The 60948-nt window shown below is 34.8% G+C and overlaps 7 protein-coding genes across 9 annotated transcripts; 1 reads left to right on the top strand and 6 right to left on the bottom strand.

Annotated features, from left to right (window-relative positions):
- Window positions 1-667: 667 nt before the first annotated feature.
- LOC117922717 (extensin-like) lies at window positions 668-2100 on the bottom strand. Its single transcript, XM_034840915.1, has 2 exons — window positions 1870-2100; window positions 668-1779 (listed from the first exon to the last, which is right to left on the bottom strand). The coding sequence occupies exons 1-2, from the start codon at window positions 2057-2059 to the stop codon at window positions 863-865; spliced, it is 1107 nt and encodes a 368-aa protein (XP_034696806.1). The 5' UTR covers window positions 2060-2100; the 3' UTR covers window positions 668-862.
- A 1736-nt stretch (window positions 2101-3836) lies between these two features.
- On the bottom strand, window positions 3837-4817 carry LOC117922675 (cucumber peeling cupredoxin-like). Its single transcript, XM_034840852.1, has 2 exons — window positions 4600-4817; window positions 3837-4420 (listed from the first exon to the last, which is right to left on the bottom strand). Exons 1-2 carry the CDS (start codon window positions 4778-4780, stop codon window positions 3963-3965), a joined length of 639 nt encoding a protein of 212 aa, XP_034696743.1. The 5' UTR covers window positions 4781-4817; the 3' UTR covers window positions 3837-3962.
- A 4538-nt stretch (window positions 4818-9355) lies between these two features.
- Window positions 9356-10316, bottom strand: LOC117922551 (cucumber peeling cupredoxin-like; the record flags this gene model as incomplete). The annotated part of the gene is made up of 2 exons (XM_034840699.1): window positions 9356-9953; window positions 10094-10316. Coding segments are annotated over 2 exons (684 nt in total), but the record flags the coding sequence as incomplete, so codon positions are not given.
- A 6184-nt stretch (window positions 10317-16500) lies between these two features.
- Window positions 16501-17586, top strand: LOC117921746. The gene has a single exon (XM_034839709.1). It carries the CDS (start codon window positions 16501-16503, stop codon window positions 17584-17586), a length of 1086 nt encoding a protein of 361 aa, XP_034695600.1.
- Window positions 17587-20617: 3031 nt separating this feature from the next.
- Window positions 20618-23030, bottom strand: LOC117921745. The gene is made up of 11 exons (XM_034839708.1): window positions 22758-23030; window positions 22511-22651; window positions 22337-22417; window positions 22060-22240; window positions 21851-21895; window positions 21529-21724; window positions 21347-21431; window positions 21190-21267; window positions 21000-21098; window positions 20741-20872; window positions 20618-20650 (listed from the first exon to the last, which is right to left on the bottom strand). Exons 1-11 carry the CDS (start codon window positions 23028-23030, stop codon window positions 20618-20620), a joined length of 1344 nt encoding a protein of 447 aa, XP_034695599.1.
- Window positions 23031-45192: 22162 nt separating this feature from the next.
- LOC117922012 (glucan endo-1,3-beta-glucosidase 14) lies at window positions 45193-48142 on the bottom strand. 2 transcript variants are annotated; one of them, XM_034839978.1, is made up of 3 exons: window positions 47727-48142; window positions 45592-46613; window positions 45193-45492 (listed from the first exon to the last, which is right to left on the bottom strand). In XM_034839978.1, exons 1-3 carry the CDS (start codon window positions 47743-47745, stop codon window positions 45403-45405), a joined length of 1131 nt encoding a protein of 376 aa, XP_034695869.1. In that variant the 5' UTR covers window positions 47746-48142; the 3' UTR covers window positions 45193-45402. The 2 variants fall into 2 exon arrangements, with proteins under 2 accessions (XP_034695869.1, XP_034695868.1); XM_034839977.1 differs by lacking the exon at window positions 47727-48142 and adding an exon at window positions 47156-47644.
- A 111-nt stretch (window positions 48143-48253) lies between these two features.
- On the bottom strand, window positions 48254-57137 carry LOC117922013 (methyl-CpG-binding domain-containing protein 11). Of its 2 annotated transcripts, XM_034839980.1 has the most exons (3): window positions 56992-57137; window positions 56758-56826; window positions 48254-49411 (listed from the first exon to the last, which is right to left on the bottom strand). In XM_034839980.1, exons 2-3 carry the CDS (start codon window positions 56818-56820, stop codon window positions 48500-48502), a joined length of 975 nt encoding a protein of 324 aa, XP_034695871.1. In that variant the 5' UTR covers window positions 56821-56826; window positions 56992-57137; the 3' UTR covers window positions 48254-48499. The 2 variants fall into 2 exon arrangements, with proteins under 2 accessions (XP_034695871.1, XP_034695870.1); XM_034839979.1 differs by lacking the exon at window positions 56992-57137 and having other exon boundaries at window positions 56758-56978.
- Window positions 57138-60948: the final 3811 nt, after the last annotated feature.

The raw sequence follows: 60948 nt of genomic DNA, 5'->3' as shown, positions 1-60948 counted from the left end.
TTTTTGATATCTTAATAAAAATACATGCATGGGCACACTGAAATATTCATATATTCCTTTTTTGATAGATACTTCTTAAGATGATTATAACACGGTAAACGGTGGTGCTGGTCCTCTCTTCTATATATTCAAGAGGACCTGCCCAGCTGGGTTAGAACTTAAGGGGAAAGTTGACTAGTAAGCACTATTCCATGTTTTCTTCCAAGAATTGTCCTACAACATACTCAATGGGTCTCTGACTTTCCTTAAGTTACGCCTGATTAAAGCCTTGGCGTATGACTTTTGTTGATGACTAAATCCTTGAAACTCCAAACCTCAAAAATTTATCTTTGACAACACTTTCGTTAATATTAAACTTTCTACGGGACCTTTTATGATATGGTCGAAGAAAAATATGGAATTAAAGATCAACTTATATCTATTTCATTTAGAGAAATCTAAATGGGCTAAAAAATTATAATTTTTTTTTATTGATTTTATGATACAAAAATTGTTACTAAGTACAAATAGATATATTGTAAAGAAGGATAGTAAAAGTAAAATTTGAAAAATTAAATACATATACATATATATATATATATATATAAAATATATTTTGTTATGAAAAATATTCATAATTGATCAGGGATGCACTCTGGTGCATATATATAGATCAAACAAGGTCAGGTTTTATTGAATGTAATATGCTTAAACAACACGTAGTAGTCTAGTTCAAGACTCCAACCTCAAATGTAATATTGTACCACAGACCTCAAACAGTGTCAAATATGAGTCTACTCTTCTATCTAGAGAAAGAAACCCATGGCCACGGACACCAAGGAGGCAAGGGCACTTGCAAAGACGGCAGATGATGGAGAAGCGTCTAGAGATGGGTTGCAGGAGCTGGTGAACCAGTCATGGGGTTGGGTGATGGTGTCGGAGCACAATCATCAGGATTACCAGTGGGAGAAGGTGTCCCTGGAGGTGGTTTAGTGGCTGTTGGTGGTGGGGCTGCCGGAGTTTGAGTTGGGGTTGCAGCAGGAGGTGCGTCGGTCATGAGACTCGGTGACGGAGTGGGAGCGTAATCATCAGGAGTAGCAGTCGGAGAAGGTGTCCTTGGGGGTGGTTTAGTGGCTGTTGGAGATGGGGCTGCCGGAGTTTGAGTTGGAGTTGGAGTTGCAGCAGGAGGTGAGCCGGTCATGAGACTCGGTGATGGAGTGGGAGCGCAATCATCAGGAGTGGCAGTCGGAGAAGGTGCCCCTGGAGGTGGTTTAGTGGCTGTTGGTGGTGGGGCTGCCGGAGTTTGAGTTGGAGTTGCAGCAGGAGGTGCGTCGGTCATGAGACTCGGTGATGGAGTGGGAGCGCAATCATCAGGAGTGGCAGTCGGAGAAGGTGCCCCTGAAGGTGGTTTAGTGGCTGTTGGTGGTGGGGCTGCCGGAGTTTGAGTTGGAGTTGCAGCACGAGGGGCGTCGGTCATGAGACTTGGTGATGGAGTGGGAGTGCGATCATCAGGAGTAGCAGTCGGAGAAGGTGTGGCAATGGTGGTTGGCGGTGGGGATGCTGGAGATGCAGAAGGGGGATTCGAGCTGGAAGTGGCTGAGACAGTAATGGCTAGCTTCTGACCAGCGGTGCAGTGCCGGCCAATAGTGCAGATGTAGTAGTGGTTGCCGGTGGCGTTGAGAGTGATGTTTGCAGGACCGGTTGTGATGATGCTTCCAATTGGATTCGAATAATTGCACGCATCAAACGATTCTTTTGATAGTTCTACCACATCATGCTCATTCGTGGCGAAATTGAACACTGTAAAACAACGTCAAACACCATGATTATCATCACAAGCAAACGATTCATAGTAATAAGATAGAGATCAAAGATAAGAGAGTTTGTTACCTAGAATATCACCAACCATGAATTGCTTATTAGAAGCCCAGCTAGTGTATGCAGCAGCCCCATTTGGAGGCACCGTCCAACCCAAGCTGTCTCCCACCACATGCACAGTCTGGGCAGCTGCGAAATTCACCGTTAATGTCGCAGCAACAACAATCATAACACCCACCATGCACATGAACCTGGCCATCATTTGTGTCTATAAAAATGTTTAGTAGCTGATGAACCAGAAGGTATTATTACAGGTGGTACTGTCTCTAGATCTCCCTAGAGATGTTCAGAAGGTGATGGCTGGGAAGGAGTAAGAGGTAGTGTATTTATAGCATCTTGAAAAGAGGCTTTTGGAGAGGCGTGGAGGTGAAGAGTGAGGCTCCCTTGAGGAGGGTCTTGGACGCTGCCTTGACGAGGAAATATTGGAGTTTTGACCCTGCAAATGGACGTAGACGGTAAGGTTTGGTATTTTCTACGCTCATGCTAGACTTGGCTCCCAATGGGAACCCTACAACCCAAAGTAGAAAGCTTGCAACAGACTATTCCATGTTTTTCCAACTCTTCTTTTGATTCCATAGGGTAAGTACAGTACACTTGTTCTAGAAAGCCCTTGCAGTTTCTTGGGCAGTTGATGAGAGATCGGGCTCCTTTTGAACGGGTATAAAATATGGGAATTAAGAGCAGGCTTTACTGTGATTCTTGAATCTTGGAATTTGGAACCACTTTTAGAAATATGAAAATATACTTATGAAGTGGAAAAATCACTAATCTCCTAAAAACATTTTTAAATAAAATATTTTTATTAAAAATATTTTAAGTAAAAATACTATCAAATGCATTTTAAAGATATTTTCTTATATTACTGTCTTATTATTGTATTTTGTGATTAATTTATGTATTATTATAATTTCATTCGGAATTGGAAATAATTTTGTAGACTATATGGATAGAGGATTGTAAGAGGGTTGGTGTCCATTAAGGAGGTAAGTCAAAGAGCATTACTAGGGTTGAAGAAAAAACTAACTCTAATTTCAAGTTTATTAATTAGTTGAATTATTGATAGGATTTGCGTAAAGAAATAGTCATTTCTATTTAAAAGCAACAAAATTTTTTAAAAACTGTTTATAATATTTTATAGAATAAGAATTTCTTTAGAAATTTTAAATATTTTTTATATTTTTAAATATGTTTGAAAAATAACTTTCATATGCAGTGTTTTATTTTTAATTATTTTTTATATTTGTATATTATTTTTTAAAATAATTATTAGAAATTAATTTAAAATAATTAAAAAAAGTTAAAAGATGTTTTCTGAAAATAATATATTTTTTATATTTTTTAATTATCAAATATGTTTCCTATTTTTTTTGTTCAGGACAAGAGAAAACTGACCAAACAGTGTCCTAATTTTTTCCCATAGAATTTGCATTACATCTTATTTACAAAGTAGGGCATTTAAGTTTAAATTATAACCTAAGATGCAGGTTGTAAATTATTTTAGTAGTGAAAAAGAATTTTTGTGGGTGACTGCTTTATTTATTTTTTATTTAGTTTGTATAGAATTTTTTTACTTAAAAATTGAATATGATGTATTTATTGGGCTAACCCATATATGGGTTCCAGCCCATGGGAATGTTGTTTTGAAAACCCACATCAATGTTTGCGCTGCTCTTGTGGCTGGTTTCAAGCTCAATTTGAGGCAGCAGCTAGGGCAAGTTTTGTATGTGGCTAGTAGAACCGGATGTAGTGTGATTGTGAAGAGTGAAAAACAATAAAATTAATAAAAATATTATTAATTAATTTTTCAATATTTACTAATAATTTAAACTATTTTTTAATGTTATTTAAAGGGTAGTTTGTGAACTGAATTTTCAGATTGTCCCAAGTCATTGAAGAGAACCTCCAAGATTGCTAGAACCAGTTCAAGGAAATTAATTCCCCCCTTTTGCAAGAAATTAAACCAAACCAGCAAAATTTTATTGGTCATATGCTCAAAAACAATACATGAATGTTGTTGCACAGAACTGAACTACACAATAATCACTCTCAAACTTATTGAATAAGACCCCACAGAAAGACAGTCCAATGTGAATCTTCTCTTCTACCTAAAGGAAGAAACTCATGACAAGAGACACCAAGGAGACAAACACACTAGCAAAAACAGTTGATGATGAAGAATCACCGCCCTGTGAGAATGGTGGAGTTGCAGTTGTAGGAGAGGGAGCGTTCATCTTAGGACTCGGTGCTGCGGTTGGAGGGCAAACTTCAGCAGTTGGAGATGGTGTTGATGGAGGTGTGTTGGTGGTGGTTGGTGGTGGGGGTGCAGTAGATGAAGAAGGAGGGGAGGCGCCGGGAGTGGCTGATACTGAGATGGCTAGCTTCTGGCCGGAGGTGCAGTGGCTGCCAATGGTGCAGACGTAGTAGTGGTTGCCGGCGGTGGCGAGAGTGATGTTGGTTGGACCAGTTGTGATGATGTTTCCGATGGTACTGGAAAAGTCGCATGCATCAAATGATTCTTTTGATAGTTCTGCTACGTCATGAACGTTGGTGGCGAAATTGAAAACTGAAAAACACAGATAAATAGTTAAATTCATTTCCCAAAATCCAAACAGTACTTATGAAAGACTGATTTAATCTCATTTTGGCCAACACAAATTTTAAATAGAGTGCGTATATTTGAAGTTCTTAGGAAGAGTAGATGAAAATGAAAAAGAAGAAAGGAAAGAGCATAGAGCTTGTTACCTAGAGTATCACCAACAACGAACTGCCTACCAGAAGCCCAAGAGGTGTATGTGGCTGCTCCACCTTGTGGCACCGTCCACCCAGTGTTGTCTCCCACCACATGCACCGTCTGGGCTGCTGAGTAATGCAGCATAGCTGCCAGAACAACAACTATAACAGCCATGGACATGAGCCTAGCCATCTTTCTTTCTAAAACGTGTAGGAGATGAAGGTTGAAAAGCAGTTAATTACAAGAAAAGTATCTGCTGAAAAGGGGATGGATGAAAATGTGTTTGAAGGCAGTGTTATTTATAGGAAAAAAGAGGGTATGAGAGGGCATAGATGCGAGGACTTGGAGGCTTATTTGGCTTTGAGAATGGAGACTGGTCTGCTTTCAACTCCCGTAGACGGTGAGTTTCGGTGCCGGTCATTGTTTTATATTCAATAAGGCCTATGCCAAACTGGAAAAGTCACAATGTAGACCATTCTTTGTAAGTTTGTGGACTTTTGCTATATTGGCCTGCGACTCAGCTTCCACGCAAACCACTCAATTGATCTTGACTTGGCTGACGTAGGCCTCCAAGGGCCAAGTCCATGGAGATAGGATAGGCTTCAAATGATTTGAAAGACAAATGTAGAAGTAGCTAGCTAGAGGCAAATCATACACCAGTTATACGTATGAATCTATTTGGTGATTGGTTTTGATTTAATTTGGAGTTCAAAATGACTTGCTAGAAAGTAGTTTCTTAATTTATAAAAATATATGTATATAAGATATTATTTTAATGCTAAACAGTAAAAGGCATCTCGTTCATAACGAGTGATTAGCCATGTTTAGCCATGCATGTTTTTTAATACTTGTTTAAAAAATCAATTACTATAAATAAAAGTTAATTTCAAAAATCATTTAGGGCCATGTTTTTTAATACTTGTTTTTAAAATCTATTTTTAAGTTGAAGAAACAAAAACAGATTTTGGTGTTTTATAAAAATAAGGGTGTTTGAAAAGTTGTTTTCAAAAATAGTTTTTAAAAATAAAAAACTAAAAGCTTATTTTAAAATTAATTTTTTGTTTTGCTTTTGTAAAAGTATTGTAAATCCAATCTATATAATATTAGTTAAATTTAATAAAATCATAAATTGCATTTTTTTTAATAAAAATATACTAGTATATGTTAGAAACATAAGGATAATATATAACATCTTCTTAATTTCTTTTTTAATGACTAATAATAACTTAAAAATAATAATTTTTAATAATATTTTATTTAAAATGAATAATGAACAAAGTTTAACATTTTTTTAACATAGAAATGAGTGAAGTTTTTTTATTACATGCATGCACACGTTTAGTAGTCAATTACAAATATAATATTCTAGAATGGTTTGATTTGATGGGCAATTAATTGGATTAGTTTTTTGAATTCCAAATTATTATTAAAAATTAAAAGATTTATTAAAGAATTTAAATTACTAATTATATCTTAATTTATAAGTTATTTTCCTAGTAACAAAATTAAAAAAATATAGTCATATATGAGAAATAGTAAAGTACTCCTTTCATCTTCCAAGGTAAATTTTGTATCAATTCTCCCTTAGTTTGGCTTAACATCTTATATGTCTTAAACTTGATTAGATGACTCTTCATCTCCTCCAAAAAGGTGCTTTGCTTCCCTCTCTTGCTTGTGTCTTGGTTCTATTACTTTTCGTTTGTCACCCTCACAAGCTTAAACCTCTCATTTGAGTTAAGTTGAATAATTTGAGCTTTAAGTCCCTTATAAATTATGTCATTGTGTGCCTTAAAAGCACATATTTAGGATCCAATCATCCCCTTTAACCTACACTATGCTAATCCATAGAAAAAGAATAAGAGAATAAAACATTTTTTAATGCAATTCATGACGGCAAAGTAACTCAATATGATTCTCTCATTACATAAGCTACTCAAGTGATCCATTTTCTAGAATTTAGAAAAATGGCACAAGATAGGTAATCTCCTAGTTTTCTCACTTTATCCTCTTATACATATGCATACATCCTTGTTTAGCATCCCCTTTTGTATTCTTATGATCTATTTTGACTAATTCTTTTTATCTATGACTTATGTGCATAACTTGGTTGTCCCCTTTACAGTATCCTTCTTTGGACTCCTTACCTTAACCTTAAAATGATTATCTTTAATTTGAAAGAGGGATCCATTAACTTAGTTTACGTTCTTTTATTTATTTATTTATTTATTTCTTAGTAAATCTCTTTCTATAGCTAAAAGAGGGATCCATTAATGGCTCCTAAGTATTCCCTTAAGGTACCAGGTATTGAGGACTTTCGTAGGCAACTTATCCTAACTCAACTTAGAACAAGGTAGAATTTCCCAATTGTGTATTTATCTTTGTCACATATATAATTTTTCAAACGTAACTTTAGCTTATGCATCAAATAATAACATCAATGGCTCTTAACTAGTTGGATTTGTGCACCAGGGCTTTAAGGTAATAGGTCATTACTCCCTTGGATAATTGCTTAAGATTACATTAGTCATTAATTGATCCTCAATTTTCATTTTATTTTATTTTTTCAAGGATTGGCTCTTTTTTTTTTTTAATGTTTTCTCCTCCTATTGGTTAGCTTAATTTGTGATGAAATCATGGATTTTATAAGCATTAAAGAGATTAATATTGGGAAAGTGCATATTCACTCTCTAACCTATGTTCTTTCTAGTGCATATATTTTGGCTAATGGAGATATTTGAGAGTTTTATATATGCATCAAAACAAGGGTAAAAACTTAACATTGTGGTAAAAGGGATGGAATCAAGAATGGACACATGAAGAGGAGTTAAAGAAGTGAATTCTACTGATATATCAAAACACTGATGCATTTCGATAGCCTTTCAATATAACTCAATAGCACATGCTAGAATGAAAAGTGAATTCAATACAACCTAATCGACTTCTCCTTCTTGGTGATGCTCATATTGATGGTATTGTGCCCATCTTGACTTGATGATTGATGAGTTTCATGATTGGTCTGAGGTATGGATGGTTGATTGACATCTATTTCCACATATATTGCTTCTCAAGAAGGCTTAAGTTCTAGGTGCTTTACACTACCACTTCCAAATAGCTTTATAGCTAGATGATTTAGGATGATTACATTGTATTTATTTGGCTCGCCTTTTTAGATGTATTTTAGATATATTGTATTGACTTTTTGACGATCCAATTATTTTGGTTGTATTTTAAACTCTATTTTCATGTATCCCGACCCCATTTATATATATGCATTTGTCTTTTGATTTGTCTTATTGTATCTTTGCTTTGTCAAATTTGTTACATGAAAGAGAAGATGTATTACTGATCTAGTCTAGGATATTTGGATTATTGGGTTGGATTAGTTGGCTTGAATTGTTATTGATCATTGGGTAAGACTCTGATTATATTATGTTATTATTATTTATTTTTCTTTTCACACATTGTTTTTCACGAGTGTTATTATTTTAGTGTGTGGAGATCACAGGTTCTATACCTCAGGAATATCTAGATGAGTTGTACATAGATATTGAATATTAGTCCTTAGGATGTTAGGATGTTTGGTTGGGACATGAGTGACGTGTAAACTTCGTTTGAGAGGATTGGAGGTTCATATAATTATTATTTCATCACAAAAATTATTAAAGGGGGAGATTATTAATATATTAGGTCATTTAGATTAAGTTAATAGTTTTATTCCATTCTTTTGGTTTAGAATTTTGTGTACTTTTCTGTAATTTATAATGTTTTTGGAGAGTCAAAGTTACTGCATGATCAATCCGAGATTAAATAGATAAGTATGACTGAGTTAATTCAGGATAATGATATAAAAGATATAAAGTAGATATATAAGAAGATTGAAAGTGTAATCGTTTAAGAAACAAGCTAATTTTTGAATGTTGCATATCAAGAAAAATGAATTTGGGCATGAAAATTAATTGCAAAATAGAATTGTTAAGATTGCTTAACATTTCTTGCTTCTAAAATTTATTTCATAAGCTAATTTTGATTTTCATTATACTTTGACTCGCCCACTAAGGCTTATCTCATGTGTGTGTGTGTATGTGTGTCTAATCTTGAGCAATTTCATGTTTTATGTATCAAGGCTTTATGTCATTACTTCTTTTGACATTTTTTAAGCATTAACCATTTTCCTTTGAGTTCGTAGCAGAGGATTGCACTGCTTCAAGTTATAAAGGAATTTATTAAGGAGCATGGAGGTGTTGCATATGGATGTGAGAGTAGGCGTAAGTGTCGAAAGTGCAAGTCTCATGGAGTAGCTACTATTAGGTAAAATTTTGTATCTATTTCTTCATATTTAGTCGATATTAACTCTAAGATATGTGACATGTGGTTGTTATACCCCCCGCAAGCTCTCTCGAAGATTTTGGGGGTGATTTTCCATTTAAATCACATATCCCTTTGTGCAATTAAATGTTCTTTATTTTTATTGATTAATTATGTATTCCTGTGATTGAAGGTCATAAACTAAAGCCCACAAAATGCGCCTATTTGCTGCCTACGAATCAGCCCAATGGGCTAGAAGCGGGGGCCTTGGCCAACATGTTGGATATGTAGAGTTGTCCAAATTCATCTAAGATGGTCAATTCTAATGAATTCGTTTATTTTTTGCAGAACCCAAACAAGTTTATTTATTTATTTTTTCCTTAATTTTCATGTTGTCCAAGTCATTGATGAGAAAATGGAAGTGTAACAATAGAAAGCACAACGAAATTAAGCTAAACCAGCACAATTTTATTGATTATATGCTCAAAAACAATACATAAATGTTGTTAAACAAAACTCAACAACATAGAAATCAATCTCAAACTTATTGAATAACACCCCACAAAAAAATGTCGTCCAATATGAATCTTCTCTGCTACCTAAAGAAAGAAACTGATGACAAGAGACACCAAGGAGACAAACACACTAGCAAAAACAGTTGATGATGAAGAATCACCACCCTGTGTGGTGGATGGTGAAGTTGCAGTTGTAGGAGAGGGAGTGTTCATCTTAGGACTCGGTGCTGTGGTTGGAGGGCAAACTTCAGAAGTTGGAGATGGTGTTGATGGGGGTGTGTTGGTGGTGGATGGTGGTGGGGGTGCAGTAGACGAAGAAGGAGGGGAGGCGCCGGGAGTGGCTGATACTGAGATGGCTAGCTTCTGGCCGGAGGTGCAGTGGCTGCCAATGGTGCAGACGTAGTAGTGGTTGCCGGCGGTGGCGAGAGTGATGTTGGCTGGACCAGTTGTGATGATGTTTCCGATGGTACTGGAAAAGTCGCACGCATCAAATGATTCTTTTGATAGTTCTGCTACGTCATGAACGTTGGTGGCGAAATTGAAAACTGAAAAACACAGATAAATGATTAATTCATTTTCCAAAATCCAAACAGTACTTATGAAAGACTGATTTAATCTCATTTTGGCCAACACAAATTTTAAATAAGATTGCGTATATTTCAATTACATAGGAAGAGCTTGTTACCTAGAGTATCACCAACCACGAACTGCTTTCCAGAAGCCCAGGAGGTGTACGTGGCTGCACCACCTTGTGGCACCGTCCACCCAGTGTTGTCTCCCACCACATGCACCGTCTGGGCTGCTGAGTAATGCAGCATAGCTGCCAGAACAGCAACTATAACAGCCATGGACATGAGCGTAGCCATCTTTCTTTCTAAAATGTGTAGGTGCTGATGAATGAAAAGCAGTTAATTACAAGTAGTAACTAATTAATGTTCTCTCTAAGAAAAGTATCTGCAGAAAAGGGGATGGATGAAAAGGTGTTTGAGGGCAGTGTCATTTATAGGAAAAAAGAGGCTATGGGAGAGCATAGATGTGAGGGCTTGAGAAGGCTTATTTGGGGTTGCGAATTGGGACTGGGTCACCCTCGAAGTGACGTAGACGGTGAGTTTCGGTGCCGGTCCTTGTTTATATTCACGCAGGGCCTACACCAAAGTGGAAAAGCCACCATGTAGACAATTTCTTGTACGTTTTTCTGATCTTTTTTCTGTATTGGGGTGAGAGTCCACTTCCATGCAAACCACTCAATTGTTGTTTGACTTGGCTAACGCGGCCTCAAGGGTCTCCACGGCCATGAAGATTTGATAGACTTAATGACTTGGAATGCAAACATAGACGTATAGAGGCAGATTATCTTGTGATTTATGATTAATTTGGAGTTCAAAATGAGAGGTTCATTTTAGATGGTGCAAGTATGTATGACTTTGCTACAACTATGTCTTCTTAATTACAAGCATGGTTGGATGCTAATTAACCATGCGATGCTGAGATTTTATGAGGTTATATCAGTCAAATTCATTATTTTTCAGAAGAGTTCTCCAAAATTTTATCAAATATTTCAACTTTCATGCCATAGTGCCCTTACTTCACCAACAACGGGAAGAAGACAGACTTTTCAATGAACTTCTTGGAAGCAGGGGGAGGGAGCTTGGCCCTTGGGCCAAGTCAGGCTTCATACACAAAAGAAACCCACCAACCATAACTGAATATCAGCAAAAAAAGGAAAGAGAAAAAATGAAAAAATTAATAGACGTACAGTTGACTTGGCCAAATTTAATTTTGTGCCTTATTTCTTTATTTTTGTAAAGTATTTTGGTAACTAAATTGTGTTATGAAATTTAATCAAATTCACTGAAATTGTTTGGTCATAATTGTGATAAAGATCTGAGATGGATTCCACCATTGACAGTCAGAAGATGTAGGGTTAACGTATGAGTATGGGCAAATAATAAGCAACCTCCATGTGAAACTATTTATCAGTCTTGGACAAAAGAAGAGGAAAATTTGATCAGAGAAAATTCTCCATTCTCCCACTTGATTGGAAAGTTTCTAGCCTTTTAAGTCAATGATTCAAATTTCTCAACAACCTAGTGGAATTTTGGGATGTTTTGGAACCTTCTGGATCATTAAGCTCTCATTTTCTTCTCATAGGGGAGTCGACTTTGATTTATTAACAAGACTTCATTGTTCAAAAGTGACATGGAAGCTTTATTTCTCCTACACAATAATGCTTCTTTGACATTTTTTAGTTGAGAAAACGTCCATGATTTTACTATCTCGACCGCTAAGTCCCTTGAGAAAGGGGCATTGCGGAAAAATGAAGAAAAACCATTGATGTCAAGTGACATTTTATGTGGTTGCCTTGGGTTGATGTTCAGAATCTTGAGCTTCCGTACAAATGGGGAAGGAACTTACGTACCCTTTAATTACTTCATTCCGGGTGGATGAAATCAGAGGGAGTTGTTCTCATTCTTAGAATTCCATTTGTTACTTTGATTTTTAGAATCAAGAGGGTTGTGGGTCCAACCTCATGTCGATGAAACCTATTGATCTTCTAATACGGAGAACAATTTCCTTGAAACTTCTTAATGAAATTGATGTTGTTTTCCCTACAAGGAAAGTTGGATTTTTTTGGCTTTTGGTTGGGAGTGGTGGGTCCTCGATTGAAGAGCCTTATATATATAATTGTGATGTGTTTTTGATATTAAAATATAATATGTTTTCCAATTATGAAATTTAATAATATGTTTTAGATATTAGTATTTATTATTTAGTACTTTTTAAGCTCATGTTTGTCATTAATATTGAATTCTAATTGCATTGTGGGCTTTCAAAATTTATATTTCTTATCAATACAAATTATATTATTGTCTAATTTTATAAATTTTCTTATACATATGTTATTTTATTAAAAATAACAACATCAATGTGTCTGTCATTGCTGCTTGTAACATTTTTTCGATTTTTTTCCAAACTTCCAACTTTAGGAAGTGTTGGTAATTTTAAAATCAAATTATTTATGTTTATTTTTGGGAAGTCAATATTTATAAAGTTTAAATTTAGGTAAATTACTATTTTTGAGTTTGACTAGGATTAAGAATCTTACTATTTAGGGTTAGCCTGTAGGACTCCATAAATATGTTGTTTTGTATTGGATTTATAGTGAGAGTTAAAAATTGAGCTATCCTAAGTGTTAGAGTCATAAGAAGACTTAAGAGGAAATTACAAATAGTGCAATGGGTTTTGGGTAGAAAGAAGTGAAGAGAGTTTGAATATGTCTCCTATGTTTCATTTTATTTTATTTTCTACTATGTTTTGGTATTAAAATATTTCCAACAAATGATATCAAAGTCATGTCATGACAATCATGGGAAAAAAAAATTAAAGGTAATATTTGGCACGAAATTTGACATTAAACACTTGGGGAAAGAGTAATTTTAGTATCTAATAGAATATTTTTAAAGATATTTTGGTACAATAAAGACTTCTCAAAGCATTAAAAAATAAATAAATAAAACATGAAGGATGAAGATTAAGAAAAATTAAAAGCAAAAGTAGTAGGCACTATTCATTTAAGTTTGGAATATTAATAAAAGTAAACTATAAAGAGGAAAAAGGTGAAAATCTTATACAACTTGATTATTAAGAAAATTTTAGCTAGAGTTATGGTGGTGGAGTCGTGTCGTGAAGAGTCTTATGTTAGTCTAAAGAAATTGCAAGAAAAAAATAGCACGACAAAATTTAGTATTAGACAAAAAGCATAATGGCGAGGTGACCAAGACTTTCCTTTCAAATAAGGGTATTTATTGACCATAGGATGAGACCAATTAAAAAAAAAATGAAATTAAGAAGAAGATAAAGACAATGTCTCGACCAAGGATTTAGGGTGAAGAATTTCTACTCGATCAACTAAGGAATAATATTTAGGGTGAAAATTTTTTATTCAACTAAGAAATGATATTTTGGGTGATGAATTTCTACCTAACCAAGGATTTCTATACGAGAGAAAAACAGTAGAAGAGACATTCAAGCCTTTTTTTTTTTCCTTTATAATTTGCATCACCCATTGATTCATCAACTAATTAAAGAGAATTTTGATTCTAACAATGTAAGACTAGCAAAGCTGGACTAATCAAGCATCTATAGATTTTTCCTTTTATCTTTGGTAACATTTATTTTAGGGAGAATTACCCTTAAGGGTAGGCTGGGGAAAAAAATGACCAATGAGGGTGGGTAAATTTGATAATTATTGTAAAGGGTAGGGTAAAATTATGATAATTCCTCCAAAGGCCCTATTTTATTTAAATGCCAATACTACTCTTAATAAGTGAAAAGCAAACAAAGTGAAAAGCAACAGAAAATAAAAAAGAGTTTATTCTCCCTTTCTTTAACCTACCTGGAGCCGAGTTGTAGAAGAAAAAGGGGAAAGGAAAAAGGTGCGCACTTCAGGTCATTCTCTGCAATCGATACACAAAACTTGTTTTTTTTTTTTTGTGAATCTAGCAAAAAATCCATTAAAGGTCAGTTTTTTTTTTTTTTAATACAAAAAAAAACGTCAGTTTATGGAAAAATAAATAAATAATTTAAAAATCGGATTGAATGAAGGAAAAGTTAATAATTTTAACAATGTAGCTGTAAGATATTAGATCTGAAATATTGAATGAGGTTTTGAGAAAGAAATTACATTTTTTTTAAATGTTATTTAAATTTATTATTTTGAATTTTTTTATATTATTTAGGTCATATTGAAGATGTGTTTTTATTTTTAATTTATTTTCTGGGTGGGTTGTTTGATATGATTATTATTGATTTCCATTGAAAAGGTTTGCACTTTAGTTTTGTTGTTAAGACTTTTTGACATGATTGAAGAAAAAATGTTCTCAGTTGTTTCATGCTTGTTTGGGACCACTTTGTTTGTGCATTTATAAACATATTTGGATTGTCATTGAAAACTGAAATCCCCTTTGTACGAGACCACTTTGTCTTTTATTATGAATTTGTTAAAGAGTTAAGATCACTATATTTTTGTTATAAATTTGTTACCTTTTTGTATAAGTATTATTTTGGTATGATGAGTCGAATGCCTAGTAGTTTGAAGGTTGTGTAAAAGAACCATTATTTCAGTTATAAAGTATAAGTACAATACAAATGCAATATAGTTACAATAAAAAAATATTAACATTATGATACATTTACAATATACCAAAATGACAAAATATTGAATTATTTTTTACTGAATTGGCATTTCTAGGCTATCATGTTGTATTCCTATCATAAAGCATCCTTGCAAACCAAAATTATAAAAAAAAACAACAACAAAAATACACTATTGTAATTTCAATACATGAAGTTGTTGATGATAATCCAATGATGGATAAAAAAAATCTATAAAATTAATTTTTTTATATAAAAATATAGAGGTATAATAAAAATACAGTACAATTACAATACAAATACAATAACATTACGATACATTACGATAAGGTAAAATTTTGAAAATGTCAAATTTCTTATGAAACTGGGCAATTATGGGTTCTTTGGCATATCCCTAACATGTATAATATACAACAAATATTGTTATTTATTATATAAAATATGTCTCTCAATTGATTATAATTTTCATTTGTTTATTTTGTATTCGTTGTAAAATTTTCATTGATTGTAATATTGTGAAATAGTTGTTGATGATAATCCAATGATGGATAAAAAAAAAATCTATAAAATTAATTTTTTTTATATAAAAATATAGAGGTATAATAAAAATACAGTACAATTACAATACAAATACAATAACATTACGATACATTACGATAAGGTAAAATTTTGAAAATGTCAAATTTCTTATGAAACTGGGCAATTATGGGTTCTTTGGCATATCCCTAACATGTATAATATACAACAAATATTGTTATTTATTATATAAAATATGTCTCAATTGATTATAATTTTCATTTGTTTATTTTGTATTCGTTGTAAAATTTTCATTGATTGTAATATTGTGAAATAGATTGATTTAATTGTCGGTGAAAGAAGACGTACTTCTGAATTGGTAAATGGACTTGGAAAATTCCATTTATGGCTACCTTCATGAAGGAGGGGAGATTGTACCTAAGGAGGATAAACAAATACAATACAAGGGTGGACAACAAAAAGGCATGTACATTGGACAAAGGATGTCATATGCTGAATTTGTTTCAAAGACATGTGAACGGTTGGATATTAATTCAAATGGATATACATTTCATTACACCCTTGAGTTTGATCCATCTGCACTTCAACAGTTGGATGATGATGAGGACATGCATATGATGTTATCCCATAGTTATGATTATGCTCGTATTTATGTATTAAAACGGACTCGAATAGTAGAAGTTGAAGGAGGTATAGTCAATGTGCAAAATGATTATTGGTAAGTGATATATCTTGTATTAGTTGTCATTAATTCCATGATGCAAAGTGCTTTTAATATTAATTAACTGAGTGTGCTATAATATGCAATCACAATAGTACAGAGGAAACACACAATTCAGTTGCATCATGTCAAGCAAACAATGAGTCTAATTTAGGACTTTCTCAAGGCTTCATGTCCAGATGTGCAGAAACTGAAGTCATGCCACATGATTTAAGTCTTTGTCCTCAACCTATTATTGGGAGTGGGCATAGTTTTCCTAATGTAGATGAATTTAGAAATGCATTATATACGATGTCATTAGTTGGTAGATTTCAATACAAATTCAAAAAGAACTCTCCAAAACGAATATCTGTGTGTTGTTTAGTGGATGGGTGCCCTTGGAGAATAACTGCTAATTCAGTAGGCACAACCAAAATTTTGAAGGTTAACATCTTCATTGATGTACACAATCATTGTGCAGATGTTGAGTGTTCAAGCCAACCTTCAATGCGGGGAAGGAGAGGTGCTCGTGTCATAGAGCAAGTAATAAGGGCAACCCCTCAGTATTTGCCCCGTCAAATTTGCAAAGACTTCAGGAGTTGGTATGGTGTTTCATTGAGTTATAAGCAAGCTTAGACATACAAAGAAATGACAAAAGAGAGAATATATGGTCTTCCAGAAAACTCATATATGTTGTTGCCATGGTTATGTCAGAAATTGCATTTGGTGTTGTAAGTTCAGAAAACTATGAGGATTGGCTATGGTTTTTGCAGAAATTGAAGGGCATACTTCAAGATAAAGAGGTAGTCATAATATCAGATAGGCATCAAACAATCCTTCGTAGTGTTTCTCAACTTTTTGGAGTAGAAAATCATGCATATTGTTATCGTCGTGTGAAAGAGAATTTTAGTAGCTATGTGAGGAAACATAGTATGAAGGGAAAAAAATGTAAAATGGATGCATTGTTGCTACTTGATAATGTTGTGTATGCTAGGTTGGATGATGATTATGTTGTAGCCATGGAAAAATTAAAGACATATAACAGTGACCTAGCGAAGTGGGTTGAAGAGAACATTCCACAACATTGGGCAATGTCAAAGTTTGCCAAAAAACGATGGGATAAGATGACAACTAATCTTGCTGAATCATTCAATGCTTGGCTGAAGGAGGAACGTCATTACACAATTTTCAACTTAGTAATGACACATATGGATAAGTTAGCTCATCTAGCATGTGATCATATGGGTTCTACAGAAAATTGGAAAGCTGCAATTGGCCCAAAGACCGAGGAAAAGTTGTTGGAAAACATTATAAAGAGTGGGTCATTGCCTGTATATCCCTATGTTGGTGGTGTGTTTAAGGTATTCAATATGAAAGTATATGTAGACGTGAATTTGAGAGAGCGTACATGTACTTGTAAGGCTTGGCAAATGGCCGGAATACCTTGTGAGCATGCATGTGCAGCAATACACCAGATGAAACAAGATGTTTATGAATATGTTGACTCATATTTCAAGCTTCCAATGCAAGAGTTGATATATTCTGGACACTTCAATTCAATTCCAAATCACAATATGCCTATAGTTGATGCTGATGGATGTGTTCGTGATGCTCAAGGTCACTTATATCCTTCACTTAAACCTCCATGCTCAAAACGACCACCTGGAAGGCCTCGACACCGTCGAATAGAGTCTCAATTTAGTTCAAAAAGGCTTATCTTCTGTTCACGATGTCAAGTTGCAGGCCATAATCGAGCTTCATGCAAAAATCCATTACCCGCTCCATGATTCTAGTGTTATGCTTGTTTGGTGACATGCTACTTTTTATCTTATTTTGATTGTGATGATATGTGTGGTTTATGAAATTAGAATCTGTAAGAATTTGTTTTGGAACTTATTACTTGATTGTCATGACAAAGATGTATGTATTACATATGCCACTATTTTAGACTTATGATCTTATCATTATTTAGGGTGGTTTGTAACCATGTTTTTAATGTTATTTTGAAGATCATTATTGACTTTGTACATGTTCATTACATTTGTTTAACTTGTTTTCCATTGAAATACAGGTTACATCATGGCATCTTCAAGTGCTTCATTTAGAAATATAAGAGATAATACTAGAAATGGTGAATATCTACTTTATCATAACTGTATGTGTAAATGTTCACCCAGACAAAGGGCGGCTGTTAGAATCTCTGAATCAAAGGATAACCCAAATAGGTTATATTATTGTTGTCAATATGCAAATACTAGATATGACTGTCATTTCTTTAAATGGGCATTCCCGGAAGGAAATGGTGATGGCAACACCTACCAAGAACTAGAAGAGGTTGTTCAAAGAAGAATGTATGGCGTGGATGAAGATTTTAAACATATTTTAACAAGAATTGAGTTCATGCAGAAAGTAATTGTAGTAGGACTACTTTTATTTTTTGTTCTATGTTTGAAAATTGCTTAATCATACACTTACTTCATGTCTATTAAGTTTTGGATTATATATGTAATGCTTAATTGTATTGTACTTTGATGTATTTGTATTTGGAGTTATTTGTAATAGGTTATTTATCTCCATTATGTGGACTTGTATTATATTTTTAATTATAATAGTTCACAGTTTTGCCTACATTTTTAATTACATTTACAACATAAATTCACTAACATTACGATAAAAAAACACTAACTGTATGATAAATTACAACATAAACTAACAATACAATCTTTTGACTAAATAAAGTCCAATTTCTTCGGTTGATTACCAATTTCTTATATATAATGGTTCAATAATTTTTTTTTTTTTTGTAACCTCAAATTAGAAATGTCTTCTTAGCTTTGATAATGAGCTGTTGTATTTTTAAAAAAAAAAAAAAAATTGCAACGATCTGAAAACATTATAGAATAGAATTATTCATAAACTTATTTGCCTGTAAAAATAAATTATATTAATTTTTTAATTTATTAAATTAAAATCTATTTATTATTTTCTATTTTTTTAATAATTTTTTTCGTTGAAATGGACTCAAAATGGTAGCTTTTACCATGCAAAACTAGAGTGTAAAACCTTTTGTCATTTAGTTATAATGACTTTGAAATACTTGAAATTACTCTCTTATAGGTTTCTTGAAAATGTAATATGTTTAATAGGAATTTTTTAAAATAAGATAAAATAATAGACGTCATTGTGTGTTTATTACAACAGTGAAAAAAAATTGCTACAATGAATCAATGATTGTGCAATTTTATGTTGTTGGAGTTATAATAATAGACCTGATTACTATCGAAAAGTGCTATTTTGTAGACCTAATTATAAGGGTTTTAAGCACCTTTGAGTAGTAATCATATTCATTTAACCTAATTAATTCATTAAGCTCCTTAGTGATTAGTTCTAACCATTTTTAGTGGCAAGTTTACATGTTTTTCATCAGCTTATGAACCAATTCAAGCATGCCAATTGATGGATGAGCTACTTGGGCGAGTTAAGCAAGGATTTTGGACGTTTACAGGCTTGAATTCAAGTGGAAACGCGAGCACAAGCAATGGGAACACCATTTCGCAAGGGGAGGCAATTCACTTGCCAAATGACCAATTTCGCAAGGTGAATTTCACCTTGCCAAAATTTCGCAAGGGGATTTTCCTCATGGTGCGAAATTTGGCCATTTCGCACCATGAAGAAACCACCTTGCGAAATTTCGCAAGGTGGCTTTTCACCTTGCGAAATTTGGACCTTTCATCTTCCCCTTGCGAAATGCCTTTGAAATCCCCTGTTGATGATATTCCACTGCCGGTTCTCCAAGATATTTTGCTTGACTTTTAGCTTTGTAAATACCTATTTTACCCTTGTAATCAACCAATGAAAAGGTTGCTTTTGTAATAGCTCTTGTAATTTAGCTTTTTATTGTCTTTAAATAGAGGTGAAGAGCTTCAGACACGATCATCTTGTAACCTGTAACTTTATAGTTCTTGATGTTGTTATTTCAATTCTGCTTTGGCAGAAAAAAAAAAAAAAAAAAAAAAATTGATCACCCAAGTAGCTGAGCTAAGTTATCCCATATTGGCCTATCATTGATGCGTTGGAGTTATCAATGTGTGATATCATTTTGATACCATGGAGTTTGGGAAATGATGAATTGACAGTGCAATGCCTACAGCAATTCAGAGAAATTTGAAGATCACAAACAAATGATGCCATAACAATAATTATTAATAAATAGTAGCAGCTATGAGTTCCAAACAAATTAGTTGATGTAAGCCAATTTGTAAAAAAATATCAGACTAGTAAATTTGGAAATGGAACTCCATCAGACTATAAAAAAAAATCAACAACTATAAACCAAAAAAATTACAACATCACTGACCATAGCCTGGTAGACATTTTCCCTGACTTCATTTTTTAGAGACATTATCAGTTGTGTTAGGAGTTTTTCCCTGTACTTTATGACCTTGTCCTGTACAAAAGAGTATATAATATAATATTAAGAAAAATTCATGATCATAAAATATATATATATATATATATATATATATATATATATATATATTTTATTCACCACAATATAATACATTTGCAATTGCATGAGAAAGTCCACGGTTACTCCATAATTGCATAAACTTGATTACAAATACGCCACAATCCGTTCTGAAAATAGTAATTAAGGAAATTATAAGTCAATTGGGAATCAAATTAGTAAATTTATTAACTGATTTGCTTTCCATAGTTAAAGAGGAATACAAATCTTGCAACTTACGGATTCAATTGTTGGACAACTTCTGGAACAACAAATTCAAATTCTATCATGTCCATTGATGGTCTTCTTTCTTAAATCCCAATGACAGTTGACAAAACGTTCACCTTAACACAATATACAATTATAAATATGGACATCTTTAAAAAAATAATGACAACGATTCACATAAGTAATTGGACTATAACTATATTTACCAGTTTCTCTATGAAGGCATCCATCCGTTTTTTCCTTCCGTCAATTAATGAATCCAACAACTCGATTCTTTTCGCATGAATATTCAAAATGATTAAATACCAATGATTTTTCCTGCATATTGGTATGAACAACTAAAAGGAACAAAAATAAATAAATAAATAAAACAATGATTTTATCAAATTAGTTGTGTTCATGTATTTTCTGCACAATACTTAAAAATATCCAACTACAAAGTACTTTTATTAAACTAAATAAAACCTGTTCATATGTGCACAACCGAGTATTTTTGAAATATTTCCATAAATTGTCACATATGTATTTTGGAGATAAGGAACCCCTCTTGTTTTCCACATCAGATTGTAATAAAAAAATTACAAACCATACATTAGATTAAAACAATCTACGTAAAACAAGAAAACCAATCTATAATTCTTACAACATATCTTACCACAAAGTTTGGAGATAAGAAATGCTTCCTATTTTCTTTATCCATACCATTCAAAATTCGACAATGCATGGTTACAACCTTCATGTAAATGAATGAAAATTAGATATATAGTTTTAGAGTAATTTTATCCTAACTTCACATAACTAAATATGAATACCTTATTGTCAACCAATTTGTCGGGTCCCAAGCATTTCAAGTCAAACCTTGTCAAGAAGAAATTGTGCATGGAACATAATATTTGGCTACACATAAATAATTATGATGTTAGAAATTAAAACTAATTATTTCAATTGCCTATCTTAATTGTATTTGTTTATACTAAATTAAGTTCAACCTTACCTTTCATCACGTGTATCGTCCAATGCATATGCCAAAACTTGCTTTGCTACAGATGAAGACGCTGAAAATTTGATTGACGGTTGTACCACGTATGGTGATTGTAGGGCAGTAGCATGTCGACGTAGCCGATATGAACGTATTGGAGGATGTCCAGTCTCGTAAGGAATAATAGCATTCATCTGAACTTCATCCTCAACTATATGTATAGAAAATAAAAGAAAATAAAATTCACTAATGAAAATAACACGCACAGGAAATACTAGCCATTATTATACACTCATAATTATTTTGATATTAAAACATAAAGAAGCAGAAAGTATACTGCTATGCTGCGCTGCTGGCTGTGAGGTTGATGGGCCTACATTATCTTCACCATCAGCAAAACGATCATTCAGTGGCGATCCATAAACTAATTTCAGAATGCATAATAACCAAAATTATTTTTTCCAAAAAAAAAAATTATACAACATTTGCAATTAAATTAAAAGTAATACAAAATTATAATGACTAGTGCTATAAAAATCGTACTACCATGTGGTGGTGATGGGAAAGAATCATTGATATCAGGTTGATTATGACTTCTGCTTTGATGAGAAGATGATGGGGTTTTATTTGTATTCTGCCGCTTTGCTAGTTTACCAATTGCTCCTCTCATTGTTCGAAGCAATTGGTGAATTTGTCTCTCTACTGCATTATATTCTGCTATAATTTCCTACAAAATGGTACAAAGTGTCAAAGATGTATATTATTATGCATAACATGTTTGGTTTTCGCTTTAAATAAAAGAATAGATGTAGAAGGTTCTCACATCAGTAGTCTCTTCTTCAATTTCATTTACTGGATTACCAGGGTCTTCATGTGCATCTTCCTTCCTTTCATCTTCTTGAACCTACAATAATAAAAAGAAGAATATATAATTTTTATAAATTTATTTTTCAAATATGAAAATAAAATAAAATGTTGAAAGAAAATTGTCCCTTACATCAGCTAGTCCAAAATCACCATAATCATGCAATTTCGCATGCACCCTTTTCTTCATCAAGTCATCAGTCCACGCTGCACATATTGGGATGGTACGTGGTACCAACATGGTTGGAATGTAAAATTTATTTACATAAAAAAGCTGAAACACAAATATTCCACACATCAATACGTTATTTAGAAAAGACTTGTTAAAACATATAAAATGATATGGAAACCTTCAACGTTTAATAAGAAAAGGTATCTACCTGTAAAAAAATAAGGCAACCTGTAAACCATGAGCCTTTACCCAATCGAAAATGTCTAATTCCAGCAACCAATGTGTCAAGTACAAATTGACCCCAATTAACATTGATGTCAAAGTCTCCAGCAAGCAAAGTACACCACAACTCATGACTACCATCCAACTTTGATGTTGGAGCAAGTAATGTAGCACATGAGAAGAAGATAAACAATTTTTTGAACTCGGCCATGTCTTCCATTAAAATCAGCCTATCTCTAAGATTTGATAGGTTTTCCATCCTATTATTCCTATTGGTAGGTGAAAGCAGGAGCCTCCTACCAATATATGGAATACCCAGAATTTCACCTACATCAGAACAAGTTATTGGAAATTGCCTTTCTTGTCCTATGTCTAACCTACAATGGGCTATATTGAAATGAGTTATTATCCATCTACATAAGCTATGCCTTATCTCTATGGAAGAGAGCTGAAGTAATCCACCAAAGCCAATATGTTGAATTATACTCTTCTTTTCATCACTTAGCTCATCAAGTAGATGTCTAAGTTTTTTGCTGGAGCATCGACTATTTATTTTGACCTCCTGTAAAAGTAAATAAATGATAATATAAAATTAAAATTAAAACAATCAAATTAAACAACAATGTCAAACATTAATATAGTCAAAATAAAAGAATACTAATTAAAATAATGTTCAAACCTGGTTGTATTGTATTGTTTTTTTCCTTTTATCCATGTATTATACTCCACACTACACTATGGAATTTATATCAAATAATCAATTGTCATAATTAAATGTATAATGAATCAAGTAATGTTGTAATATATTGTACTTCTAGTGCGATTGTATTGTAAATGTAGGGCATTTGTATTGTACCCTTATTTATTTTAGTTTAACTACTATTAGTGATCCCAAATACAGTTACATACATGCTACTAAAAACACACAGAAAAAACTGCAATCTGAAATGTAAATCACAGGCAACACACAAGTTGCTAGAACAAAATAAGACAGTTAATGGAATGAAAATATCAGTCTCATTCCCAAAGCCCTGTTCCATGAAGCAAACATGGCTTTTAAGGTTTTTAAAATGAAACCTTTAAGCCATTAAAGGCAGAGCATTTTTCTCAAGGACATGAGCTAGCCATTAAAGCCAACTTTATTTATTGTTAATTACATTTTTGAGAGTATTGGAGTTTAATAAATCAAATTCTTTAGTAGTAACTACATTGCTTTTTCCCATCTGGTGCATGCCACTGCCACAACAGGAGGTCCACTACCAGTTCCCACATTACAATCAACAAAATCAATTATATGTTCAAACTTGTTTTTGATTTTTAATAGAATCAAAACAGCAGAAAATACATCTCAGTTGATTCCAAGTTTAACTAGGGATCCAAGAACATAAGAAAGTAGCTCAGAACAACATTTTCTAAGAAATTTGACCACTGCCATGATTACATTTATTAAGGAGTTCAAGGATTCAATATTTTTTCTCATATATTTTCCTCCGGCTTCTCGGCATCCAGACAGATTACCTAAATCAACCTCTATCAACAGTCATAATACTAAATAAATTGGCACAGCCCAATTCCAAATGGGTTTCAGAATTAGACCAATTGCATCTAAACAAAACCATGTTGATTCATCATCAAATCTTCTAGCTAATCACAAACACAAGCAAATACAACAACACTAATAACAATTTCGGGTCCGTTTGGATGCTGAGAAAGTAGAAAATAAAAATTAAAGAAAAAACGTGAACTCAAACAAAAACCCAAATACCCGATACCCACATTCTTTGTAATCTCAAACAAAATCAGTAGCCTATAAATCTTTTCTTAAAAATGAACTCAAACAAAAAAAATGGGTCTCTGTAGGTACACGCATTGTTTCAACTTGGGATTTTGATTGACAAAGGATTTGAATGGGTCTCTTCTAACTATAGGTGCTAAGCGAATGAAGCAGAAAGGAAAGAAAATGGAATATTGAGAATGGTTCTTCTTCGTTTTGGTAACTGAAAAAAAGTTGTGAGCAGCTTACCCCAATGGAAGCCAAACAGTTGTGCGTTAGGATCCTGGGTTATCAATCACTGACTAATCAAAATTTCAAAATGTTAATTTCTTTTATTTTCCTGCCTTTTTTTTATAGACCCAAACAGAGCCCAAGGGTATTCTAGGGGCTTGATTCTGTTGATGTCTCCATACTGCAATACCAATTTGTAGGCTGAAAAATACAATTAGAAATACAGTCTCAGTAGCAAACTAGCAACTCCTGACAAGGGTGATGAATGATTTTTCAAATCATGAGTATTTATGTTCACAGGAGTATTTTCTTTATCTTCTTGTATTCAATTCCTTGCCCTTAAACATATCATACCAATGGAAAGTGTGTGGGTGTAAATTTCTGCATCATATAGCAATTTGATGACAAGGTTCTTCACCTCAGGCGGCGGCCTCCGAGACCAATCCGTGGGGAAGTGTGCTTGAAGTATCAGTTACCCGGTGAAGATCTCGACGCTTTGATCTCGGTTACCAACGATGAGGATCTTGAACACATGATGCTCGAGTATGATCGATTGTGCCGCCCATCCAACAAGCAGGCCAAACTCAGGTTATTTCTCTTCCCGCTGACCCCTCTTGCATCCACCAGTTTCGGTTCCAACGAGACCAAATCGGAGCGGCAGTGGTTCGTGGACGCACTGAATTCTGTGCAGATCCAGCCTCTGGAAGGTTCTTCACCTTAGGCGGCGGCCTCCGAGACCAATCCGGATTTTCTGTTTGGGTTGGATAAAGGGCTCGCTCCGCCTCCCCCCGTGAAATTGCAGGATCCAACGCCTCCACCCACGGTTCCAGATGTGCTTCCCAAGGATTATTCAGTGAGATCGGATCCAGGATCGGAAATTCCTTATAAATTATAATTTTAGAATTTAATTGAGGGTAAATGGGTCTAATAAAAATGTTAGGCCTTTAGAAGAATTATCAAATTTACCTACCCTCATCGGTAATTTTTTTCCCCAGCCTACCCTTATGGGTAATTCTCCCTTTATTTTATCCCTTCCGTTTATACTTTTTTCATTTTTTTTTTAATTTTGTTTCATTTTTGTTTATTGCTACTCAAACTTATGCATTTCTTACCATTAAGAAAAATGTCAATCATTAAAGAGGAGTTGTGAGAGTTAACTAGGACTTTTTTTTTTTTCAAAATTTCTAAGTATTCTTTTAATGTCAATCATTAAAGAGGAGTGGAGATGAAAAAATTGTGTCTCTTAATATATGAAGTAACATTTAGACACAAAATTTGTTTGTTACCCAAACTATTTGTCAACATTTCGAGACGAAAATATTTCCTCCCTAAATGTAAGTGGAAATATATGGAGATAAAATTATTTTGTTGTAGAAACCATGTGTCAACACAATGAAGATGAAAATATTTCATCTCTTAATGTATGAAGTAACATGTAGTGACAAAATATATTTGTTGCCAAATGAAATATTTTGTTGCCAAATGGTTTACTAAATATTTGAAAATCTAATTCCAAATGAAACATTTTATTTTAGGCCACAAAAAATACTCATTGCCAAATAGTGTCGGCCACAAAATTTTGTTTTGTCATAAATATGTTTTCGTAATAAACGTTAATTATTCGTCCCCAAAAACATAGGATGACACAACTGTAGAGACAATGATCGAGACTAAATTTTTCGTTAAGAAAGCCTTTTGGCTACAAAAGGCATATTGTTGGAGACGAAACATTTCACCATGATCATGTACTTTGTTGTGGTGATATATTCATTATTAAAAAATAGTAGTTTAACAATAAATTATTTGCTTTAATATAAAATGACAAATTAAATACATGATATTAATTAATAAATAATATTGAAAATAGATAAATCAAATTATATATTATAATAATATAAGACTATCTTTTACAATTCTTTAAATTATTTATGTTTTTTTATAATTAAGCGATTAACTTAGTTTTTATATCTAGTTCATATTTTTTTAAATCATCTAAACTTTTAGTTTTATCACTATTCCATTTAAAGAACTTAAATCAAAATTATTATGCTAATTCTAGATCGAGATGTTGAATATCAATAATTTAATTTTAGTTATTAATTTTTAATAAATAACAATGATTTGTATAATATCCCTTCATATTGTAAAATTAATTTTTAATACTTAGTAATGATGTATCATATCACTTTTCGTATGCCTGTCATTCCCAAGAAATGATTTTTCCAATATGAATTTTAAAGGTCGCATAGATAAAGTCCATTGTATCAGAGAAGATAACACTTCAAATAGATAATGAATGATTATGAAGGTTTTATTTTAATTATTATTTTAAATTTTAAAAACTTTTATGAATTGCTTTTTCGCATAGGATAATTTAAATTAAATTTAGGATTTTCTTATATAAATTCATTATTACAAAAAGAATAATTTAGTGATAAATTATTTCCTTTAAATAATTAAAATAATACATAAAATAGCATAATATATCAATAATTTAGTTAAAAATTCAATATTCATCCATAAATAGTATTTATAAATAAATATATCAAATATATTGTGATAATAGATAATAAATTGTAATATATTTTAATAATATAATATTGTCTTTTATGTTGTAGAATAAAGCACAAAGAGAAGAAACCAAGGAGAAAATAGAATGTTAAGAAATAAATGGAATCAATATTTCATTTGAGGTCTCCCCCTTTTTATAGGGAGTCACAAAAATATTTACAGTAATATGGATGATCATCTACAAGTTCTCACAATGTGACAAATTCTCATATTTTATAACACTCCTCTTTGGATTATCATAATAATGTCTCATTTAGAAAAACCCAATGAGAAAAACCTAAGTGAAGGAAAAATAGTACAATATCTTTTAAATGTTTTTACCATTTAGAACTGTCTCATTAAAAACATTATTAGTAAAACCCAATGAAACAAACCTAAACAAAGAAAAAAAGAGTAAGTATATCCTTATCAATATTCTCTCTCATATGATTATACTTTTTTCAACACTTTAACTAGTAGATCTCTCAATCTTCACATTTTGATATTGTATCTTAACTTTTTTCAATAATGTTGAAGGTAATGTCTTTGTGAATAGATCAGTTAGATCATCATATGATAGAATTTGCTAAACATCAATCTCTTGGAGCTCGTGAGTACAAAAGAATTTGAGGGAGATATGTTAAGTTCTATCACTTTTTATAAATTCTCCTTTAATTTTTGCAACATAAACAATATTATTTTCATGCAACTTGGTAACAGTATCTTGATGGAAAGTAATCCACATGATTCTCGAATATATTGAATCATTGACTTTAGTTATAAATATTCAAGACTCGCTTCATGAATTGCAAGAATCTCTAAATGATTTAAAGATGTGACTTCTATTGTTTGCTTTAATCTCCATGATATCGACATACTACCACAGGTAAATACATACTCCATTTGAGATAAAACTTTGTGAAGGTTTGAAAGATGGCCATCATCAGCATATCTAAGTAATTGAGATTTTGGTCATTTTGAATAAATTAATAGACCCATGTAGGTTGTTCCATGAAGATATCCGGTACATGTTTAACTTTATTCCAATGGAACTATATCTTGCAAGCAAGTTAATAGAGAATGTAATATCTGGTCGTGTACAATGTGCAAGATATATTAGTGCACTAATAGCATTGAGATATGGTACTTTCAGACCAAGTAGTTCTTCGTTATCATCTTTAGAATTGAAGGGTCATTTTTCATTTCAAATGAACAAACTTCCATGGGAGAACCTAATTTGTCCATATCAGAGCGCTTCAAAACTTTCTCTATATATGTTGACCAATGGACTAATAATTCATTTAGAAAGTGCTCGATCTATAGGTTGAGACAAAATTTTGTTTTCCTATATCTTTCATTTCAAATTTCATTTTTAAATAGTCAACTGTTTTTGTAAGCTCTTGAAGAGTTCCAACAAGATTCAAATCGTCCACATATATCATAACAAATGCAAATTCAATTGTTGATTTCCTAATGAATATGCATGGGTAATAAGATTATACACATATCATTCCCTTAATAAGTATTCATTGAGACAATTGTACCACATGCATTTAGATTGCTTAACATATAAAAATCTTTGTAGCTTATTGGATACATGCTACAAGGTTTGAAATTATGTACTTCAGGCATCTTACATTCTTGAAGGATTTATTTGCTTCAACGTTTTAAATCCTTCTAGGACTTGGTTCCTTCACATTTGAATCCTTCAAATATTATAACATATCTATCAATCCATATACATTATCTAGTACATATTAAGTCCTTCAAGGACAATCCATTTTGACAGTTGGGAATATGATTGAGTTATTATAAGAGTTAATACAAGATTTTTGCAAGAAACCTTATGCTATAATTGATTTATTTATTTATTGTTTTATCTCAAATACACTTTGTATAATGACTCATTAGTATTAGACAATTTTCACATCTTCATACGTTAGACTTCAAGTCCATTTATATTTAATAGACTCAACGTCTTCTAGTGCCTAGATTACATGTCTAAATACTTGTCATTAATTTTGTCACCAAGTCTAGCTTGTTTGTATTGCATCTTCCATTTTGGTCATTTGTTTCTACATCAGCATTCTTGCACAATTCATGATTTGGAATTTTTATCATTCCTCATTATGTCAAGGGTCATCTAAAACATAAGATGGATGAATTGTTAAATACAAGATTATTTTGACATCATCTTCCTTATATTATGTATATAACTAATGGGAATCTCTTTAAGTATTGTTAACCCAAGGGTTCTCCTAAGTATGTTTTGATGATAACAAATCATGGTTAAGTATGCTAATGGTTTAAATATGTTGGGAACCCTAGATTACTTTGTTCTCTAGCCATGGATCTTATAAGGTGCATGCATATATTCCTAGGCATCTTTAAATCTATAATAGTGGAATAAAATGACAATAAAAATCGTTATTAACTATATATCTAGAGATATAGTACTCATACATGTGATTTGGATGTTCGTAGATCAAAATCCATTTAATAAAAATGAAGCCTACAATTTATAAAGGTCTCATACACCTAAAGTCTTCCGCCCAATGACTCTGATCACGATTTTGGCATTCCAAAATGTGGGCTTTGGTGAGGAGGAAGGTATGATTTTTTTTTTCTCTCTCTATCTATCTATCTCTTTTTCTAAAGGTGGAAGACGACTAACTCAAAACTTCCCTAAGAGGGTATTTATAAGGTTCCCCTACTGGGCTTAAGTGACTTGAGCCCATATGGGCTTGGGTCACTTAATCAAGCCTAAAATGGGTTCTAATTAATTAATTAACCATGCAAGGTAATTTAATTAATCAATTAACCTATTCTAAAGAACTTATTCATTATCCTTTATGCAACTTTGCGTATTACCAAAACGCTCTTATGCAAAAAAGTGAACTTGAAGTCAATCTAACCCTCATAAATCGTGTCATCATGGTATATGAGCTTAGAACAAGGACCATTGGGACCCATAGGAGTACTAGCTCCCTCAAAATCCATTTTTGAGGTTAATTTAACATCTCACTATAAAGAATCAACCACATTCCAATACCCTATATAAATAACAACAAGACGAAGCTCGGGTCTGTGACCTACAATCCACTACATGCAGACTCCCCATGAATTAGTGTTCATAATCTAACAAGGTAGTGTTATCACCTATCAAGATTACCTCTTAAATCATTGAGTTATAGATCTCACTTATTATGTGATCAACTAACATACTTTAGCTCAAAGGAACATATGTCAAATTCCACTAAAGGAATTACTACGGCCATAAATTTCATGATCACATATCTTTGGATCACCCAAGGGTATCAATCCCATGAGATATCATGGTACCGTTATTAAGAATATTTATTACCACCAACTTCCATCAATAGTGACTTAATCCTTAAGGTATATGACCGTTTTAAGGTTTTACCCATAGGTCAAAGCCTCCTATTGATTCTATCACAAACTCAATATCCTTTCAAGGTTGAGAGTCCATGTAGTATAGTAGTTTCATGCATTATCACAATTGATAGCCTCACATCATGATTCATCGTAGGTCCTATCCCATGTGCATCACATACACTAATGCACTCACCATGGGAAACTCATCCTAACGGCCAAGACAAATCATCCCTCTAATTAGGAGGTGGGTACTATAATCCCTATTAAATTGTGCAAATTTATGAACTAACTATAAACAACTTATCTACTTATAAGGAACTCATGAATTGTATCATCTGTACAACTTTTAATGCACCCAAGTCATGTACAATGTAAACGATATAGGCTAAATGATCAAATCAATGTCAATGCATAAAATGGATAGACAGTGAACAGTCAAGTCTAACCTTGCTACATCATGTCTTGCTTTTAGAGGCTCGATCCTAACAAACTCCCACTAGCCCCAAAAACAGATTGAGCACTGTAGAAAGAATCTACTCCACAATCACATTATCTCTCTTAATTATCTCACAAAGCAAGTAGTATTTTTTTATGCATTTTCTCTACTAGTGGTATCTTGGTTCTTTAAGACTATGCCACCGTTCATTGTTATAAAAAAACAAGATATTGGACTACCCTTAAACTAAACAGCTTCCTTTGTTGCTTCAAAAACAATAAAAACACTTAAGAGTGTACACATACGCAAAAGTAGACTAGCGAGGATCTTTATCAGACTAAAAGTTTAATTTTTGATACCCAATGAGTACCAACTGATCACAAAGACTCACAACCATATATCATCTCGTTCTCCTAAGATACTTGAGTATATGCTTAACATCCGCCCAAAATTCTAATCTTGGATTGGACTAACATCTACTCACCATTCGTATAGCAAAACAAATATTCAGTTTAGCACATATATAGCATCGCATATATAAGGCTACCCATAGTAGAAACATAGGATACTACTTTAATATGATTTTTCTTCTTAGATGTCCAAGGACACTGATCTAGAGAAAGACAACTCTGAACCTAAAGGTATCAAACCCTTCTTGGAGTCTTGCATCATGCACTTAGGTAAACAAAAATATGCTACATGACCTTAAATCCAAGAATATACTACATTAGCTCCATCTAGATTTTCTTCTAGAACTGAGTAAACAAAAATGTACTATGGTTTAGCACATATATAAAATAGTGTTTGTTTTTTGGCTGAATAGAAAAAGCCAAAATATTTGACTTTTCTATACAAATGAAAGTAACATGTTGATATCAATAAATATAATTAAAGTGAACTTGTTATCAATAGGTTCAATTTAGTTATATTGGTTGATATCAATAAGTTACTTTTAGTTTATTTAGACTACTTAATTAATTGGCTTCTAGGTTTTATTTATAATATTTAATTAATTGGAGTTTCATATTATGGGCTAATTAATTAAATAGAACCTAATGGGCTATATTAAGTAACCTTAGTCATGTCTTGGACCCTAATTACTTAAGCTCATCTCTAGTATATAAAACTCTTTTACGGTTTAGTATTAGACTAACTTTTACTCTTACGCCTCCTAGAAAAAACTCTAACCTTCATATTCCTTAAGAGAAAAAACCACTATTCCCTAAGTGTCAAGATTAGGAGCCATCGGGTGAAAGACACAAGAGCTCTTCAAGAGCTTCACCAACTTGGAAAAATAGGATTTGGGAACATTTAAAGCCAAAATATGATTTTAAAGTTTAAAAATCCAATTTTTGAATTGTTTTGGCTTCCACTATACTAGATTTGAGATGTCAACAATTTGAACTCTTGGTATTTTGTTATTCTGCTTTATTCAAAATTTTAATAAAACGACATTTCTTATTGTTTTGAAAAATAAAGCTCCATTACTATTACCATTTCCACACTAACCTACCCATATTTGTGTAATTATCTTGTTTACACCTAATGCTTCTTAGATTTTACAAATTTAAAAGTCTTTGTGCTTGGAGCTTTACCAATAAAATCCAAGATATTTTTTACTTACCCTTTTATGCTTCTTTCTATTTTTCCTCTTCATTTACACTCTCCACTCTTTTCTAAGAACCAAATATAGTCTAAATTGACTAAGGTTACCTATCATCTCTAAATTTGATCATTATTAAGTTGATAGAAATTTAATTAATTTTATAAGCCAATTTTAGGATAAATTTACAACTATAAATTTATGAAATTTAGATTATGTTTGATTGTTAGAAAGTTTGAGGGAAAAAATAAAGAAAAAGATAAGGAAAATTTTTATAAAATTTCTTTCATTTCGTTGTCCATGGAGAAAATAAAAGAGAAAAAAAATTAAATTATAGAAAAATATATTTTCTCCCAATTTTCCTTATCTTTTATAAGAAAACCCTCTTTTTCACCTCTCATTTTACTTATCATTTTTTTTTTCTTAACAAATTTTTGGAATTAAACATGTTGATGCAAAGTTAACTGGAGTCGGATCCTCCTTACGTTGTGCCTCTCAGAGTTCTTGCCTAGTGATGGGAGACTAGGTGAGCCTCTTACCTGTACAAAGGATGTCCAAACAGGTTGTCCAAGCACGCCCCTCTGAAGCTTAAGTCAGGCAAAGATAGGTCACACTCCTTCAAGGAGATAATGAGTGGGCCAATTTTAATGCATTTACTTTGTTTATGCTTTAGGATAGTTTTTATAGTGCTCAAGAGGAGGTCGTTGTAGTGCTGGCTAAGCACTTTGACCTTCTTGTAATGATGACAATCTTGTAGGTGGCAGGACAATCATTACAACTCTAGGTGGCTAGCAGGTGCTGTCAAATGATATGGTATGATGCTTAATCGTGCAGTTACCTGTCCCCTCAACCTGTTGGAGGTGTGGGGTTGTATGCGATAATTAATTGACATCAACTTGAGGGTTGAGGGAGGTCTCATCAGTCATTCCCCTGTCAAATATGAATGATTACACATGTCAATAGGCCTTGAAGACTGACTAGGTGGTTTCGTTCGTTCAAGGAGTCTGGTTGTGCTTGTTGTCTAGCCTTATGGTTCGGATGGAAAACTTCGGACACTACGACCGCTATCCGAGCAGTATTAAGGGAATGTGACATGTAAACTGACACATGGAGAAGGGTCTCTACAATGCCCTCTTTAATTCGTATACCTATGTCCGAACAGAGGTGAACAGGTTAGGTGTCTTTTCAAATCACTTTAGTGCCTTTGGGACACGTGTCACTTGGGGGATTAAATGTGGGTCGTTTTCACCGAGGCCACCTATCAGGCGACGTGTCGCTTCGGGTTGTGCTTCCAAGCGGCCAGTTTTTTGGGATCCCTAAGGTTTTGGTCTCCTATAAATAGGGGATTCTAGACCTTTTGGGTTGTCTTTTTTAATATCTTTATTTCTGTAGCTCTTTTTTTTTTCCAGTCTTCTGCATTTTTGCTTCTGCAGCTCCGATTGTTGTTTTTCCTTCGTCGCATCATTAATGTTTTCAGACTTGCTCTAGGTGGGCCTTGTTTTTGTTAGCAGACGTCTTTTTTGGACTTTGGTAAGTTTTTTCTTATTTCGCATTGATTTTTCATTGTTCATTTGTTTGTTGTTGGGGTCATTTTTGGAGTCTATGACTTTCTAGAAGCAAAGCGTAGGCTATAAAGTCCAGAATGTAGGGTTTTAGTGCTTTCTTGGAGGAGACAATTGTTGTTGGAGGGAAAGACTGATAGTGCTTGTTAGATTTAGGGCTTCTTGCATCTTTCTCTCTTAGCTTCTTTTCTGTTGGTCCCTTAGAGGGTTCACCTAAGCGTTCTGGCTTGTAGTTGTTGTGGTGGTACAACAGAGGGGGGGGGGGTCCTTGGTTAGGGTTTGCTTTACGAGCTAGGCTAGGTAACTTGCCCAAGTGTGGGTTTTAAACTCACATAGGCTGCTTGTTGCACATATGAGGCTTTGCCTATTGGTAGAAGGGTCAGGTGACTGTTATCTAATGATCAGCGTTATGTCGTACAGGTCTCGCACGACCTAGAACTTCTCAGTATGTTAGCAAAAGGGGGCATTGCTTCCACTAGTACGGCTGGTAGAGGCCAGAAAGGTGGCCGAAAATGTGTAGGCACTAGACAAACTTAGACGGAGCATCCAACTGAACTTTTATTTGAATGGGAGTTTCGGGAACGCTTTTGCATCCCGAAAGGAGTTTTCGTACTTTTGGTAGACGAAAAACCTACACCTAGTGAGAAGTAGTCTCACAAGGCCACCTATTTCAGCAAGGAGTAGTTCAATGTCAGGCTCCGTTTTCCTTTACCCTCTATTTTCAAACAATTCTTCACTACACCAAGATCCTTTCGGCCTTCCTTAACTCGAATGTTGTCAGGGTGCTAATGGGGTGCAACATCCTAGACATGTTTTTCCACCAAGACCTCTCCCTATTAGAGGTATTTTTTGTTTATACAATCAAGATGAACCGAAAAGGGATTTTCAACCTGTCTGCTCATATTCTCTCACTCTAGTTGGTGACGGGGCTTCCAAATTCCAACAAGGGTGGGGCTAGAGGGCATGTCCTTGTTTATGGGCCTTGGGGTGGCCTATACAAGGGTCCAGACCGAGAATTTCACCCACACCACTCGTTGCAAATTCCGGGTAGAATGTGCTGCAGCTTCCTTTGTGTGCCCTTTGTAGTTTATTGACTATAAGTTCGTTACTGATGTTTTTGTTTGCGTGGTGCAGGCAAGAAGAGAAGAGGACGACTCGTAGAATGGGTGGAGAAGGCCTCCTTTGACCATCTCAACAAACTATTTGAGATTAATGCAAACGAGTGGAACAATCAGATCCTCTTGATCAATCAGAATCTGTTGGTTGTGGTCTGGGAACCTAAGTTGTATGTCCTGCCCATCCTTCTTCATTCGGTCCCTAAGGTCCTGGTGCCCGGCGAGCACCACATGTTGAAGGACCCCCCTTTCTACAAGGTCGGGCATACACGGGATGCAATGGCATGCCAAGGCCGGCTAGACCAGAGAGATAAGAAGCGTCAGGAAGGAATGCTAAGGCAAGCTCCAGAAAGGAACCGTCTGACTTTCAGCTCCATTGTCTGCCCTCTGGCCAAGAAGAAGAAATCTGTTGCTCAACCCACTCAAAAGGCTTCAACCTTGCCACCCGCTTCTCCGTCCGCTTCAACTTCTTTTGTAGCTTCATCTTCATCCGCATCTAGCATTGAACCAAACTTGCCAGCTTACTCATCTTTTCTAGGAACCAAGTTGCAAGTGGAGGTTGAGCCGATTGTACCTCATATTGTCTGTGAGGAGGAAAGAGAGGAAGACATGGCTACAAACTTGAGAACTTGATTCAAGGAGAGACAACGCAAACGCGCCTCTGAGTTTATCACGGTCGTCTATTCTCCTAATAAGAAACCCTGAACGAAGGTTCTCTTCCCGATGCCTAGCTCGGCCATTCCTTCGATGCCAAAGCCTTCAATTAATGCTACAGAGCCTAGTCATGTACCGATTGTGAGGCCTTCTACTGGAAAACATGTTCGCCCAAAGCTAGGCGGGCCCTCCACTAGTCCGACCCAACTCAGCAATGATTCCATTGAGTGCGTGGCCTATGTCCCTCCATGTCCTCAAGCGCTTCGCACTTCTAGCCAAGAAGAAATGGTTGAATTGCTAAAGCAGGTCCCATGCTTTACAGAGAGTAAGGCTCTTGTGAATAATATAAGGAACCACTTCATGGCCACCCGGCAGGTCTTAATGAACCTAGGCGCCGACCCCAGCATCTCCTTCATGGCCCGACTCTCATTCGGCACCCTAGAGTCCATTGCCTCCCATATCCCGCCTATGTAAGATTACACAACCGTCGAGATGGCGGAAGTGGTAAGCCTTGTCCCTCTCTAGTTCATGACACCTTTACCTCTGATCGCTTAACATCTTCCTTACTGTCGTTTCAGGTGGTGGCCTACGTTCACAATCTAATGCAGCAGCGCGCTCTGCTCTTCAAACGGCTGGAGGTTGCTAAGGTCATGTGTTGAGGAATTCTTCAATGTCGTCCATGTGCTAAGAAAGATAGAAGATGATAGGAAAACGACCAATGCTGAAGCACGTTGGTTGAGAGAGATGAGAAGGCAGCAAAGACTAAGTGTAAGAAAACCGAACAGGAAAACGAGCGGCTGAGGAAGGAGATGGAAAAACTCCGAGCGGGGTTTGCTGCTCAAAACAAGGAACTGGAGGGCAAGTACCAAAAGTAGGTGGATGACATGTTTTTCTTTGGCTATCGATGTTGCATGAAGAAACATGGCATCACCCAGGATACCCCCAACTATCTTTTAGATGATGAAGACACAGCAACCGGCGATCCTACCCAAGAAGATGGAGACATTGCTGCAGTTGGCCTCTTTGGTGGGTAGACATGATCTACATGTTTTCATTTTTCTTGGCCGGAGATGGCTTAATTTGTAATGAACACTTATACTTTTCAATACATATTTGTTTTTTCCATTTCTCATTTCCGTACACATTTCACTTCTCACAAGCCAACCTTATTGATAATATTGCTTCAAGTTGGATACATTCCAAGGGCGGAGCAAAGACACTCCATCCAATGTTTACAGATGGTATTCCCTCGAGTCCCCAACCTTAGTCATGACATAAGGTCCTTCCCAATTTGCCTAGAGTTTCCCGGCTTCTATCTTGGTCATGTTATCAAAGACTCTTTTGAGGACTAAAGTCCCGGTTGGGAATACAAGTGGTCGAGACTTTTTATTGTAATGGGCAATAACTCTTTGTTGATAGGATGTCATCCGGATGGTTGTGTTCCTTCTCACTTCATTTGCCCAGTCCAAGTGTCTTTCAAACTCCTGATTTTCATTCATTTGACATTGAACGGTTGTTTTGGCGGTGGGCATGCCTATCTTAGTTGGAATGACTGCTTACATCTCACAGGCAAAAACGAAATGAGTGGTTCCTGTGGGTCGTCTAGAGATAGTCCAGTATGCCCACAAGACTCTGGGCAACTCGTCTACCCACTTTCCTTTGGCTTCTTCTAACTTTTTCTTCAACATAGTAAGTAGGGTTTTGTTTATTGCCTCTACTTGTCAATTACTTTAAGGATAGCGGGCCATGGAATATAGATTCTTGATTTTTAGCTCTGAATAGAAGGTTCTGAAGGCAATGTTGTCAAATTATGACCCATTATCTACTATAATTGCTTGCAGGATCCCAAACCGATAGACAATGTTTTTCCAGATGAACTTGTAGACATCTTTGTCCTTGATGCTAGCATAGGCTTCTGCTTCTACCCACTTGCTGAAGTAGTCAATGGCTACGAGTAGAGTAGAAACTTTTTTTGTGCAGCTGCGATGGGTAAATGGCTAACTATATCCATCGTCCATAGTGCGAACGACCAATGACTCATGACCGGATTGAAGACTTCAGATGGCATACAAGGAATGGGAGCGTACTTCTAACACCGATCGCATCTTCTGACATATTTCAATATCTTGCCTCATGGTGGGTCAATAATACCCATGTGTGTGAGCACGATGTGCTAAGGTACATCTGTCTGCATGATTGCCGCACACACCCTCGTGGAGCTCGACTAGGACATACTGGGCTTCCGGATCGCTCAAACATTTAAGGTACGACCCCCCAAAAGACCATCTGTAAAGACTATCGTCGATTAGAGTGGGACGGGCAACCTGCACTTGAATCTTATATGCATGTTTTTCATCTCCCGGTAGTTCCCCTGTTTTGATATACTCCACAATTTCATGCATCCAGTCGCTATTGGTTTCAACAATACTGCATATTGATACTGGCACAATTGATGATGTGGCCTAGAGGTAGATGGGCAGTAGCATGGCCTCTTTTATATGGAGAGTAGCGACTATTCCGGCCAACGCGTCAATCTTTAAGTTTTCTGTTCGGGGTACTCTCTCAACGACCCATTCGCCTAGTTTTGCTAAGTTATCTTGTACTAGTGCGATATAGTTAGTCATGCGTTCATCCTTAGCTTCATATTCTTTCTGGATTTACCATATGACTAGTTGAGAATCACTGCATATTTTCAACTTAACTGTTGCTAAGGAACGGGCAAGGTCCATTCTAGCCGAGATCGCCTCATACTCAACTTGCTCTATAGCCTACTTTAAGATTCTCCCAGACAGGTCCGATTTATTCAAAATGCTTTTGAGCAGTTGATTCGCGAGTACAGTCACTTGATGGGCTTGAAATTATGGGTAGAGCTTTTGGGCAGCGTTTTTCAAGGCTAGAGTCATTTGTTCCATCTTAGAGTACCGGGTTTCTATCTCTACCATTGCTTTGCTCACATAGTAGACAAGTCTTTGTTCCTTGTCACTTACGTGACGAAATAGAATAGCATTGACCGCACAGTCAGACACGGCTAAATACATGTAAAGTTGTTTACTAGATTAAGGGCTACTTAGGACGGGTGGCTGGGTGAGATAACGTTTGATTTCGTTGAATGCTTGTCCGCATTCATCCGTCCAACTGGTCACACTTGCCCTCTTAAATGTGAGGAAAAAAAGTCTCAGCTTGTCCATGAAACGAGCTATGAAATGCTCAAGTGCAGCTAAGCGACCTGTGAGGTGTTGCAACTCCTTTTTGCTACTTGGAGAAGGTGTCTCAAGGATAACTTTTATTTGATCCGGGTTGACTTCGATTTCTCTTTGTGTTACCATAAGCCCTAGGAATTTACTCACACCGATGCCAAAGACGTATTTAGCTAGGTTAAGCTTCATGTTATACACCCTCATTAGTCGAAATGTTTCCTCTAAGTATTGGGCGTGTTCACTCTGGGTTTTGTTTTTAACCACAATATCATTGATATGGACTTCCATGGTCCGACCGATTAGGGGTTTGAAGATCTTTGTCATCAGTCTTTGGTAAGTAGCGTCAACATTCTTGAGCCCAAACAACATGACTCTATAGAAGTATAGTTCATATGGCATCACAAAGACTGTTTTCTCCTCGTCTAGTTGGAACATGGGGATCTGGTGGTACCTAGAGAATACGTTTATGAAGAAGAGTATTCCATGTCCAGCAGTGGAGTCAACTATTTGATCTATCCAAGGCAACGAAAAACTATCATTTGGGCAAGCGTCGTTCAGATTGGTGTAATCGACACAGACTTGCCATTTCCACCTTTCTTCGGAACAACCACCAGGTTTGCTAACCAATCCGGGTATTCAATTTCCTTAATAAACTCGCATGCTAGCAATTTGTCCACCTCAGATTGAATGATCTTTTGCTTATCCAACTGGAAGCATCGAACCTTATGGCGAACGGGTAGCGAGAAAGGTATGACGTTAAGTCGATGTGAGGCTATAGATGGATGGATTCCAGACATGTCAAAATGAGTCCAGGTGTAGACGTCTTTGTTTTGTTGAAGTACGCTTTCAAGCACTTTTAATTTTTCCGATGCAAGGAGGGAGCTGGCATAGGTAACACAATCACTATTGAATGAGAGATGCAAAGATTGGAGTGGGTCAACTGCTGGCGGATCTTTTTCCACCGAGTTCTGTAATTGTTATTGTTTTTATGTATTTGTCAGTTACGGGCCTGGTTCACTGTTGTTTAGGAGTCCAGACTCAAACGCCACTTGATAGCACTAGCGTGTAGCCAGTTGACTATTAAAGATGTCGATTCGTCCGTCTTTGGTGAGGTAGCTCACCATCTAATGATATGTAGAGGGAATAGTCTTCATGTCATGAAGCCAGACACGTCCCATGATGGCATTGAAAGAGGATAAATCCTTTACCACCAAGAATTGCACGTTCTGGGTGACTGAACTAGCTTGTACAAATAATACGACGTCTTATAGGGAAGTCGTTGTGGCTCCATTGAACACGGATAGTATTCGCTCGGGGTTTTGCAGGGCCGATGGTAGGAGTCTCATTTACCTACAGGCTAACATCTGTAAAAGGTCCCTGAGCTACCCGGATCAATCAATACTCTTCTTACATCGAACCCACTTATCCCTAGTGTCAAGATCGGGGCGTCTTTGTGTGGCTGTAGGACTCGATTGGCATTTATTGGGGTAAAGGTGATTGTGTCGTCTACTAGACGTGCATCCCCCATCCGGCAAGTTATGTTGGATGGAGCTTACCTACTCCATTACGAAGGCTGCGTGGAGCAATCTTTGTTTTTTCCATTTGGAATTGTATTTGTCATCAACGAGACCTCCATGAATATAGTTGATAACAGCTCTAGGAGCTGCTGAAGTTATGGGGATTTGGACGGCCAAATCATGGGTTGTTTCTCTTTGTCCCTCGACCGTGCAAATGTATTGTTTTAGGTGTCCAGCCCTTATTAGTCTTTCCACTAAGTAGTGGAGACTTTTGCATTATTCCGTGGTGTGACCATGATTTTTGTGGTAGGACATTTTCGACTTCGATCCCATTTTGTTGAATCTGTCTTAATTGGCTCCGACCATCTGAAATCGAACAGATCACGGATCATGGGGAGGAGTTTGTCATACGAAATGTTGAAGGAGGTTAGGCCAGCTTGGCTTGGCTGCTACTGGTCGTCCCACCCCTTACTAACATGCCTCAGTTGGTTTGAAGGCTTAGAGTTTCCGACATGGTCATTTTTAGTAGGTTAACTAGTGACCAGGACCTGTTGTGTAGCCGCACGGATGTCGTCCTCAAGCATGGAGTATTTGCTTGCTCGTTTGAACAGGCCATCCATTGTTTCTGACGGTTTTTTAGCGAAAGACTCAAAGAACAGCATACCCAAACAGATGTTTCTCTTGAAGATTTGTAGGATGACGTCCATGCTACAAGACTTTACCTGGAGCACAACCTGTCCAAACCGTTTCACGAATTCTCTCAATGATTCATTTTCCTGCATTTTGATGTTTTGCAAGATACTTATGTTATGTTTGTGGCACGCTGAACATAGGTAGTGTCCTACCAAGGCTTCCGATAGATCTCGAAAACTGTTCACGAAGTTCTTTGGGAGGCAATGGAACTACGAGAGAGTCTGACCATGTAGGTTGGCTAGGAAGACTTTGCATAACAGCTTATCATTCCCTATGTCAAAGGTCATGAGCTGTCTATAGTGTATGAAATGATCAAACGGATCACTTGTTCTGTCATATGTCGTGAATTTTGATACCATGAACCCCTTTGAGGGCTCGTAGTTGATGATGTGAAGGCCAAAAGGCGTGGAGAGCATGTCATCCAGTCATCAACTAACAGAGTCGGGCGGACCTCGATATGTTAAAACTCCTGCTTATTGTTGTGTTAGGGGATGGAAAGGCCACTCCGGCATAACTGTTGCGGCCGAGAGATCATGACAAACCTCCTAAGTCACTGCTACACATGGTCTTCTCTCCATGCTAGGTGTCTGAGGTCCCAGTCAGGCCCGCATCGCATCAGATAGTTGCGACCTCCTGTCGAGCCTCCTTTTTGTTGATACGCATGTAGAGTCAGAGTTTTCGTCTAGCGGCGCTTGGCGATCTGGTGAAAATTTATCATCAGGCCGAATCTCTTGACTACTAGAGGGGAACTTTGTGTTCCTAGGAAATCATACCTCGTCATTCAATTTGGAGTTTGTTCACTGGCTTTTAGGTTGTTGACTGTGAGAGGGGCCTGATGATGATACTTGGGCACTCAACACATCATTCTTCTTTAAGTCTCCTTATCTCGTGGAGTAGGGATTGTACCTATCATTCATTCTCTTGTTAGCGTTTTTCCATGCTTTCAAGTCAGTCGAAGTAGCCTTCGCTACCCATGGCTGATGATCAGCTTCGAGAGGGTGTTGACATCCTTAACTTTTCCCACAGATGGCGCCAATGTTGATGCAAGGTCAACTAGAGTTAGATCCTCCTTACGTTGTGCCTTTCAAAGCTCTTGCCCAATGATGGGAGACTGGGTGAGCCTTTTCCCTGCACAAAGGATGTTCGGACAGGTTGTCTAAGCACGCCCCTCCGAAGCTTAAGTTAGGCAAAGATAGGTCAAGCTCCTTCAGGGAGATAATGAGTGGGTCAATTTTAGTGTGTGTGCCTTGTTTATGCTTTAGAAGAGTTTTTATAGTGCTCAGGAGAAGGTCACTATAGTGTTGGCTAAGCACTTTGACCTTCTTGTAATGATGACAATCCTGCAGGTGGCAGGGCAATCATTACAACTTTAGGCGATTTGCAGGTGTTGTTAGAAGATATGGTATGATGTTTGATCATGCGGTTACCCGTCCCTTCAACCTACTAGAGGTGTGGGGCTGTGTGAGGTAATTAATTGACATTGACCTAAGGGTTGAGAAAGGTCCCACCAGTCATTCCCCTATTAGATATGAATGATTACATAAGTCAATGGGCCTTGAAGGCTGACTGGGTGGTTTCATCCATTCAGGGAGTCCGGTTGTACTTGTTGTCTGGCCTCATGGTCCAATAGAAAACTTCGGACACTGCGGCTGCTATCCGGACAGTATTAAGGGAAGGTGACACGTGGAGAGGGTCCCTACAAAACATACAATCCTAAAGAATGTTTAAGACTTCATACTGAATTTTAAACTTAAAGGGTATTTAACAAAATTAATACTTATTGCTTAATGACTTAAGTTGAATTTAAGTTAAATTATATTTAAGTTATTGACTTAAAATTTATTACTTAATTCTCCCTTTAAGTATTAAGGTTGTTCTAAATCATCAAAATAACATATTTATTCTTATAAATTATAATTAAGACAAAAGAGGTTAAGTAATAATAAAGGTCGTGGAGTAGCATGAGAGATCATGGAGGTAATTAGGGTAAAGAGGTAAAATGAAAGTGTGGAATTAAGAATAAATTATTTTTTTTTATTACTTAAAGTTGTTTTTTATTTTAAGTCATACCATTAAATTATTTTACCAAACATACTTAATGACTTAAATTAAGTTATTAAATTACTTTAAGTTATTAAGTTGGTTTACCAAACAACCACTTAGTGCTTACCTTATCTAATCATAGAACTTAATTAATTTAAGAATTTACATTAATTAATTATGGAAAATGTCAATCATACCACCACTTTTACCACTATTTTTTTTCTTTACTAATTTTCTTGTGAAAAATATCTGTAAAAAAATGATAGCCATAAAAATAATTTAGGATTTATAGAAACCGAAAATATATCTATTTACTTTTACATTTTTTTGTGAAAAATATCTGTAAAAAAATGATAGCCATGAAAATAATTTAGGATTTATAGAAACCGAAAATATATATATATATATATATATATATATATATATATATATATATATATATATATATATTTATAACAATTGTGAGATACCATTGTCTCTTAAAAGCAAGAGGAAAATATCGCGATATACCGGCGATTTATCGTGTATCTTTTTGGGAGAAATCCCCAAAATCGGCGATTTCTCGCAATATGTGGGCGATTTTTCCCGATATATCACATGCAAAGTGAAGTCAATGTGCTACATGTCTGAAAAAAAGCCCTTCCTTTGTTGCCGATGGGATTTGAACCCCAAACCAAAGGGTTTGAGGTTCAACCTTCTTACCATCTAGGCAAACTTACCCTTGATATATAATCTGCACTAAACATATATATAGTTAAACTCATTATATAAAAAAGATATTAAAAGAATATTTTAAAGAGCAAATTAATTATAATTATTTTATAATTAAATGCAAAATTTTCTTTTAATTGATTACCAAAAATATAAAAATTATATAATTTTTTTCATAATGTTTTTAATATCATTAATAATTAAAAAATTATACATATATCATAATTTATTTTATATTGTTTAATACAATTGAATTAAATGGATCATAATTTTAATATTAATATATATTTTAAAATTAGACATATTACAATCAAATATCATAATATTATATGTAATTTAATAATAAATGTACACTTATAAAATTCATATTTTTATCAATGCATACGATATTATTATCAAATATGATAAATCATATTATACATATATCAAATTATTTAATAAAACAACTTAAAAATATCATTATACTTCTAATTACATTTTTATGAAGTTTTTCTTATATTTTTAAAAATTTTGATCAATTTTAGGCTTATCAATATTTTTTTTCAAAATATCCACCGATATATCTCTGATATATCCGATATATTCATAAAATCGAAGTACCGATATATCCGTAATTACCGATATTTTCATCTTTACTTAGAAGACAATTTCAAATTTCAATATTTAAATTGAAATTATCTCTTAAAAGACGATTTTCTAATTCCCCACAACCTGTGTTTCTATATATATATAATTTACTTAGTGAGGAATTCTTTATTTTAGAGAGCCACTACAAAGGCCTTGTATTGTCCTCCTCAAATGCACAAGCACACTTCAACCCTGTGGTAGCAATTTTCTTTTGGGCCAAACAGGATTTTAGGACATCAGAAAGGCCATTAATGAATAACTGTCTAAGAAATAAGAGATGGCATGGTGCATCAAAGTAGATAGAGAGGATCATGTAAGAATACATAATATCATAAAGTTTTGTATGGTATAGTACATTGCTGAGATCAATTAAAAACAGTCAGCAAATCTTCAGCCAAGTATTTCAAGAGCGACTGTGAATACAAGAATAGATAAATGAATCGGTGGTACATGGAGAGATAATACATCAATATATATAAAACCAAGAATGTCTTGAAGCTGCTTCAGCACCAAACCCTACTGTCATGATGTTAAAGCCAGAGGCACAACTGCAGCACATGTAGCGAAAACCACCAAGTATGAGGATTGAAACCAACCTCCAGCTCCAGTAACCTGCAGTACAACATATTTGAAATGGCTCATGGATAGAAAGGGTCTCAGAATAATTTGTTCTTGAGGCTGAAAATATCAGAGATAAGCAAGAAGCCATACCTTGAGAGATGAGGCAGCTGAAGTAAGCCCAGTGAACCCTATGTCATATGAGATGCTCCCATCAGCTTTAAACAGTCCAAAATTCCTCTCAGAGGTTGGCCCCGGCTTCAAATTCTCATTAAACAAAGCAAAGATATATGCCTTCACCGCGATCTTTGGCCTATAGGGTGTCCCCTTCTTTTTCATAAGGCGCTTGCGCAGATTATAATTGTAAGTCCTGGCGTTTTTTACATTGGCTCCTGCTTCAGTCGCATCGCCTTTAGAAGCCCAACCGGTTTCAGAAACTATGACCTCCATCTTTGCAAACCCAGCCTTTTCCAAAGCAGCATAAGCTGCATCAACCTGAGCATCGAACATGTTGTCATAGTGTAGGTTGGTCTTTGAATCATGGATCCCAGGGTTTGATTGGAAAAGGGCATAGTTAAGGTCAATATGTTCAGGGTCACTCATATATGCTAGAAAGGGGTATGCATTTATGTAGAAAGGAGAACCAATCTGAGAAAAGAACTGCAAAAGTGGTTTCATGTATGGAAGAAGAGTCTCCTTAAAAATACAGGCAGATGGGGGGAAAGAATTGGCAAACACAGCCTCTGAGTGTGGACTTGAGACCTCAATATCATCCGCCAAATGCAACCGAGAGACAGCACTGTAGACATTTTTTACTGCATTCAGCAGAACTTCCCAGAGCTCTGGATCAGTGCTCCCCAAGACTTCATTTCCCACCGCAATTCCCCGAATTTTAGTTCCAGGAAGGAATGGCTGGACATTTTCTTTTATCCAATCGATGGCATGGTCCTCCCCCACACTAATTTCTTTCAAAAACTCATTCCCAAGTCCAACAATTATTTCAATACCAGAGCCTTTGAATGCCGTGAGGACATCATGATTGGCGTCATAGATTCTAACGTTCTTGATTTTTGCTGCTTTCAGAAGTGTCACTACACTTTCAGGTGAAGGGATGTTATCCGCAATCCTGCCATAGTTTATTCCATATGTTCCTATGAATGCATGGACTGATAAATCTGCTGGACAGAAAAAGAAAGAAAAAGCTCCATTAGCAGCTGCTTCCAAAAGAGAATTTGAATAAAGAGTAATACAAATAACCCCATCATAAGTTCATACTCCAATTTTGCTAAATTTCAAGGAACAGAAGATAATTCAGACCCAGAACATATCAGATGGTATAAAGCATTTTCTTTACTTCTGCAGAAAAAGGCACTGAGAACATGGATATATACTTCCATTTGAGACAAGTAAATAAACCCACAAAGGCAAAAAAGCTACTTTCATATAAATTTCTCAGACAAATATTTTGCAGAATCACTTTATGATCAAAGCAATAGCAGCAGATTAGATTATAATAATAATACAGAGAGCATTCCAAAAGCAAATATTTCAAGTGTCAATAAACCCATCATCAATATCAATCTACTCATCAACATTCCGGCAGAGAAGAGAAACCCATATGAGATGAGACCCATATGAGACGAGCAAACATTTATATGGTAAGACCAATCTGCCACTTAAATCAACTTAGAAAAAGAGAAAAGATACTGTTACATACCAATAGGAGAGAGGAAGAGGAGGAAGAGAACGAAAAAGAGAGAAGAGAACCCCATTTGGTTGGAAGCAAATTGGACAGGAAGCAGCATGCAATTTGTAGAAATGATGAGATGGGGTAACTTGACCGGAGATGATAGCACCAAGCCTGAGGATGCAAAGCTTGCTCCGCAGGCATGCCATAGACCAAGATTCTTAGCCTTAATTCAAAGATCAAAATGGAGAGGTTTTGAGGGGGCTAGAATAGATTCTCCACTTCCTGCTTTCACTTTCTCTCCTTGAAAGTATACCTTTTTCTCTTTCCATTCTTTTGTCTCCTACTCTCCCTCTACAATTCTCCTTTCATCTCTGGGGATTACATTGTGATTTATACCTTTCTTGTGTACGGATTAGGAAAGTGTTTGGACCATGTACCCAATCCAATTCTTTTAAGATTTTTCATACATTTTTAGGGTCTCACGTGGATTTCATATTCTGCTTTTCTCACAGCTGATGGGTTATCTTTTTGACATCTAATATAATTAATATGATCAACTAAATATCAAGTTCAGCCATGACTGAGAAGAAAATAGTACCTTTCAATGATAGATACATGGTGCCTTTTTGATAAATTTGGAATAATACACTTTCGGTGAGAAAATTATATCAAAATAAAGCATCATTCAGAGCTTCACCTCGAGTTGAGTTCATGTGATTGTATGTTTCCGGCCTGTAGATTCTAGATCAATATGGATATATCCAAAAGGTGATTATAAAGGAAAGCAACCATTAGAGGCAAACCCCACAAGAGCCTGCCTGCCCCTCCGTTCTCATCTGCTGAAAATCAATGATTAATATAATTCCATATGCTGAAATTCCACTTTTCTTGCTGTCCAAACAGTGAGAAGGTACCTTTCTCTCACCACTTTTCTCACATATTCCAAATTTTGGGCTGTCCAATATGAATAAGAAACTAAATCATTTGAACTAAGAACGAAGTTAATTCCATTGATCAACCAAAAAGCAGCATTTCTTGAGGACTTTCCTGGAATTAATCATGCTCACTTTGGCCTTTGGTCACCAGGAACTCCAGGGGGTTTGGGTTTGCATATGAAGATACGGATCCAAACAGTATCAATCATAAAGTTAAGAACATTGTCTACACCAGAAAATATAAGTTGCTCCACAATTTAACAGCAACAGCTTTAGAGACCTACTCTACCAGGGTTACAAGTTGATTTCCAAACTAAAAATTAAATCTAGCATGATTAACATTAAATTACAGTCATCTGAGATGGTACCAAAAGTTCAAAGGAACAAAAAAGAAGACGCTTTGGGTTGTTACACAGGACCTAAGAGGACAACACATTCAGCAGCTCACAGGAGAGGGAGCTGGATGCTGTGGTGTCTCAGCTCGCTGCATCTGGTTGACCTTGCCATTCTCAGTCACATCCCCTTCTAGTTTTTTGCCGTTCTCCTCCACCTGAAACTTGCATTTTCCATCGTTGTCTGGTACTTCCTGTTTCTCTTTGACTTCTTCCTCAGGTGCAATACCCAAGCCGTTGGGCTTGTCTTTGTTTACTGCTTCATTTAGCTCCACGGTGGCAGAGGTTTCCAGCTTGTCCCCTTCTTTTTGAGTTACTTCAGCACCAGCTTCGTTTGCTGGTTCATCTACTGCCACTGCCTCTGCAACTTCTTGCTTTTTAACTTCCTTCTCACCTTGGGCTTCTTCAGCACTGACAACTTCTGTTTCTGCAGCAGCAACCTTGGAGTCCCCAGTGTCACTCTGGATCTTTTCATCTTTTCCATCTATAGCTTCCACAGGACCAGCTTCTTCCATATTAACATCTAAATTCTTCACTTGGTCAGCTTCTGCCACTGTTTTAACTCCATTCTCAACTTGAATTTCTTTGGAAACATCCTCTGACTCTGCATTTGCCTTCTCAGTTACATCTGCATCTTGCATGGAAATTTCTTTCTTACCCTCCTGTTCTTCCGTTGCAGCCTCTGTTTCTTTCCCATCCTTCTTTGAACCTGATGATTTTCGACCTCGTTTCTTAGGGGGCTCACTTTCTGCTGGTGGAGTTGCCTTTGCCTTCTCACTGATCCTTGCTGATCTCCTTGGGGTTTCGCCAGTACCCCAGTCAAATTCTGATATTGCAGGATTACCAGGATGCGATTTTAGGTACTGCTCCAATTGTTTTCGGCTGTTAATCTCTTCCCCTGTTGGAGCAATGAATACAATCTCGTTCTTCCTTGGTGTACCTTTCTTGGGCATGAACTGCAGAAGAACAAAGAGATTCATGTCATAAAATAAAATCTATGCAGTACAGTTACAATCCTTTAAAATTGTCCTTGTCAACTATCAAACATTAATCAGAAGGAATCTAAAAGACATACTTCTTAGTTTGAAGCATTATTAAAAAACAAATAAATGCTAAATTTAATCAAGAAAAAAAGTTAAGACACATAAGAAAAGGAGACAAAAATACATATTAGATAAATCGTCCGCTATATTCAGGTATTAGAATCATGGAATCAAAAGGAACTATTCTAATGACACATCGTAAACATCATCATCCAGATATACACTAGCAATTGTAAAAAAACCATTGCACAAAGCAGCAGCAGTTTTTTTTTTTTTTCATATATGATCATTATCTGTCAACTCTCACTTGTTTTTAAACCTGAAGCTAATTCTAGGTGGTGGTTTTTTTCTCAGCCTCATTCAGTGTTGCTATTCTCATCAATCAGTAAAAACTACCTCTCACCTATACTAGAAAATCTTAACATGTCCTCTTTAATTCTTGACAATGCTTCAAAATCATGGATAATTATTATTGCTGTCTTTTGAGATTTCTTACTGATTCGGTCCATCAATCACAACATCCAGCCATGGTTTACTGAAGAGACACAGTCCACTTACATGGATGGCATTCACCTAGGTCATCCCTTATGTGTAAGGAAGGATACTGTTTATGCCTTAGATAATAAATCCTCACTATGAAAAATCTCACATAAGGTGCTCCATCTAGCTCAGCCAAGCATCACTGCTTAGCTGAAAAAAATAACAGTTGAAAAAAAAAAAAAAAAAACCGCATACTAGGAACTGAATAATTTCCCCCTAGGCATCAATCCAAAGTAAAATTCATTTCTCCTTGTGATACTGTTCTCACACTAGCTCTTGCATACATCTCAACAATGATGGCAATATATTCATTCCCAGTTCATTTCATCCATGTAGTACCACCAAGACAAATGTCATCAATATAAATCATGTATCATCTCCTCGCTATATTTCTTCATTGATAATCTAGGTGGAGTGATAGCCCCAATATTCTATTTTCCAAGCATGTACTGAAAATCTTCCCCAAACACAAAACTAAAAACAGATAATCTCATAATCTCAGAATCTCAGAAGCAACAGAACAAGTCAAGACTATTAAGTACCAGCATGAAATTGGAACCAGATTTTGAATCCTTACCATTTAACTTCATATTAAAAGAAGAAACTTGATGGCAAGTCTTCAACTTCAAGCATTCTAGAATCTAGATTCACCATATGAGAAAAGGAAATCTTCAACAATACAGCAAAAGTAACCAACATTTGATTATCAAATCAAGCAAAACCAGAACTGCTTCCCCAACTCTCAAAAGAAATTCAACAGATTGCAAATGAATCCAAACAGAAGGAGCTAGATAGTATATGGGAAAGGCAGTCCTGACGATAATCCATTTTAGAGCAAAACACAATCTTCTTTTGACCATCCACCTATCCACTATGCATTAAGACTGAAAAAATAAACAACAAAGCCCACCCCCCCAACACACACCATCCCAAACAAAATAATAACAATAAAATAAAATACTGTCCAAGGCATGAGCTTTGCAGCCTCAGCATACTCATCCACAGGACCAGAACCAGTTAATTTTTTTATCAAATACATTGTTTCAGATATAAGTAATATAGGAGTTCTGTAATGATGTTATCATGTTAGTCCATGAAAAATCATACATCATATAGGAAAACTAAGAAACGCCAGCTAATCAGATAAGTAAATACCTATCAAATTACCTAGTCTATATAATAGATATGGTGAATAATAATAACCAAGACTTTCCAGCTAATGGAGTCAACCTATCAATGCTTCATCAATCTGATAAACATCTAATATTTAGCCTAGACTAGATTGGCCTTCGATCCTAGGTATTAAAAAATGGCAGTTGATGAATTACTCAGATCATCCACTTGAGATCATTCTAGGTCATAAATCTTCTGAAGGAGAAGACAAAATTCTATACTCCTGATTTTTTTTATTCTTGTATATCCCTGTATGCAGGGGTCACACCCCCTCGGTTCCATAGGCATTTTTTGTTTTTTGTCTACCAAAAATGGAAAAAGAAAAAGCAAACATTAGTTCAAATATGATAATACTAGAACTGTGCATTTTGCCACCCATAAGAAATGGATGGGAAAAAATACATGAACAAATGACTGCCACAACTAACATAAGCAAAACATAAAGGAATGAATCTCAGTCCATCAATTCCCTTAGAGACCAACTACTTGGGGAAAGATACAAAAGAATTTTCTGGAATTTCGCTCATCAAGGTTTATAGTCTCCATTGAGTCATGTAACATCATAAGCTTTATCACCACATTGACCCACAATTTCTTTCAGCTCCTTGTTGTCCTTGTAAATCCTTCAACATACATCAAGCCATCACCCCCCTCCCCCAACAACTGACCACCCGTGCGGTCAAAATGTTTTTGCTCCACACAACCAAACCATCTTAAATGACCATCTCTCATCTTCTCATCAAGTGATGCAACCTGGAGCTTATTGCAAATGCATTCATTTCTAATTGTTCTTTCTGGAATTGCCCCTCATCCATCTCAACATTCCTGGTCTAGCTACATGGCTTTTATGGGCATGTTTCCTCATGTGCAACGTTCTGTGCCATAAGTAATAGTAACCTTCTTCGTAAACTTTTCCCTTCAACTTAGTAGGTATTCCAAAATCATACACCAGTAAAGAAACATATCTCCACCTCATCCAATTAGCTTTAATTTTCTGAGCCATGTCCTTGTCAATCTTCCCCTCCTGATGGATGATTAATCCAACACATCAGAAATGATAGCTTCTTGGATTTCCTGGCTAGCAATTTTAGCCATTTCCTCAGTTCTACTCCCACTACTAAAAAAAAAAATTCTCCATTTACACTATTATCGTAACATAGCCCAAAACATTTAGATTTAAAAACAATATATTCAGTTCTATCTTGTAAGTGGTAATTAAATCCTACTCTATTTCCATAATAACAATATCATTACTTATCAGCAAAGACATGCGCCATGAAGCCAGCCTCTAGGCTCTAACTGCATATAACAAGTCCATAGCATACCCAACAGAAAATGATAAGGACCCTATGCTAACATTTGAAGTGATCAGACATTTAGTTCTCTCAACCAACTTTTCTCATGCAACTTACTGCTCCATCGTACATGTCCATCAAGTTTAATTGCCTATTTAAAGCTCTTCTTCTCTAAAATCCAACATATTTTACTTATCTAAGAACCCTCTTTGAACTTTTTAGACCTTTACAACATAAGTTGAAACAAGCAAACTACATACCAGTAAGTTCTAATTTATATGTGGGTGCATATGTCAAAGACAAAAGAAAAAAAGTTTAGTAATCTTTCACTTAGTAACAATTATATATATATATAGATAGATAGATAGATAGATAGATAGATAGATAGATACTTAGATAGGGAGAAAGAGGGGGAAGGGGAGGGAGAGAGCTAAATCAAAAAGCATTTGATTCCATCAAAACTCAAGTATAATTCTCGTGAATTGAAACCAGATAAAGACCCGGAAGGACAGTTTTTCAATTTCCAGAGGCAACTGTATTAGAACTGAAATGGAGAAGAGGGTATAACTTTGATTGGAATTCAATTTATAAGGACAAAAAAAAACTCTTAATAAAATCATTTTACATTACAAAAGCTGGGAAGAGAGTACATTTCACACTTCACTAGATTTAACTTAGTTGGGCAAAAACATATCTTCAAAACGTTTGGTATGACTTCAACACTCATATGATGCAATATGAACTCAAACATTACCTTTTTGAGAGGAAAGAATAAGTTCTTACCCCTACTTCTCAACACTCATATGATGCACTATGAACTGAAACTTTACCCATAAGAGAGGAAAGAATAGGTTCTTAACCCCACTAGGATCATTTTTTCCATGCAAGTAACTCTGTTTCTCATGGAAAATACCAAGACAGCATGTTTCCTTACTTTTTATCAGAGCACGTTTCCTTATCAATAATTCAAAAAGACAGTGTGCCCCAGAATTTGTGAAATAAGAACTACCGTATAATTGATTAAAGTGCATCATATTTCCAGTAGTCAGATAGTTACTCCCTGTTTTCCATTCTCTTTTATCAAGATGACAGCATGCCCCAGAATTTGTGAAATAAGAACTACCGTATAATTGATTAGGGTGCATCTAATAAAGAAAGTTAACATATTCTCTTTCAATCATTAATTTGTTTCCTTTTGTAAACAACCTATTTGCTATAAATTAGTTATATTCTAGATTATGGTTTTAGGTAATTAGAAAACTTTCTAGATTCATATTCTTTAGATATATATTCTTCATAATCAAAGGGAAATGCACACATAATCTCATTCGTCGTCAATAGCATCATGTTTCCTGTAGTCAGATAGCTACTCCCTGGTTTCCATTCTCTTTTATCAAGAGTGCCCATATCCATAATTGTGAAACTACTACGTTATTTCACTTGATCTGAAATGACAAAAACATGCTTTTTTTTCTAACAAATCCTCCACTTCAGATATTCTTGAATTTCTTCCATGTTCTTCAATCCTTGATGATGTACCTGTGGTTCCCAAATTACTAGGTATCCCGTAACCAATAGTCAGGCACCCATTCCAGACTTACATTCTATTGATCAAAATGTACCTTTATACCAGTCTTTGAATTCCAATCTTATTCCTCATAATCCAATGATAAGCATGTGCTTCTTCCTCCAGGTAGTCCTCCAATCCAAACATTCATGAATTTATCTCCTTGTTATCCTAAAATCCTTGCTAACGTGCTCTTAAATCCCAAGGCAATCTCCTGCACCAAATAATTCACAAACTATGGCCTATTTTTCTGGCCTTGCCAGGTGCTCCTACAAAGAAGTCTGCAAGAATCCAATGTTTCCAAATGAAATTCTTCTTCTGCCTTTCAATTCATTACAATACAAGCATGAAAATGTTACTTCTACAATTGCTTGGGCCTTGGGGGGAGAAGGGATTTACACAGCTTTATTCCATCCAAAATGGGAAATTAGACTCCAGAATAGGTTATAAACCAGAATTTAGAAACAAAATTGAACTATCATACCAATAAGAAATTTGGAATATGCGCATACTGCTAAAACAAAATAATTTAAAGAGTAGATTTATAGCAAATGTTGCAGGTATGCAGCCTTTGAATGAAGGCCCCAAAATATCCAGAATATTGCGACTTTGGAACATTTTCCATTTTGCGGAACCCAAAAACATAATTTAATTGGGTCAATGTCACCTGAATGGAAGGACTTAGATGGATCATGATTGATCACCTATTTTGATTTCAAACCCAGTAACCTAAATTTAAAAATAATCATGGTAGTAGAAGTAGTAGTAGAAGTAGCAGGAGTAGTAATGATGATAAAAATCAGTAGCAGAAAAAGGCTAAGCACCCAGAAAACAGAAGTACATCCTTTCTGGAAATCAGTGGCATACCATTCAACGCATCTTCAGAGCAGATAAAAATCAGTAGCAGATAAAGGCTAAGCACCTAGAAAACAGAAGCACATCCTTTTCCAATTTTTACAGTTATTTCCTTTTTCTTTTAAATCTATTCCCAGGTTTTCATGGAACCTTGCCAAGGTGTAGTACCTGACAGACATTTAGCCCACTAATTGGAAGTTCAATTTTACACAGCCAACAGTCCCATCCAAGTTTGTCAGAGTAGAAACAGAAAATTTTGCCCTAAATTTACTTAACTTCTACAATGGCCTTTGACAACAAGAATGTAACTTTTCATATAGGATTTCTTTACCCAACTCTCCATTTTATGATTAATTTCTAAACTTTGTATATTTTAAATAATTAATATAATAATTCTTTTCACAAAAATTCTTTGAATTTAATTTTCTTAAAAATTATGAAAAACAGTTGAAGGTATATGATTTGTAATGTATATGATTATGGTGACTGGGAATTTAGCTCATTGTACTATGTAATGCCATAACAAAGATAGATATCATAGATCTTAGATTTGAAGGGCACTTTTTTGCAATTAGGAGCCACTAAGCCTCTTTAGAAAAAAAAAAAGTGAAAACCAGATCTCGTTAAGCTGCATAATCACATTCCAAATTAGTCTTCAACCCACATATGATACGTTAAATTGAATATTTATCTCATTTTTATCTCACAACAAATAATATTAAAATTCAAAATTTACCTAAATTTTAGATTAAAATCAAAACTAACCTATAAAATAATTAAAAATATTTTTTAATTTATTATCAATAAAATTTTACAAAATCAATGTTTTGGTAAACATTGGTGATATAAATTCAAATGATCAAAATCAAAATTATAGATGATACAAAATTCAACATTTTTACCCAAACAAAAATTAAAAATATTTTAGTCTGGATAAATTAAATTTTCAAAATCAATGTTAATTTAAAATTACAAAAGAACCCACATCTTGGTTATGTGAATTCTACCGTTTAAAAACTATAAATATAAAAGATTTATAAATAAATAAAAAAATTGATAAGTGTAAAACATTTATAAAATATAAAAGTGTCTTGCCAGTTTGCTCCATTGAGTTTATTTTTTCAAGTAGACCAGACTCTGTATTTTTTATATTAAGGCCAAGAACCTAAATCTTTTTTACTTAAGTGAATAACCGACAGAGACAGGGGTATCATCTAAGGTAGCAGAGGCAGAAAATGCATAACACAGAAGGTTGTGTTTGTTTTGACGGAAAATAGTTTCTGAAAAACTGTTATAGGGTAAAAAAAACCTTTGGTTGTTGGCTGCTAATGAAAGAAAAGAAACCAATATTCCTCTATGGCGTTGGCATGTTTATTAGATGTTTTGATTGCTCAGATCCCAAAAGGATAAAATTTAACACTCAAATTTTGATTTCTTATCATTTCTTCCCTTTTCCTACATTTTCCCAGCAAACAAACAGAGTATAGGACCCATTAGCTCAAGGGAAAATTGTCCCTGCAATATAATTCCCAAGGAAACCCTTCATCCAAAACAGAGCAAGTTCAAAAAATAAAACTAAAATTATCCATATGCACAAAAAATTTTGCCTCAAATCCTAGGGTCATAGGGTGAGCAATAATCCGAATCCTAGCACAGAGCAAAACATATTCACAAAAAGAGAGACAAAACCCAGAAAGCAGTTCGTAGAAACAAAGCCCCAAATCACAAAACCAAAAGCATAGAATTCAAACAGAGAAACATGAAGCTTCAACAACCGAACATTACAGCGGGAGAAAGAAAACATAGGAAGTTTAGAGAGAGAAATTAACCATTTTCTTCCAAGAAGGTGGAGCTGGCAGCTCCATGGACACCACTTCGTCTTGACTAGCCATTTTGACCTGCAAATTCAAATAGCCCAGATAGAAAACAACAAAAACAAAGCCAGAGCTTAAATACCAGAGCTTCGCTCACTAAAAACCCTCACTTTCTCTCTCTAAAATTCTGAGAAAAAAGTAAAGAAAATCTAAACCCTAGGTACGTGTGGTTAGAAGAGAGTCACGAACCGTTGCAATCCTGCACTTTCTCTCTCTTCTTTCTCTCTCTAGAACCTACCCAAAACTGTCAAAAATGCTACTAGCTCTCCTCCACAGAGGTGGTGTTTGATAAGTTCACCTTTGGGAGCACAGAGAGTTTCTGTTTTCTCTGCCCACGATTCTAAACTGTCCATTCAAATTGGGGAGACTCGTCCGTTAAAGCTGATTCGCCTCGTAGTATACAACCTCGTGAAAGTACACGTGTCGGTTTCTCAAACATAGTTTTGGCTTCCTATCCGAATGATCTGGTTCCGAAGTCAACGTGGGATGTTATTTCCCACCTCTAACTCAGTGCGTGAATTTCAACACCCACTAAATTTTTTGAATTTATCTTAAAAAAGCCTCACGCGCGTAGTGGTAGAGGGAGAGCAGGGAAGGTGGTGCTGTCTGGAGGGAGGGGCAAAGGGGCCACGTGGCGAAACGAAGAGGTGATGCTTCAAAAGTAATGGATAACGTTTATTAACTGAATTTAAATGTAGGTTTGGGGTCCGAGGGTGAAGGTCACACACCACGTGACGTCACCACCCACCTTTTATTTATTTATTTCAATTTTTTAACTCACGTCTCCACTCATATCAATCTCGCTTCCGAATTCGTTGCCGCCAGGGTCAATTTGTCTGCTTCCACGAAGTATATCGACAGATTAGTGGACACCCGCGCGTGACACGTTCTGGAAGCAACAAAAATCCCAACCTTTGCCCAATTTTGGTAGATTTTCACGTGCGTGATTTTTATTATTTTTTTAAAAATATTTCCTCTTCTTGTATCAAGTCATTATTTATAATAATAATAACAAGAAGCTGATTTAGACTTTTTTTTTCCTTCTAAAAGAATGACTGATTTGTTAAAGTATTTAATCAAATTATTTATTTGATAAATATAATAAAATATTAAATAATTCTTTATAAAATTGATGATATTTTCAATCATGATAGATGGATTTTATTGGCTTAGAAAAGTTCGATAAAATTAAAATTTTAATATTATTCTTTAAATTTGATAATATTCTTTTCAAAATATAAGAAAAGTTAAGTTGCGATGTAAACCCATTTAATCAATATTTATATGAGTAAAATACTAATAATTTTCACTAAAATTTATATCAATAATTTATCATCTGATCAAATAAATGCATTGACTTCTATTTTTTTAATTCTATATCTTGAAAATTTTCACTTCACATGCTTATAATATAAAGTTGATTGTCCATAATGCAACGATTATTTACGACAGTAATGCTCCAAATCACAAAAAAATAGTAAATTACTTGATGGTTTGTACTCTTTTCAATCCTCGATTGAATGAAGATTTAATTAGATGTTCATGCTAGAATGCTACTTGTTGGATAAAACTTAAAATAATAAGTGACTAAATGGATAAAAGAATGGAAAGGACAAATTGAATGAATTGAAAATATTACTATGGGTTGTTGTAAGTGGTGGCTATTAAAGATATCGTATCTTTAAGAAACAAGACATGTTCATTGGAAATTAAGATACAAAATATGTCTATTCGAAGGGTTATTTTAAATCTTTTTTTTCAAAAAGGTGTCACTTTTCATTCACCCATAAATAGTTTTGAGTTATCTTAGTAAAACCATTTTTCCAATAGGCCAAACATGAATGAAAATTAACTTGATCTATGTAATGGACAATTAAGAAAGTATAATTTGCAAAGTAATTACATTATGATGAGTAATGACTTGAAACTTTCTTAGTGAAAAATTATCGGTCTACTAGCTAATCATTAAATGTGATGTCATGAGTTGTTTTGAGTTATTGATGTGAATCAAGATAATAATATTCACACAACTCCTTTCCAAAAATCATTGTTCTCATGATTCTATTCATTTTAATAAATCTTCTATTAACCCAAGGGTTCTCCTACTCAAGTTTTAATGATACTAACACAACTAATGATACCAATGATTCAAATCAAGTTAAGCTTTTTTGGTTTATTTGTTAAATTTCAATGAAAATTGAAGTAATTATGGAAGAAGATAAATTTAGTGAAGACTTGGGATCCTTGAAAACTTGAAGTGACCTATGATGTAAGATGGTATTTATTGATATATTTAAATTTAAAAAATTTCTTATGCACTTAAAAGTTTATTTTCATCTTTACCTAAGCTTAAATTGGTTGTCTTTATTAAAGATTTTGATAAATTATTGTTTCCAATTAAAACACTGAGCTAAATTATTTTTAAACCTTTTCTAAAATATTTTAAGAAGGGTTACCCAAATTCCTAGAAGTTTCAAACCTTAAACTGCGGTTTTCAAGTACTTTACAATGTTATCGATCAAGGGGGTCAAGAATCGGTTGAGCCCATTAGGCTCGACCAATTGAGGGTGTTTTTGTACTCTCTCTTTCTCTCTCTATACAATTCGCCAACACGCTTTTCATAGATTTGAGTTAAGTATAAATGGGTTTGGACCACATTCGTGACAACCTACATAATTTGTTTAATAAGTAAGTCATTTTTTAGTCAATCTGAATAACATGAATTTGACCTGAATTAACCCATTTAATAATTCCACTATTAACCTAATTATATTTTTAAACCATTTAACACATATTTAACTCATTTTAAATTTGTTTTTAAATAAATAGATCAATTGAGTCATAAACATTTTTTGTTAAGATATTAATCATATAAACATATGCAAACTCTAACTCAACCTAAGAATTAAATAGGACATGATTATTAAATAGGTTAAACAGGTTACACCATGTGTTACCTATTTAATAATTAGGTAGTATTTGGGTTTATATTTTTTACACGATTATTATTCATGTTGGGTTTGTGTTGAACTATGTAGTAGAATATCTAGGCTTTGACACAACACAAACACAACCCACCAACATGAATTGTCACCCCTAACATCAACGACTGACCTCAGAAACCTATAAATTGAATAGTTTTAAAGCATTTATTGATAATATAACAAATGCATTCAATTGGAAAAACATTTTTTTCCTCACTCAAAACTCTTCTTCAAAGTACATTGATTTCTTCACTAGCAAATCTTTTTTGTGCACCTCTAAATCGATCTTAGCTTATATTTATATTGTGAATTAAACTTGTATCTAGGATTGGAAGCATTAAATTCTTTCTTATTTACTTATTGTGAAAGAAAAGACTTCAAGTAGGTTAAGTACTTGAACAGTTTGTCCAGGTTCATTGGAACCTTGAAATCCAAGTATAAGAAGTTTAAAGACTTTGGCCTTCAAACTTAGTGTACTCAAATTTAGCCAAAATGTGAATTGTTAAGTTAGTGTAATCACTTGAATTAGAATTAAGTGCTCTCATCTTAGCATGGATTGCTTTTAAGTTGTTCATCAAAACTAATTGACTATTCATATATTTTTTAAGCAAATCCCCTAAGCTTTGTTGATCTTATGGAACCATTAAAAAAATTAGCAAACGATGATGTAACTAAAAGAAATTGGAGATTTCCCTCCCAACTAAAGTTAATATCAAAGAATTTTAAATTTCATTCATATCTTTATAACTTAGCTCATATGGTTATAGTTGGTTCCATCTCAACAAAGTTTTCCCCACTCAATGACAAGTTTTTTTAGTTACAACATTATAAAGTAGGAAATGACTTGCTAAAGTTCAAATCCACGTTGTAGGAAAAAGTGCAATAACTTTGAGTATCTTTTCCAACATTATTCCATCCTTTCATTCTCAAATTGTTTAAGATGTGCAAATACTTTTAATAAAAATGAGGCTTACATGGAGGATTATACCTAGAGATTAGGATAAAAGTTTTGTCATTTAGATTGAGTAACAAAGTCAAAATAAAATATAAATTTACTAGTAGATTGGGCATAAAGATGATTCAAAAAAAGAGTTAAATAAGCTCTTATTGACTTATACTCTTATGCAGGTTTGACATTTAGAAGCTCACTTACCGATTTGTA

This window comes from Vitis riparia, chromosome 9 (genome assembly GCF_004353265.1).
Source record: "Vitis riparia cultivar Riparia Gloire de Montpellier isolate 1030 chromosome 9, EGFV_Vit.rip_1.0, whole genome shotgun sequence".
Classification (NCBI taxonomy): domain Eukaryota; kingdom Viridiplantae; phylum Streptophyta; class Magnoliopsida; order Vitales; family Vitaceae; genus Vitis; species Vitis riparia.
This window is presented reverse-complemented; position numbering and strand designations above follow the sequence as displayed.

Excerpts from the sequence above, each read along its gene's own strand:
- LOC117922675 (XM_034840852.1), bottom strand. The coding sequence starts at position 4,780 with ATGGCTAGGCTCATGTCCATGGCTGTTATAGTTGTTGTTCTGGCAGCT. Across the intron at positions 4,421-4,599 it reads CGTTGTTGGTGATACTCTAG|TTTTCAATTTCGCCACCAAC; the intron begins GTAACAAGCTCT and ends TGTGTTTTTCAG.
- LOC117921745 (XM_034839708.1), bottom strand. The coding sequence starts at position 23,030 with ATGGAAAACCTATCAAATCTTAGAGATAGGCTGATTTTAATGGAAGAC. Across the intron at positions 22,241-22,336 it reads TTGAAGAAGAGACTACTGAT|GAAATTATAGCAGAATATAA; the intron begins GTGAGAACCTTC and ends ACCATTTTGTAG. Across the intron at positions 20,651-20,740 it reads ATGCCTTCATAGAGAAACTG|GTGAACGTTTTGTCAACTGT; the intron begins GTAAATATAGTT and ends TATTGTGTTAAG.
- LOC117921746 (XM_034839709.1), top strand. The coding sequence starts at position 16,501 with ATGGTTATGTCAGAAATTGCATTTGGTGTTGTAAGTTCAGAAAACTAT.
- LOC117922013 (XM_034839980.1), bottom strand. The coding sequence starts at position 56,820 with ATGGCTAGTCAAGACGAAGTGGTGTCCATGGAGCTGCCAGCTCCACCT. Across the intron at positions 49,412-56,757 it reads CACCTTCTTGGAAGAAAATG|TTCATGCCCAAGAAAGGTAC; the intron begins GTTAATTTCTCT and ends GTTCTTCTGCAG.
- LOC117922717 (XM_034840915.1), bottom strand. The coding sequence starts at position 2,059 with ATGATGGCCAGGTTCATGTGCATGGTGGGTGTTATGATTGTTGTTGCT. Across the intron at positions 1,780-1,869 it reads CATGGTTGGTGATATTCTAG|TGTTCAATTTCGCCACGAAT; the intron begins GTAACAAACTCT and ends GTTGTTTTACAG.
- LOC117922012 (XM_034839977.1), bottom strand. The coding sequence starts at position 47,243 with ATGCTGCTTCCTGTCCAATTTGCTTCCAACCAAATGGGGTTCTCTTCT. Across the intron at positions 46,614-47,155 it reads CCTCTTCCTCTCTCCTATTG|ATTTATCAGTCCATGCATTC; the intron begins GTATGTAACAGT and ends TCTGTCCAGCAG. Across the intron at positions 45,493-45,591 it reads CAGCTGCCTCATCTCTCAAG|GTTACTGGAGCTGGAGGTTG; the intron begins GTATGGCTTCTT and ends GTTGTACTGCAG.